The sequence below is a fragment of the Varanus komodoensis genome, unplaced genomic scaffold, assembly GCF_004798865.1.
Source record: "Varanus komodoensis strain SLA01 unplaced genomic scaffold, ASM479886v1 scaffold4, whole genome shotgun sequence".
NCBI classification, from domain to species: domain Eukaryota; kingdom Metazoa; phylum Chordata; class Lepidosauria; order Squamata; family Varanidae; genus Varanus; species Varanus komodoensis.
Window position 1 is genome coordinate 58,970,268 of NW_025335941.1, and position 72,089 is coordinate 59,042,356.

At 46.0% G+C, this 72,089-nt stretch overlaps 1 protein-coding gene across 1 annotated transcript; it reads left to right on the forward strand.

The window, feature by feature from the left end:
- The first annotated feature begins 2,332 nt into the window (after positions 1–2,332).
- On the forward strand, positions 2,333–32,350 carry RAB38 (RAB38, member RAS oncogene family). The gene is made up of 3 exons (XM_044442194.1): positions 2,333–2,551; positions 17,305–17,585; positions 31,382–32,350. Exons 1-3 carry the CDS (start codon positions 2,341–2,343, stop codon positions 31,532–31,534), a joined length of 645 nt encoding a protein of 214 aa, XP_044298129.1. The 5' UTR covers positions 2,333–2,340; the 3' UTR covers positions 31,535–32,350.
- The last annotated feature ends 39,739 nt before the right edge of the window (positions 32,351–72,089 follow it).

The following is a 72,089-nucleotide window of genomic DNA, read 5'->3' on the forward strand; positions in this document are numbered from 1 at the left end:
CAAAGAGGAAGGTCAAAACCTCTTCTTGCTGATGCCAGAGTGTAGAGCACAGAATGATCAATTCAATTTGCAACAACCCAGGTTCAGGCTGGACATCAGGAAAAGCTTCCTCACTGTCAGAGTGATACAACAGTGGAACCAGCTGCCTGGAGAGGTGGTGGGCTCTCCCACACTGGAGGCATTCAAAAAGAAACTGGACAGCCCTCTGAGTGGGATGGTGTAACGTGGTGTCCTGCAACAGGAGGGGGTTGGACCTGATGGCCTTCATGGCCCTTCCAACTCGACTATTCTGTGATTCTGTTTCTCTCCATCAACACTAGAAGAAGTGGTCATTGCCTGAAGCAGAACCATGGGAGATTCAGAAGAGATAAAAGCCAGGACTTCTGCTCACAGTGGTCCTGTTAAATGACAAAGTTCCCTACCAGAATAGCGAGCCCAAGAGGGTTCCCAGCCAAGAGGCCATGCTTGGTTGGTGGCCATGGTGTTTCACTGAGGCTTAGATGAATTCGTGGAAGATGTGACCAATGGCTCTTTCCTCTGTGCCTCCAAAAATCAATGATTGGGTACAGGAGGGCGTAAGCAGACTCATGTGCTGCTTGTGGCTTCCCCTGCTTGCTCGCTGGCAGCCACGAAGTTGTAAATTCTGACCAGCGGGCACCTTTCCTAACAATACCCATAACTATTCCCTAAGGAAAGTCCAAAAGTTCTGGCAGTTCTATTGATCCATATTTAAAAACACACACTTGAAGCTGTTTTCATCTTCTCTGGGGGCAGCTTTTTTGTAGAACTCTTGGCAAAGAAAAATACAGCAGAGAGCAATGAATTGTTGATGGGAAATTCATTTTCGCAGCAAACCCTAATAAATAAAGAAATAAATTGCTACTGCTGCTGCCGCCACCACCGCTGCCACCTCTTGAGAGTGTTGTGGCTGCAACAAGAGCCAGGATGGTGTAGTGGTTAAGAGCCCAGGACTGGGACTCAGGAGATCTGGGTTCTAGTCCCCTCTCAGCTGTGGGGTTCACTGGGAGACTTTAAGCCAATCACAGACTCTCAGCCCAGCCTACCTCACAGGGTTGTTGTTGTGGGGATAAGATTGTCAGGAGAATCGTGTCAGCCCCCTTCAGTTCCTTAAAAGGAAAAAAAGGTGGAGTATAAATATAATTAAAAAATACTTTGAGGATTGCAACTATGTTCAGAGAAAACAGAAAATACTGATGGGGATGGATGATTTCAGTTGCTAATAATGGTGCCTGTGCAGCTGTGTTCCTGTTGCTCCTACCTGATACACTGCCATCGAACATGGAGGTTCAATCCAAGGCCAAGGCTATCCACACTATTCTATTTCTGATTACTATGTATGGGGGTGAAGGCTGGACAGTGAAGGAAGCTGGAGGGCAGAAAATGGATGTGCTGGACACATGGTGCTCGAGGAAAGCTTTGCAAATACCCTGAACTGGCAGAAAGAAATCCTTCGCGCCTGGGAACGGCTTCGCTTCCTCCCGCTTTTTCTGTCTGGACGTGCATAAGATTCCACACTAATTCCGCAGTCCTGTGACTGCCTACTTGACAATAAACTCCACTGAAGGCAATGGAACTTACTTCTGAGTAGACACGAATCGGGTTCTGCGGTTTAAAGACACAAAGCCCTTAACAACAGGCGTGCGGATTCTGAGCGTGGAAGTCCTAACGCTTGGAGTAATTCTATTCAAGCGTATGGATTACTTTGTAAATGAATGTTACAGGGGGTGGCCCAATTTTAGACTCTCCGGGGAAAGGGCATTGCTAGAGCATTACCTCTTCCGCGGCCGCCGTCGCCTGCTGGGGCCCCGATCCGGGCTCCGTGAGCCTGCAGTGGGGCTATAGATGCCGACTAGATTGCAATGCATCGGATTTAATGGAAACGTAAAACACTCACAGCCCGCTACCGTGTATCTTCTCGGGATTGTGCCTTCTGGTTAGGGCGAGGAAGGAGGTGGAAATCAGGCGTGCGACTGGATCTGTTCCAAGCACGCCGTTTCCAGCGCAAACTTTGCAAGAAGAGAAAAGTTGGGCCGAGTGAAGCGCGCCCGGCTGCGGAGTCACTCCGAAGCGAGGAGCGGGCCTGCCCCTCCGCTGGGGGCCGCCTCCGCCCCGGCCGCCGGCTAGGAGAGCTCCTCGGGCGCCGGCTTTCCCCTCCCTCCTCGCCGGCCCCCGCCTCGCCGCTCCCCTCCCCTCCCGGCCTCGCGTCCTTCCCCGCTGCCTTCCCCGCGCCCGCACCGCGAGCCGCAGTCGCCGCGGCCCGGCCAGCAGGCAGGGCGCGCAGGGCAGGCAGGGCAGGGCAGGGCGCGCGCGGCGCGGAAGATGCCTTCCCCGGCGGCCGGCCAGAAGGAGCGCCTCTACAAGCTGCTGGTGATCGGCGACCTGGGCGTGGGCAAGACCAGCATCATCAAGCGCTACGTGCACCAGAACTTCTCGACGCACTACCGGGCCACCATCGGGGTGGACTTCGCCCTCAAGGTGCTCAGCTGGGACCCCGAGACGGTGGTGCGGCTGCAGCTCTGGGACATCGCCGGTGAGTGGGAGCGAGCCGCCCGCGGGGGAGCGCCCTGCGGCAGCCTGCCGCGCCCGCGGCTCTCCCCAGGGCAGAGCGGCTGAGCGGGGATGCTGGGACTTGGAGTGTGGCGGCCCTGCGGAGCGGGGGCTCCAGGCTGGGAAAGGCTGCTCTTCAGGTCTTTGCGCTTTTGTGGCTTGTTGTCCTCTGTGGGCATTGATTTCGCTTCGGCCGGTGTACGGTACTGTACGAAATAGACGAAGGAAAGCCCCTGCCCCAAGCGTCTTACAATGTAAAACGAGACACAGGGAAAACGAGAGAGAGAGAGAGGGGCGGCTCTGTGGAGATGTTCTGGAAGGCAATTTGGGACAGAACCTGTAAGGACAAAAGTGGAACCAACCTATTGAATAATCTTTGCAACTAACATAGTAATAATATCTGAAGGATGAATCACCTGCATTTTAATTAATTTGTGGAATTGCCCGACTGTGGTCAAGTGCCTAGAGAGCTTGGGCTGTGAGTGTCCAGAAATGAGATTAGGATTCCGGTTGCTCTGCCAGAATCAGATTCAGTAGCTTAATCTTGGTTGGATCATATTTTCGGTTTGTAAACTCCTTAGAGCAAAGACCTTTTTAAAATATTCATTATTCTGCCAAGTGCTGGAGGACAGCCTTGCAAATACCCTGACAGGCAAAAAGAGTGGGTCCAATACCATGTCAAGCCAGAGCTTTCCCTAGAAGCAAAAGTGACCAACCCTGGAGGCTTTTGCACTTTGGGCACTTCATGGGAAGGGAAGACTTGCTAGGGAAGACAATCATGCTAGGGAAAAGCAAATGCAGAAAAAGAAAAGGAAGACCAAAAATGGGATGGACCGGCTCCATAAAGGACGCCTCAGTCTTGAACTAAAGAGAGCCAAGCAGAGTTGTCCTGGGCAGGACATTTTGGAGGGTTTTCAATCACTGTTGTTGCTTTCTGCTGTCAAGTCATCTCCAACTTAAGGTCTCCCAAGGAGTGCAAGCGAGATACAATTGGGGCATCCTTGTGGCTGGAAATGCATGTGCCACAATCTTCTTTCAACAACACACTTGCTATGAAGCAAGCCCTCCTGAACATTTTGGAGATAATAAAAATGGGCATGAGCTGTCAATGGATGCACTGTGCAGAAAACTGGGGTGCTTCCTGTAGTCTGCCCCCATTCATCTGAATATATGCACCAAAGCATCCGTTGTTGACACGGTCAATAAACTTACAATGCCACGGTGCTCATTTCTGTGTGCAGGCCTGCAGAAAATTGGGTGGCAGTCAAGAGAGGGAGCTTCAGACTTAGAATCAAGAGAATCATAGAACAGTAAAGTTGGACAGGTCCAAAGGGCCATCAGGTCCAACTCCTGTGCAGTGCAGGATTCCCAGTTAAACCATCCCTTGCAGATGGCTGTCCAGTCGCACCTTGAATGCCTCCAATGAGGGAGAGCCCACAACCTCCCTAGGTCACTGGTTCCACAGTTGTACTGCTCTAACAGTCAGAAAGTTCTTCCTGATATCTGGCTGGACTCTGGCTTCCTTTAACTTGAGTCCCATTATTCTGTATCCTGTGCTCTGGGAGAAGAGAAGAGAAGAGAAGAGAAGAGAAGAGAAGAGAAGAGATTCTGTCCCTCCTCTTTGTCACAGCCTTTGAGGTACTTATAGAGGGCTATCATGTCCCCTCTCAGTCTTCTGTTCTCAAGGCTGAACAAGCCCAGTTCTCTCAGTCTCCCTCTTAGGGCAGTGTTTCCAATGGCTATCCTTAACTTCCTACTAACCAACGGGGAAGACCTAGTGAACAAAGTGGCATCTATAGAACTCTGGGGGAAAGTGACCGTGCCATATGTAAGTTCTTGATTCTAAAGGAAGCAAAAGCCAAATTTAGCCAAACACATACCCTGGATTTCAAGAAAGCCAATTTTAATAACCTCAGAACAATAATAAGTAAAGTCTCATGGTAAGTGACTTTAATGAGAAAAAGAGCCCAAGATGGGCAATTTTTTTTTAAAGGAAATTCTAAAGCTACAATTACAAACAATTCTCTAAAAAGATAGACGACAACATGTGGCTTCACAAAAAGTGTAGAGATGATGTGAAAGCAAAAAAAAAAAAAAAAAAGATATGTCTACAAAGTGGAAGGAAGGCTAGTCTACCAAGGAAGAATGCAGGCAGGTAGCGTGAAATTGCAGCAAAGGCATCAGGAGGGCTAAAGCTAGGAATGAAGTAAGGCCAGTGAGGTATGTTTATTTGTTTGTTTATGTATTTGTTTCATTTTTATACCACCCAATAGCCAAGGCTCTCTGAGCGGTTAAGAAAAATTAGGAATGCTAAAAGCCTTCTTCAGATTTGTCCAAAGTAAAAGACAGAGGAATGAAATGGGGGTTCAGCTACTCAACGTGGATAGCAAAATGATAACAGATGACAAAGAAAAGGCAGCAGTGCTCAATTCCCACTTTGGCTGTCTTCTTCCAAAAGATCTATGACCTTCCTGAAGAAGGGGACATATAAGCTGAAGGAGCAGGATGGCAGCTCAAGATGGATAGGTAAATGATCAAGGATCATCCAATTGGGTTGAATGTTTGAGTCATAAAAGGAGCTGGCAGAAGAACTCTCAGAACTACTCTCTATTATCTTTAAGAAATCATGAAGGGCAGGGAAGTGCAAGATGATTGGAAAAGGGTTAATGTTCCTATCTTCAAGCAAGTAAAACAAGAAGAACCTGGGAACTACAGACCAGTCAATCTGACATCAATCCCTGGGAAAATTCTGGAGCAGGTTATAAAGCAGTCTGCAAATATCTTGAAAACAATGCATTGATTACTAGAAGCCATCATGGATTTCTCGAGAACTAATTTTGTCAGACTAATCTGATTTCAGTTTTTGATTGGGTAACCTCCCTGATGGACTGAAGGAATGGTGTGGACATAATCCGTCTTGACTTCAGCAAAGCTTTTGACCAAGTGCCGCATGGTATCCTGATTAGCAAACTAGCAAAGAGTGGGCTAGATGGAACAATGATCAGGTGGATCCACAGTTGGCCACAGAATTAGACTCAAAGAGTGCTCATCAATGGTACCTTCTCAAATTAGGGAAGGTAACAACTGGAGTACTTCTGGGTTCCATCCTGGGCCCTGAGCTCCTCAACATTTTTATTAATTGGAAGAGGGATGATTATCAGATTTGTAGATGACACAGAACTGCACAGGATAGTTAATACCCTGGAAGACAGTAAGAAGATTCAAGGTGATCTTGACAGGTTGGAGAGCTGGGCTGAAAACAACAGAACGAAATTCAATAGAGACAAATGCCAAGTTCTGTACCTAGCAGAAAGAAACCAAATGCATAGTTATAAGAAACAGAAAACTTGGCGCAACAATACTGCAACCAGAAGGATCTGGGAATTGTTGTAGATCACAAGCTGAATATGAGCCAGCACTGTGATGTAGCTGCAAAAAGGGCAAATGCTATTTTAGGCTGCATCAATAGAGATAACACTTCTTGTGAAGCAATAGTTCCCTTCTAGTCAGCACTGGTTAGGCCCCATCTGGAGTCCTGTGTCCAATTCTGGGCACTGCAGCTTAAGAAACATGCAGACAAGCTGGAGAAGGTTCAGAAGGAGGCAACGAGGATGATACAGGGGCTGGAAACAAAGCCCTGTGAGAAGATATTGGAAGAACTGGGCATGTTTAGCCTGGAGAAGACAAGACTGAGGGGAGAGAGGATGGCACTGCACAAGTACGTGAAAGGACAGGGCCTCTTCGCAATCATCCCAGAGTGCCGGGCACAGAATAATGGGCTCAAGTTACAGGAAGCCAGATTCTAGCTAGATATCAGAAAAAAATGCTGAACTATTAGAGAAGTACAATAATGGAACCAATTATCTAGGCCCTAGGGAGGTTGTGGACTCACTTGCACTAGAAGCATTCAAGAGGCAGCTGGACACCAATCTGGGAGGAATGGCTTAACTTGGCGTCCTGCACTGAGTGGGGGTTGAACCCGATGGCCTTCAAGCTCCTGCCAGCTCTGATTGTTCCAGTACTGTGATTCTATGTGAAATGGCTAGTTCAGCTTTCCAGATGTGTTGGATTTCAAATTGCAACATGCCCAGCCAGCTATTACAAATGCATTTTCTATGTCTAGACAATGGGGTAGAGATCTGATTTTTAAAACAACTTTAAAACAGTTATTAAAATAGGTTGTTGAATCCCTTATTTTTACATCTGTTGTTTATACCTGTCAACTGCATGTCGGTCTAACTGCATCCAAATACATTTCTTAGTATCACATCAGCTGCTCTTTCCTTATTAGTTCCAAGAAGAAAGAAACAAATTTTGTGTGTACTTTTTCCCCCCATCAATAAACATGCACTTAATTGCATCTAAAGGCAATAATTGGATAGAGAGAACACATCAACAGCATTAGAGGTTAGCAATAAAGCTGTTGATTCAAAACATAATTTCATGAAGTTTGAGAAACATCAGAAGATTTTTAAATGCAGTCTTATGATGTTCCTCAGACTTTTGTGAATTATATTTGAAGCAACAACTTTAATGTTTGACTCTACTTTTAATGATTTCTCCCTTTCTCTCACCCACATACTCAAATTACTTAAAACAAGACCAGGGAATTCCTAACATTCCTTTGGAATTAAGGGATTTTCAAAGCTTGCACTGTGTGTTGGCACAGCCAATATAAGCAAAACTGCTACGATGAGCGTGCTTGGATTCATACATTCAGTGTTGTACAACCCCCCAACTTACTAGGTTGCTGTGACACCTCTAGTACAGAAATACATGGAAAGTAGATCCCCAGATGATTTGGATTTCAAATCCCCTGCCAGTGCTGGGAGTCGTCATCCAAAACAGCTGGAGAGCCACTTACTCCCCACCTTGTGTTAGTATAATGCAGAAGGTTTTAGGTCTGTCTTGTGTTAGACTGGTGGTATATCAGCTGCTGTACTGGAAACCCAGCCTACATCACTAGATTAATAGGAGGAATCTAAGTGGTTGCTCCTTCCCGTTCCACTGTTGCTCTCCAGGATCCCTGGGTGTGAGGAAAGTGGCAACAAACTTTTTTTTCACCTCACACATCCATACCTATAATTGGGTTATTAAGACCTGAGACTGAATTGAGTTGTCACTGAATTGTGGGTTGCCATTCTGTGTACACCCTGCAAACAAGCCTGCATTCACAACCTAACCATAAACCATGGCTTCTCTTCCTGGGTAGTGAGCTGAATGTGTTAGAACTGTAGTGCTACAAAGCCTTTATCCTTTAAAACATCGGACGGTATCTAAAAGAAAACAGCACATTGTGATTGTATCAAGCTTCTGATTAGTATGAGGAAAAGTTGTACAGCAGATCATGTGCTGCAAGATCATATGATGTAGCTTTCGAGCAAACCGTTGAAGTTTTATATATAATTCCAAAAAAGCAGAAGAGTTTAATGAGCAGCACAAGCTCTGAATTATGCTACACTTATTGGCAAGATGGGAGGTTTCCTGACCCAGAGAGAATGGGGCTGCTGTACATTGAAGGCACGTCATGGGGGGGGGGGGGTCTGCATAGATATTTCTGTTTGTGCATACAGTGATTCTGGCCATTTTTGGGAAAGCTCATCCCAGGAAGATCAGGAGGAAGGGCTACTGTAGCTCAATATTGGAGCACCAGCTTTGTATGCAGAGCATCCCAGATTAATTCTCCTGTGCTCCATGTAGGGCTTGGAGGGACTCTTGACAGAAACCCTGGAAGGTTGCCTCTAGCCAGGGGCATAATTTACACATGGGATATAGGGAGCTGCCTGATCCTCATCAGACCCCCGGTCCATCTGGGCCAGTAAAGCTGCCACTGACTGGCAAGAACGGCTCTGCAGGATTTCAGGCCAGATTCTTCCCTAGCCCTTCCTGGAGACAGAAAGATCAAATCTGGGACTTTCGTGCTCTTTCCAATGACCAACATCCTTTTATTTTATTTTATTTTTTAAGTATCTTCCCCTGCAGCATCTCTGTCACTATACAGAAATGCAACTATGCAGCATTAGGGAAACAGGACCCTGTATCGAATAATGCAAAGACTGACTCTATCAGCAACAGCATTGCATTGCATTGCATTTATACTCCACTTTTCTTCCTCTTTCAAGGAACCCAAGGTGGCATATAAATTCTCCCCTTCTCCATTTTCCTTGCATCTACCACCTTGTAAGGTAGATTAGGCTGACAGTCCATGGCTGGCCACGAAGTCCCCTAGTGAACTTCATGGCAGAATGGGGACCTGAACCTGGATCTCTTGAGTTCAGCACTCTCATCACAGTACCACGCTGGCTGTCAGTGTCTAACCTTATATGATTCAGGTATACATGTTTGCCGTCTGTAAGTCAGGGGAGGTCAACTCTTTGGGGCCAATGGGCAAATTTGGAAAAGTGAGAAATGGTTGTGTGCCCACTCATGCACTGGAGCAGTAGCTCCTCCTTGCACTGAAGAAGGTCGGTCAGAGGATGCTCAGTCGAGGGGCACCTGGCTGTGGGGCACCACCTGGGAGGCAGCCCTTCCCCAACCGCTGCACAAGCAGCATCTCTCTTCTGCACCAGCTGCAGCCCCCTTTTCAGCTGCTGCTGATGACAGGAAAGAAGGTTGCTGGTTGGACCACTGGTGCTTGGCCAGCGTTCACGGACTTCCCTCAGCTCTCTTTGGAAGACTTGGCAGAGCACAAAAGATGCCCGGAATGCCTGGAGGAATGGATTCTGGCAGGGTATGTGGCATTCCTAATATGAACCAAACTAGATGCTCCAATTTCTATGTTCTTAAGTATTAAGAAAATGTGGGTTGGTTTGTCTTCTGCTGAAGCATTTCATTCTTGAAATGAATGGGCACAGTTTGGATCTGCCTCTTTTTATCAGTGGCCAGCTGTCATTTCTCCGGTAGAAACACAGGCTCCAGCATTCTGTGAGAAGCCCTGGCTGAAAATGATTGGTGCATTTCGGTTCCCTTCTTTTAGCTCCTTACGTTTCTGGCTCCTTGATTTGTACTTAGAGCCAGCCATGTATGCCAACATGAGTGACAGAAGCTCTTTCGACATATCCTGTATTCCTTGGACCTGACATCGGTTCTTCTATGCAGCTCATTTAACTTTTCATTTATATTTCATTTATTTATTTAGAAAACTTCTATGCCGTCCCATTCGCCGAAGCCTCGGGGCGGCTTACAACAATAAATAAATAATAACAATATAAAACAATATAATATAATTATATTGGCCATAAAAATAAAATAAATAAATAATATTAACAATTAAAATGGCATTTAAATAAAAAGGTCTTCTCCTGGCATCGAAAAACAAATAACGACGGCACCAGGCGGACCTCTCTGGCATTCCATAGATTGGGTGCCACCTCAGAGAAAGCCCTCCTCCGAGTACTTACCCTCCTAATATCCTTCACAGAGGGTTCCCAGAGAAGGGCCTCTCCCACTGAAATCAAGGGTCGGGTGGGCACATATGGACGTAAGCACTCCTTTAGGTAACCAGGACCCAAGCCATTAAGGGCTTTATAGGTCATCACCAAAACCTTGAATTGGGCCTGGACTTCAATGGGGAGCCAGTGAAGCTGATGGAGAACTGGAGTCATGTGAACATAATGCCCATTCCCTGTCAGCAGCCTGGCAGCTCTATTTTGAACCATCTGAAGTATCCGGACCATCTTCAAGGGCAGCCCCACGTCGAGCACATTACAGAAGTCAAGTCGGGAAGTCACCAACGTGTGTGTCACTGTCGCCAGGCAGTCATCCTCCAGGTAGGGATGCAGCTGATGGATCAGCCGAAGCTGAAAGAAAGCGCTCCTCACCACGGCTGTCACCTGAGCTTCCAGTGAAAGCTCTGGGTCGAGGAGCACTCCCAAGCTGCGGACCTTGTCCCTAAGAGGGAGTGCAACCCCATTCAGGACTAGGTCAAGGTCCCCTTCCCCGAAGCCCGATCTGCCAACCAACAGGACCTCCGTCTTGTCTGGATTGAGCTTCAGTTTATTGGCCCTCATCCAGCCCATTACCTCGGCCAGGCACCGGTTCAGTACAGCCACTGCCTCACCTGGATTGGTGGAAAACGAGAGGTAGAACTGGGTATCATCAGCGTACTGATGGTTCCGCAGCCCTCACCTCCTGATGACCTCTCCCAGCAGTTTCATGTAGACGTTAAATAGCAAAGGGGGCAAAATGGATCCCTGCGGTACTCCATGGCATAGCTGCCGTGGCACAGAGCCATAGTCCCTCAGCGTCACCTTCTGGAATTGGCCATTGAGATAGGAGCAAAGCAGTGCCTCGAACTCCCAATCCCGCTAGCCTATCCAGAAGGATACCATGGTCGATGGTATCGAAAGCCGCTGAGAGGTCCAGGAGAACCAACAGGGATGTACTCCCCCTGTCTCTCCCTGCACAGGTCATCGTACAGGGCGACCAAGGCAGATTCAGTGCCTTACCTGGGTCTGAAGCCAGACTGAAATGGGTCCAGATAATCAGTTTCATCCAAGAGTGCTTGAAGTTGCCCCACCACCACCTGCTCCAACACCTTGCCCAAAAACGGGATGTTGGCCACTGGTCTATAATTAGTGGCCATCTCTGGATCCAGTGACACCTTCTTCAGGACCGGTCGGACTACCGCCTCCTTTAAAGGTTTGCCCCCCTGGCTGGAGGTTCTTTTGGCTCACAATGGCCCTGTTGACTATGGTGCTTAACTCCTCACTCCTGCTCCCAGCTGCCATTGGCTTCCTATGCCTGTGAATGAAAAATGACAACAGGAACAAGGAAACATTGCAACTTCTGACACCCGAGGGAGGACATGTCTCTCAACATGGTAGCCCAGTTAGTGTTCTCTCTCAGATGACAAGGCCTCAAACCTCCTGCGGAAGCATTTGCTTTCTCCCCCATTTTCCTGGAGACCTGTCAGCTCCCAGTTCAGAAGGCTGCCTAATCTTTTCCAGCATGGCTCTGGAGAGTCCTGCAAGATCAGGACAACCCAGGGAGGCAGTTCTGCATGAAGAATTCACTCTTATGTTCTACAATGTATTCTCTGTTCCCCCCTTTGTGGTTATGTGCATAGAGGCCAGGCCAGGGCCTTCTGGGACTCCCATAAATGTGTAAAATCCTCAGGTGTCACCTCATCAGTGACACCTCAGGCAGTGGCCAATCAAGCACCCATCAAGATTGTGTACACACCTTAGACTTGGCAGTCTCTTGGCAAGCAGGGTGGTAGGGGAAAGGAGAACGGGATTTCAGTAGAACCTTAAATCCACATAGTTGTAGGATACAATGAATAGTTTGGCCTGCAGTTCCCATCATCCCATGCTTGTTGATGGAAGTTGTAGCAAAACATCTGGAAGAACCTGGGGAGAGGAAGGTGCAGTTATGGGGAAACTATGTTCCCATAGGGTGGCAAAGTTTAAGCTCTTTCCAAAGCTCAGACTGGGCAAGAAGCCTAAATATTGGTGTGTCTGTTCTAGGTTGAATGTTGTTGTTGATATATGCTGCCAGGTAGGGTCTGATTCAAGGTGACCCTATGAATGAAAGCCTTTCCAAATGTCTTGTCCTTCACAGCCCTGCCCAGTTCCTGTGAATTTGTGGCTGGGGCTTCCTTGATGGAGCCTGTCCATCCCCTGTTCGGGCTCCCTTTTCTTCTGCCTTCAACTTTCCCTAGCACGGTTGTCTTCTCCAATGAGCCCTGCCTTCTCATGATGTGCTGAAGTATGTCAGCTTTATTTTTTTAATGTTGGGCCTGTTTTATTCATTTAGTTTTGTTTTCATTTCTCAATTTTCTAATCTCTGAACCCACATTGAAGTCAAGAGCCTTAATGAATGGATAGACTAATTTTCCATGCCTTCCAGCTCCCCCTTTACAAACAAAGGCCTAGAGATACTATTCAAGTGCTTAAAGTGCTGCAAAGCAGATATGGTTATTATGCATCAGTGCAGAGTATATTAGAGCACTTTTGCTGGAATGCAAACAAATTCTCACTGGAAAGTGAGATAGTCACGGTAGCATCTTGGCTACACATTCCCTTGACAATCAACCACAGCTTATGCAAAAGAGGAGAGATGTCTTTCTTATGCCTTTCTTGTGGAAACACAGCAAACCCTGGGTGCCCGAAACTGCAGGGACTAAATGCAAATACATGCAGCACAACTCAATAGCAAGTTCTTCTGTGCAGATTAAATTTGTGTCCCAGTCTGGGCATCACGCTTTACACAGAGGGCAGTGTGGAGTTGCTAGCATAACCATGCTTCCAACCGGAGTTCAAAAGTTCAGGCAGTTGTATTGACTCATATTTTTTAAAAAATCAGTTCTGTATGTTTTCTTCTCCTGGGGAGCAGGTCTTATGCAAGTCGAACCAGTCTTAATTGCCTGTTCAAGCCATGGAGATGTTCAAAGCTTATGCTGTAGACATATTGCTAGCATACAATGCTACAGAGCACGCTTGTAGAATGCGTTTTCCCACAAGAGTATTTGCATGAAATTTCAGGAAGCAAATGAAGAGAAGGTTTGATCCTTAGCATGTAGGGTGTATTGATCCCAGACTAAACTAAGACCAGGCACAGTTACACTAGAACAACCAAAATTAGCTGTCTCTGCTGCTAAGGAAAGGGGACATGCATTTTAGCTCTGAGCTAGCAGGCAAATATTGCCCTATAGCAGCAGTACATTTTAAAGAATTCCCCCTTGAAGCTGTTGGCTTGAAAAATAGTTTGCATTTTGCAAGGGAGATATCTGGGCATAAGGAAACCTCAGCAAGATGTTTGGGTAACACATGATACAGCCATTCATCTTGTTAGTCTCTGGGAGAGATCATAAGGCATCTTTACCGGAAACCATATGTAAGAACTGCTTTTGATGACCTTCAGTGTTTCTCCGAAAGAACATGCTTGGGTTCAGCTTCATCAATGGACAGCAGTGTTATGCAAGATAGAAATAATCCAAGAAAGAAGGGCACTTGGAGTTTCTGCATCATGTGAAAGATTTTGTCCCTTGTTTTAAAAAGGAGGGTGAAATGAAAGGAATGTTGGCTGGTGAAACAAAAGTTCAGTGTTACAGACCTGGGAGGGCGTCTGTGTAACGAATGGGCCACCTCACGTTGCATGCGTTCCGCACATCACGCTTCCAAACAACTGTGCAAGAGAGAGCTCTGAGAACTGCCAGGGTGGTCCATGGTGGGTCTGGACTCCTGACGGAACCTAGCAGTTACCTTTGCAAACTCACCTTTCTGCCACATGCTGCTTAGCACAGGGGTGTTTAATCTCTGGCCCCTGGGGTTCCACCCTGGCCTCTGTCGTTCCCTAGGTGGCCACCTCATCCCCTTGGCTCCACACTTTTCTGCTCAGCCATGATTGTGTGACAGCTTCCCAGATATTGTTCTTGTTATGATTATTATTTATCTTATTTCTGTGCCACCCTGTATTCATTTATTAGGTATTATGTATTTATTAGATTTATACCCCACTTTTTCCTTATGAATGCAAAGTGGCTTACACCATTCTCCCCGTTGCTCTCAGTCCTGTCCGCACAACAACAACCCTGTAAGGGAGGTTGGGCTGAGAGTCTGTGATTGGTCCAGAGTCATGCAGCTGGCTCCATGGCTGAGCGGAGTCTCGTAGAACCCAAGTCGCCTGCCCCCTGGCCCCACACTCTTAACCCTTGCAGCACAGTGGCTCTCTGTGTGGTTTACAAAGGTGAATAAAACAAAGTAATAAAATGCAATGCAAACATCATAAAAACAAAGCAACATTAAAATGAATTTAAGATGAGTTTGAAATAGCTAAAAACATCCAGTAAAAATAACTCTGCAAAGGAAAAGAATTGTCTGGATAATCCCCTTGGGTAGCCAAGGGGATCTTTAAGGCTGCTCTCTCAACCTGGTGCCAAAAAGATGGCAGGTTTGACACCTGGTGGGTCCCAGTGGGGTTTGTTCCAAAGATGGGGTGCAGTTACCTCCACCCGCTGCAGAATAGAGGAGATGCTTCCCCAAGGGCTGGGTTGCTGGATGCAAAAGCTTTAATAGGGTTGGACTTAGTGAGCACCACTTTTGCCTTCAGCCCCACCCACTGCTGGAATGTGGACCCTGAGAACGTGTCCGAAATTAAATCCATCTCTCAGACCGGAGGAGGCCCAGCTCTGCAACTCAGCTTCAGGTATCAGGTAGAGCCGGTGCAAGCTCTAAGGGCAAACCGCCCTTTGGGACAACAGCAGAACTAACGATGGTTTGGGGTTATGTCTGCGTCAGAGCCAGCATCAGGCTTAGGCCTGGCCAGCCGCCTGTCAAGAATCTGTGCTGTTGGCAGGCCCGGGAGTTCCTGTCCTTTCCACCTGCTCTCCTCCCTCCTGTCCAGGCCCAGACAACCGGGCAGTGAGTGAGAATAGATGTCACCGCTGCTGACAATGGTGGTGAGAGGACAGTCGCACTGAAGGAGGTCTCTGGGGGGTTCTCTTGCCACAAGGACCCCAAAAACCTGGCTGGAATCAACTCTATGACCTGAAGACCTCAACAGCTGCGCCTCCGTCAGCAGTATTTCTGCACTTTGCTTGCACAATAAAGTTACAAGCTGAGTGTTTGCCCAGTGCTAGAGTTAAATTTTGACCTGATGGCAATGACCTGTCATACAAACAGCATCCAAAAGGGATGATCCATTGTTTTCCACCATGGACGTGTCTGCTGCCAGTGTGAAAGGAACATGCTGTAAGGAAAGCTCAGACTCTTTCCGGGAAGAAAACCACACCTGCCGTCCAACGCCAGCTTTTTCATAGTTACGTCTGCTTCTATCATAGAAAAGCGTGGATTAATTTTCTCAGAGTCTCAGTGCATCTAGTGGTATTTCACCAAGCCACGCTGTGGATGGGCTTTAAAAAAAATCAACCAATAAAATTGATTTTAAGATGAGGTTTTGCCAAGTAATAGCTTTTCCAACGATCTGTTGTAGAGTGAATATCTGTACGCATCGTGATCTGCTAGGGTGACCTAATTTGGTCTATTTCTTCAGAACGTATTGTCTATGGTCCTCCCATTTTATTTAGCTTCACAATTAGCATCTTTTCCTCCCCAAGACTGGGAAAAGCATATCTTGGATATGAACACCCATATTTCTGCTTAGTGTCTATAATACCTTCTCCCCCATCTGCAGTCACAACTGTTTGTTCTTTCCAAGACCCAAGCTCTGTGCAGCCTCTTTCAACCTTAAGACCAAATCCATTTGGAGAATCCTCTCAGGGACACAGTCTTGGGTGGGAGGAGCCAAAGGCAAACGGGGTGGAGTCAAAATATTAAATATCCTTGCATGCTTTAGTTGAAAGCCCTTAGTTTAAAGAGACACAGTTTCATCTTTTAAAATTGGGGTGCAAAGGAGGCTACACCATGGCCAGGAAACCACCCAGAATTAGAGAGACAGCAACACAGCCAAGGGAGGGCCACCTTGGGAGTCCAGGTGAACCATATTTGTCCCCTGAGCCTGAGGCCTGCCTTCGCCACGCTGTAGAGACCATGGGGCACATCCAAAGAAATGTGCATAGAATGAGTGCAGCAAGTATTACTGTTCTGCAACAATGTACATGCCTCAGTGAGAACTAGTGGAATGCCAAATGCTTTGTCAAATTATCATACAACTTATCTGTCAGTACTTTGACTGTGCACAGTTCTTAGTGGGAAGCAGCTGCTCAGGACTGGCGGACTGGTGATGTGCTTTCTCTTAAGAGAGTAGGGTTTGCTTTTTGTTAGGAGCTTTGTGGGGGGTGGGGGGGGGGGTTAAACTGGCCATGCAAGTCCTGCTAAGGAGCTTTCCAGTGGAGAATTGAAGGCACCCCAAATTCTAGGGCTCCCATTTATGCATTTCTGTAATCATTTTTTGCACTTTTAAAAACCTTCAATAACCCATGCTTTCTGGGAGGTATGCAGCACACAGGTATACAACCCTAAAAGGTAAGTATAGAATCCTAAAAGGCAAACCATGGATAAAAATAGTGCCTCATCAAACCGGTGGAAAACTTGCAACACAGTAAAAGAGTTCTAAGTTCTAAATGCACTAAAAATAGTTGGAGAGTCAAAAGGTTTGCACCTGTCCCTGAAAAAGCCATCCTGTAGGTTCAAGGCAAGCCCACCTGGGGAGGGATTCCATGCCGGGCGCTACTGAATTCCATACCTGGGATTTAGGCTATAAAAAGTCAAAGATAAAGGGAAGATCTTACAGTTACAGACTAGTGCTTTTGACATGGAACTAACAGAAGCCTAACACTAGTGTGACAACAAGAATCCTTGCTAACATGATGGGTTTCCAGGGAAGCCTTTTTTTTTAACATTATTTATTAAAATTATGTCCTGCCTTTTTTCCTGCAAGGAACCCAAGGGCGCCTGCTTTTTCCCATCTGCACAACAGTCCTCTGGGGTTGATGAGGTCAGAAGTCAGCGACTGACTCAAAGTCACCCTGGATGAGTGGAGGCCAGAACCTGGATCTTCCCAGTTCCAGGGCCACCACACCTCTCTGGATCTATATGTTCCGTTAGCACTGGTCTCTGGTAGGGCACTGGCGAAAGCACAACCCATGTATACCTTGTGGGGATCGGTCTGGTCACTGAGACAATTTTCAGGCAGACCAGATATCTGGCATCCTGTCTGGACCCAGAAAATGACCAGATTGAAAGACTGCCGATCAAATTCAATATTGACTCGGCAATTCGGTGTGAAAGAAATTTACAGAAATTGCATTTATGAAGTGTGTTTTTGTCATTGCAGGTCAGGAAAGATTTGGGAACATGACGCGGGTCTACTACCGAGAAGCTATGGGAGCGTTTATTGTCTTCGATGTTACAAGGCCGGCAACCTTTGAGGCGGTAACCAAATGGAAGGAGGATTTGGATGCTAAGCTGACTCTTCCCAACGGCAAACCGGTGCCGACGGTTCTCCTGGCAAACAAATGTGACCAGGGCAAAGATGTGCTTGTCAACAATGGCATCAAGATGGAGCAGTTCTGCCAGAAGAACGGCTTTGTGGGATGGTTTGAAACATCAGCCAAGGTAGCAGCATCTGTGTTATGTTAATGAAAAGCTGGCTGGGGGATGCTGGGAGTTGTAGGACTTTCCTTCAGTTTAAACATGCATAGGATGTCTGAAAACTCAGTGACACACTGAGCATTTCACAGCTTTTGATGGTTTTTTTCACTTTTCAGATTTTATTTTATTTTATTTAAAACTTTTCTACAACAAACAAACAATTTTAAAGATTATCCCCAGAATATTCATACACAAATATTATCTTAGTGCAAGAAATGTCAGAAATGGAACAATTTCAGAAAACTGGAGGCCAAATCCAATCCAATATTGTATCCAATGTTAGTCCTATTTACGATAGGCCCATTGAGATGGATGGGGCTTCAATTAGATTAACAATGTGTTATAGTGGTTAGAGTCAGACCGGGAAATGGGAAATCTAAGTTCTGGTCCCCATTCAGCTATGAAGCTTCCTGGGTGACTTTGGATCAGTCCTTGATTCTCAGCTTAACCTTCCTCACAGGGCTGCTGTGAAGATACAATGGAAAGGAAGAAGAGGCTTTTGTAAACCACCTTAAGTGCCTTGCAGGAAAAAACAGTCAGATATACATTCAGTATAATAAATAATTGCATGTATTGTGTTCTAGGAAAAGCAGATTTTGCAAGCCTTTGTGTCTGCCCACTTCAGACCATGCCTTGTATGCATACAAGGGTGTATTGCCTGGATTTACTGAGTGTCGTGTCCAGGGCTAATCCATTGTAGAGCAGATCCATTCAGATTGATAAGATTTAAATTCAGGGATGCCTGCAGAATCCATTTTGGGGGTGAGAATCCATTGGATTCCTGGACTCAGCTCTCCAAACTACTTTCCCATGGCTGTGCAACTGGACAGCCATCTGAGAGGGATGGTTTAACTGGGAGTCCTGCATTGAGCAGAGGGCTGGATCCAATGGCCCTCTGGAACCTTCCGACTCTACTATTGCATGATTCTATGAATCCAGCTTCCTGATGAACATGTCCAGCATTCCTCACCAGGAACTAAGCCCTGTGCCTTCGTTCTGCAAGCATTCGACTCTTTTTTTCAGACCAGGTCAAGCACAAGAGGAAATCGACAAATACTAGGAGGACAGTTTCCATGGAATTGCCTCCCATCCCTGCTTCAGTTTATCATAATTCTCCTTCCTTACAGGGGGTCTATTCCACATAGGACGAATATGGAACACCACCTTTAGTTCCAACTGCTCAGAGTATATTTTGGTCCCCCTTCCATCCGGTAATGCAGGATTCTTTGTGTCAAAATTGCTCTGCAGTCAATATTTAACATGGTTATAGCAGAGGTGTAGCCTCAGCAGGGGTCATGGCAACTTCCAGCAGTGGCTTTCCAGATGTGCCACCATCTGACCCCTGATTGTTGGAACTATCCTGCAGATGGAACCAGGCTAAAGCTGTGTGGGTCTGAACCCACAGAAGTGCCTCCAGTCTCAATTATAGTGAGGTTGCAAATTAACTTTGTTTTTTAAGTCCTAATTACATCAGACTCTTAAATAACTGTATCAGGTCTCTGGTGTATTTTGGCTAGTGGCAAAGTAAAGCCAGCCACTATGGAGTCGATAAAAATAACTCTCCTCATGCATTCAATGGAGAAAGATGCAGCTTTTTCTTACAGCAACCTCTCCAGCCCAATCCACAGCTGGCCCATTGAAAGTGAGAAGCTGCAGGTTCAAGACAGGCTGAGATTCTTGGTTATGCCTAACTTGGAAAACTCTTTGCCATAAAATGCAGTGATAAGTGGTAGCCTCTTATTGGGGGAATTTAATGGATCTGGCACAGTCTTGAAAGGCAGATGAGCTGCAACGTCAGCTAAGAACTGAACTCAGGCTGGAGGCATTGGGTTGGGTCCAAAGGTCCCGTCTCCCTGCAGCAGCAAGAATTCCTTCTGCTTGTGAAAGCTTCTGCTGCTGCAGAAAGGGAACCTTTGGAACCAAGTCAATATTGATGTACTGATTTTGGTAATTGATAGGCTGCCTTTCACAATACAAATCCTTCTATGGTGGTTTACAAATAATATAAAGAGAATACAATTGCCAAGAGCAGTATTAACAAAGACAGACCGGCTGGGAATGCGCTGGTGTTTTGGATCATCAGCATCTGCCTTCCTTTGTCTCTTGGAATCTTTCAGACAGGGCAATGGATGATAGAGGCCCCTGGGGCCAGGGAGGGGAATTAGAACTGGAAAGCAGGCCTGGAAGGTTTCTCCACCTGGAAGGTTTCTCCTTTCTGTCCTGGAAGATAACTCAGGTTCCTACAGGCTCAGGGAAGCAACAGGGGAAGGCTGTGACCATCCTGGCCTCCTTCCAGGCTTTCCTGGCGCAGCTGACTGGCTGCTGCTAAGGGTGGTGAAGCTCAGGGTGAAGCTCAGGCCAGCTGTCATCTGTGTAAGGGCCCTCCTTGCTTGCTCAGATCTGCACATTCCAAGCCCAGTGGTCGTGGTTTGAACATCAGGGAAGTGGCGCTTGGGAGAGAATTCTAACTAGCGGCCTACAAATCTGTTGTTTCTCTTTCTCTTGCTTTCTCTTTTTTCTTTCTTGCCTGTATATTTTGATAAATGCCTGTAAAAGTCAACCAAAATGAAACTCTTGCCCATTTGTATCAGCCACTTTCAATAGGCACAGCTATTCCTGGCATGGAGAATTTGGTAATGTACAGACCTACCATATGGCTGTTAAAACGTAAGACCTCAGAAAGAAAGCCATCTAATTCCAGACCAATACAGAGATGCAGGAACAGACTTTTAAAAACGAAGTACTCCAAGCCCAGACCTGGGCAAACAAATGTCAGTTTTGATATCTCCTGCATTCAAAATTTAGAAAGGTGCAGAGGAGAGCAACAAAAACCATCCAGGGTTTGGAACACTGCCCTGTGAGGAGACACTGAGAGAAATGGGCATGTTCAGCCTTGAGAAGACTGAGCAGGGCATGATATCCCTCTGTAAGTACTTGAAAGGCTGTCACACAGAGGAAGGTCAAGATCTCTTCTTGCTGATGCCAGAGTATAGGACACGGAACAACCAGTTCAAGCTGTGACAACTCAGATTCAGGCTAGACATCAGGAAGAGCTTCCTCACTGTCAGAGCAAAGCGACAGTGGAACCAGTTGTCTGAACAGATCATGGGCTTTCCCATACTAGAGACATTCAAGAAGAAACTGAGTGGGGTGGCGTAAATTGGTGTCCTGCAACAGTAGGAGATTGGACCTGATGGCCTTTTTAGCCCCTTCCAACACTACTGTTCCACAATTCTATGGGTCTGTTCCTCCCCCCCCCCTTTTTTTTTTTAAATCTCTCATACTTTTTGCTCTGAATATGGAGAACTTGACAAATATGGGGAAATCCTTACCAAAACCAAACTGGAAAGGAATTCTCACTTGTCATGAAGCTCAGGATCTACTAGGAGGGGTCTGGGACCTCTGGGATTACCACCATCATGGAGATGGAGGCAGACCTTCCCCACCAAGCCGTTCATAGACAGGAACTTTGGGGTGGGAGGGAAGACTCTGCCAGAGGCCTTCTCATATGAAAAGTCTGGGATGAAACCTATCAGCATCCATCCCTCAGGCTTCATGAATTTCTTCTCATTCTTGGTCCAATCTTGGAAGCAAACTAAGCTGAGAGAAGGTCCATGAATGCTCATAGAATGAAGCTTGTGCCACCAGCAACCTGCAGCTGTATAACCTGGTGCAAAAGAGGGATCTTGCTGGTGCAGTGGTCAGGCAGGGCTCCATTCCTGGTGAGCCTCACAGGACCAGCTTTCTTCTGTATCGGGTGCAGCAGCACAAATGGAAGAGGAGAACTGCTTGCACAGGAGTGGGGCTCAATTCCTGGTGAGCACCTTGCAAACCCTGGGGGTTCTTGCCACAGACTTGGACTCAAGGCTGCTGCAAAGGAAACCGAACCAGGGAATCTAATGGATGCTCCTTCCCAAAACAGATTCCTCACACATGCAGGAAGCCTATTCACAGATGCTTTTCAGCTGCTGTCTGTAATTACTGAGGCTTCAAGGGGCTCTTCATAAAATGAGCAGCTCAAGGCTGAGAGAGTTACCAGAAACAGCATCAGCCAGACCTTCCTGAATCCAGTTTCCCTTCGCTTGTTGCTGGGCTGCTTCCTTGATGGATACATGGCGTGAGTCCTTCTGGACTGACCTCTGGCTCTCCTCTGGCTTGTCTCTAGCCTGCTGGGTTATTGGGGGTCTTGGTTCCCAGTGTCCTGGTCCACTGAGAGCTTGCTTTTTCCTTGAGCCCTGATTGGGCTCACCACCTTGGAACTCTTGGACCCTTGGCCCTGCAATGGCTGGAAATGCAACACCACCCATCCCTACTTTTAACACTTCTCCACATTTCCTCTTTATAAATACCCAGAGCTGTCATTAATAGTGTGCCCAAGTAAGACAGATCCATATGCTCTTCTGTTCTTTCTCCCCTGCTGCCCTGCATAGCTAATAGCAGCTTCAGCAGGGAGAGGTGCAATTTACAACAGGGAAAAGGCACATGAGAGAAGCAATGAAAGCCTCCCAAGAGCATCGCAGTCTCTTTGTTCGAAGCAAAAGAAGCAGCAATATTAAAAAATGGGGAGAGGGAGGAATCCTCATCAACAGTCTCTTGCACTAGATCCGGTTTGGCCCTTCATTCCCTCGCAGTTGAAAAGAGGTTATAGTGCTGCTGCTTCTGTAATTAGTTCTCTGGAGACTTAAGGGAAAGTGCTTGGAAATGCTATAGATTTCAGAATGAAAGATACTTCTTGGCAGGAACAGTCCAGACATAAATAGGTGAGCTCAGCCTTCAGTTCTGTACACTGGGTCCCATGATAATGCATCTCCAAGTTCTTTGAACTTTTCCTACAGCCAGAGGCAAGTCCAAGCTGTCACCCATTCTAGCAAGCATGGTACAGTCCTGCTCTGGAAATCACTCTGGGTTCTGTTCCCTTTCAGATCATGTTGTTTGGTAATACCGATTTGTTAGCTTCCTGACCTGTCCAGTCCCTGGAGGATGGATAACAACATAGGGATACCAGCATGATAACATACTCCCTTAAAACATCACAAAAATGTGGGTTGAAATCACCTCTGAGTTTTATTTATTTGCCTGTTTCACTTACTTGGTTAGAGATGCACCTCCAGCATTGTTGCATCTGCCCTGAAAGGAGATGGGTTCTTTGTGCATGCTTTGAGGACTCTCAAAATTACCTGTTGTTTGGGGCCCCTTGCCTTGTTTGTTCCAGTGCCCACAAACTTTACATGTTCTGACATACCCCCAAGGGAAAAGCAGTGGCTAAAGAGTCAGCTTAAGATGCTGGTTCAAATCCCTGTTGGTTGGCCAGCCACCATTTCTCGATCCGAGAACCGAGGTAGATCCTACCTCACAGGATCAGTGTGAGGATAAAATGGGAGGGGAAAACCCATGGATATGCCTTGTGACTCATGAAGGACTGGAACACACAAAAAAGTGAAGGCCACCTCTGTCATGAATCTGCCATTAGTGCAGTTCATTTTGAACTGTTGTCCGTTATTTAAGAGTAGATGGAGAGACATGAATAGTGTTCCTAAAGGAAGGGTACACCAGTTCCTGGGGCAGTACTGCACCCATGACCCATTTGTGGGTTTCCTGTGGGCACCTGGTGAATGGAATGCTAGACTAGATGGACTCTTGGTCTGAAAGATCCAGCATGGTTCCTCTTATGTTCTTATGCTGCCGTTACATTCTGCATTGCCTGTAGGAATGGAGAAGATGATGTCTAAAGTATCTTCAAGGTACCACCAGAGGGGAACCTGTACTGATAGGAGAGAGAGCAGAGGCAGAATCCTTGGGTGATGTTCTGGGGACACTAGGCTGATACTTTTCCTCTCTGAAATGTTGGAGGGTAGGCAGAGTGCATGTCACATCTGAGGTGGGGATTCAAGTCCTGGACTGCCCTCCATCTGCATCATCATAGGATTCTCTTATGTGAATGTTTCAGCTTTGTTCCTTGGATAGTGTTTTCTAAAGCAAGAGTTACAATCAGCACTCTCTCCTCGTGTCAACATGATACCCATGCCTCAGGAAACTTGGATTTCCTGCACAGCACTGCTTGGCTTCCTCTGTGAGTTATGGCATTAACTCCACCTGGTCTCCCCCTGCCTTGGTTTAACATGTGGAGACTGGAGTGGTGGTGAGGAACTAGATTACAATCAAAGCACATTTCAGATCAGTTAATGCAGAGTGGGCAAAAGGTAGGGTTCTGGATGGCTTCTGGTGCCCAGTTTGGTCCAGCAACAGCAGCAAAGGCCCACCTTGCCTCCAGATGCTAAAACCCCTGATCTGCAAGTATTCAATAAATGCATGATTGTAGCACCCTAATTTAATTGGGATGTTCAAATCCCTGATCCACAGTAACTCAATAGTTTTGAAGGCTGCTCAGACAAGAGCTCATAAGGTGCACAAGGTAAATGGCTCCACCCCAACCCACTGTTTGCATTCAGCTCTTCCCATCTGTCCCACCAGCTTGCCCTGGTTGGGCCTCATGATTCCAGTTAAAAGTAAAATCCAACAAGCCCGGTGGCTGCCCGTGTCAGACTTGATGTGGCAACCTGGGGCACTCCAGCGTCCTGGGACTGCGCACTCCCATCTGCCTGTTGAGCACGCTGGCTGGGGTTTTTGGGAGATGTAGGGCCGAAACATCTAGAGGGAATCCTGGGGACTGTCCATCAGCATATCTACTAAATCCATGCACCCTCCACCTCCAAAAGCAATGGTCATGCCTGCCCTCATTGTTAGCCCGGTTCTGCAATGACCGGGTTTGCACGATCACCCAGTGGGGAATAAGCTACAGTGGTTGTTCGTCACCCTGTGTGTGTTGGTCACGTGCTCACTGCGAGGGGATTGCAATTATTACCCTTAGCAGCATGGCTTGTCATGTCATGCAAACCCAGCCAGGGTGACTTATGGGCATGGTTAAGGAGCCAGGTGGAAACCACAGGCTGCTGTAGGTTTCTGGCATGGCTTGGTACCCATGGCAAGAAACCTCTGTGGCCAGGCCTGCATGATGCAACAGGCCATGCTGCCAAAGGCGGTTTTGCTGGCACGTGTGTTGTGGCAGGGGAACAAGCCCCTCCAGACACAACGATGTGAGCTGGGCCATCGTATTGGGCGTCGCCATCAAGAGCTGCCAAAGCTGTGGATGCAAGGGTCTTCTGCACCTGGGCACGGCTGCACTATTTGGGAAACCACTGAGCAGCAGCTGACAACTTTAAGTCCAGGTCCTTGGGGTCCTGGGCTGACTTCACCCACACAGGCATCCCAGCTGATCCCTCTGCCAGGTAGTATCAAAGGACCCTGCGGTCCAGCTGAGATTTGCGCAGTATCAAAGGCACTCCTAACCTCTGGAGATGTTCTTGTATACCTAGCCCCATTTTTTTAAAAGTCAAGTCAATTCACTGAGAGAATGTTGCTCCTATGACTTCATTAGAAAGCACCTTTCTGAGAGATAGAGAGAAGACTTCCAGAAATATTTGCCCTTGAAGGGGGGTGGGCTGGCAGCCTCCATTCCCCTGCTGAACTTTGGGGTGGAAATTAAACACGTTTGCTTTTTATTACATTTTGTACTACCCTTCCAGGAGAAATTTCCCAGGTGATGTCCTGGTTTCCATGACATCAACCCAGAAAACTCTCTGTTTAATGAAGTACAACACAATTCAAGGAACATCAAGAATCAGTGTAGAACTAACAGTTGCATAAAGGTGAGTCAATTCAGGTCAAAGCCTTTTTTAGAAAAAACTGGGAAAATTAACAAAGGAGTTATTTTAGTAAAATAAAAAGGACCAAACAGATAAAAATGCTAGGTCTAGGTTAGTCACCTTGGGAAGAAAGGGCAACCCATTCCGATGTTTTAGAGTGCAGCTCCACCTGTCAGAGCCAGCAGCTGGGGGACGAATGGAACAGTGCAGGACATGTTGGCTGAGGGAGGCTGCTGATCTAGTCTGGCAGTGCATGGACCACTGGCTACGCTGCCTCTGATGGGATGGGGTAGCAATTGGTCTACCAGCCAAAACTGCTGGCCACTGCTCTGTGCCACAGAGCTATCTGGCCTGTTGGGGATAGTAGTGATGTATGAGAAGTCAATTTCAGCTCATGCTTTAAATCAGGACCCACCTAGTTCACAACTTCCAGATTGAGCATTCGCTCAGACTCAACCCGTGCTTGAATTCTGCCCATTTCTGAGCTTTCCGGGTGATCCATAGACCAAAACCAAAGATATTCTACAGTGTGCGCATTTTTGAAAAACTGCATGCAAATGCACTTTAATCAACAGAAGAAGATTGCATGCATTTCTAAGATGCCTCAGCTGAGGCATAAATTTGGAAAGATATGCATGAAAAGACGCATGGCTTTTCATGGAAAATGGAGGGGGGAAAGTCACAAAGCTTGCAGTCTGATACAGATGCAACTTGGAATTTGCTTTCATATGGAAGTCAGAGAATTTTGAGGTAGAATTTAATTCCCTTTGCAAGCTTGAGTTTTGCCGATTCACATATCCCTAAGTGAAACCGTGCCCTTCTGGTGTCCTTCAGAGGCAGTACAGGCCCACACTGGCCATATCACTGATTGTGGGTGTGCCTTCTCTTGTTCCTCACCATAATTGAGTAACCCTAAGCATCTCAATTAATTTTGAATGATTTGGATCCTTAAATTGGGTTCCCACAACTTTTCATGCTGCTATAAACTCATACTCCTCGACTGTATAAGTCCAGATGTAGCAGTATATCCTGGGATTACAAGAATCATAGAATAGTAGAGTTGGAAGGGGCCATGAAGGCCACCAGGTCCAACCCCCTGCTGTTGCACGACACCACGTTCCACCATCCCACTCAGATGGCTGTCCAGTTTCTTTTCCATAAACCCTAAATGATTTCCATGGCCAGAGATGTTTTAAAATGATGTGGAAGTGGGAAAAGGCCACCAAAATAAATGCGGGTACATTATGTCATCCAAGAAAGCTGGCCATGAAGAGATTTATTTCAGATCCTGCACCGAAGAGCTCTGAACATTAGTGTTGTTCTTTTGTCTTGAAGCAGGATGAAAAATGCAGACAAGATCTGGCAATGAATTCTAAAGAGCGTCCTGAGTTTTCTTGGAGGGATATTCAATAAAATGATGTCCCTCTCATCAGATTTATGTAGGGACAGATGAGTCTAGTGCCAGTGCATCCACTTCCCCATGTGCTTTATGTTCAGTCAACTCCATCCTTTTCATTTCAATTTGCAGTTAAATAGCATACAGTATAGCCATACTTTCTAAGGACTTTGTACCAAAAAAAAAGAAAAAGAAAAAAGGCAACCCCATAGGTCTCATGAGGGAAGCCACCTTTTTCAGTAGACTGTTTTATTTATTAATTATATTTATATCCCACATTGCTTTTCTTTCTTTCAGGGAACTCAATTTAATTTAATTTAATTTAATTTAATTTAATTTATTTAAAACATTTCTGTGCCATCCTTTGCAACAAGCCTCAGGATGGCTTACAGAAGATAAAAATAACAATATAATAATATAAATATCATTGAAACATTCCACAATAAAGCAAAATAAACAGCAATATATCTTTTTCATAACTAAAGAAAAAGAAAGAAGAAAATGAAAATGTGACTGTATAAAATTAATAATATTATTAAAATTAATGATGTTAATTATTAAAATGGTGGTTAAATAAAAAAGTCTTTACCTGGCACCGGAAAGAGTAGGGTCGGTGCCAGGCGGACCTCTCTGGTGAGTGCATTCCATAGTCTGGGCGCCACCACAGAGAAGGCCCTCCTCCGGATAGACACCCTCTGTACTTCCTTCAAGGAGGGTTCCTGGAGCCAGGCCTCCCCTGCCAATCTTAAGGGCATATAGGGGAGGAGGCGTTCCTTCAGGTATCCCAGTCCCAAGTCATTTAGGGCTTTATAGGTTAACACCAGCACCTTGAATTGGGCCTGGACTTCAACTGGGAGCCAGTGAAGCTGGTAGAGGACCGGTGTAATATGAGAATAATGGCCAGTCCCCATCAGCAACCTGGCAGCCCTATTTTGTACCAATTGAAGTATCCAGAACTCAAGACAGCTTCCATAATTCTCCTCCTCCTCTCCATAAGAGCCACCCTGTGAGGTAGCTTGGGAGGAAAGTCTGTAGTCACCCATGGAGTTCGATGGTGGAGCAGGGACTAGAACCCAGATCTCCGGAATCCCAGCCCCAGTCTTAAGCACGACTCCACACTGGCTGCCTTTGGAATGGACCGTCATCCCAGCTGCAGCCACATCATTGCAACCTCTCCTCAGGAAGCACCCATGGGAGCTGGGCTAGCAATCGGACAATCTTGCTCCTTAGAGCAGTTGTTCTCTTTAAACAAACACGAGGGGGGTTGTAAGCAGGGCCTTTTTTGTCATAGAACACACCGGAACAGCGTTCCAGCACCCTTTTTTGACAGATTTTTTCAAGTGATTGTGAATCGCCCTGTTGGACGTAGCAGGTCGGCAGCAGAAATCATTAACCTAGTGCCTGCAGGCTGCTTGTGTGTCAGCGCTGATTGTTGATGCTGATTGTGAGGGTGCTGCTCGGCTTGGAACGCTGCTCGGCTTGGGATCGGTCGTGTGGTCATGCGCTGAGTGCTTACTGCCTGCGGCAACCATTGTGTAAAAGTGTGACCCCAAGACGTGAGTTCCGGCACCTTTTTTTTTTTTTTTACAAAAAAAGCACTGGTTGTAAGTGTTTGTTTTTGAAGCTGCCCTTGTCCGAGTATTCAAACACTACATAGCAAAAGCTCAGAGCAACATGAAGTTTGCTGGCTGACGATGCTCCAGCCTGCATTCTGCTCTCAGCTGAGGGGGCTTTTCTGTGAACCCCACATGCGCCTGATGAGCATGTGGTGGAAATGCACAACAGACGTCTCACTGTGCACAGTCTCACTGTGGCTCTGCCCAGGATATGAAATGCCCTATTCTGCTTGTTGATTTTCTCCCGTTGTCTCATCATGTGCCAACCAGATGATCAGCTCCCATCATCCACAGCCCACAGGGGAGCAGCAGATGGGGGGAAGCATGCCTTATTTATTCTGGTGGGCTCTTAATTTCTCTCGCTAGTCTATTTAATTTCCCTTTCAAACTATTTAATTATTTTCATGTTTTATCTCCTTTTTGCCTTTTTTTAAAAGACTGTGTTGTTTTGATTGATTGAAAGTATTGCTTGCTATTTAGCATTACCTGCCATGGAGAAATGCCTCTGTAGAACTCGTATTGCAATTCTAGAATACATATTTGACGTGGCTTCTGTGAGGCAATAAGGTATCAGAATAGACATGAGGACTTGTTCGGGTTCTGTCAAAGGACTGTGTAGTAGCTGCAGAGTGACATTCTGATGATGCGGAAGAGAATTGCTTTGAATCTGGTTAGATGGGGACTGGTTCAAGCAAATTCAGTTCTGATTGCCTCTAAATTCTAACAAGGTGTGAAAGAGAAGGTGAGAAATGACAATTCAGGGGTGACAGTTGATGGTTTGTGGACGCAAGTCAGAGTTAGCTTGTGGGAAATGAAGGAGAACAGGCGGCGGTTGGTGTGTGGTGTCAAAAGAACTGGGAGACATTGAATAAATATTCTTTCCCCATAGGGTAACTTCTGATCACTGGTGGAGCTCAGGATTTGGGGGCAGGTGACCATGTGATGCCAAGAAGCTGCCCTGTGGTCTTGCCAAGGGAAGGTGATCCAAGCAGGCTGTAAAAACCCAGATAAAGTATCTAAGCAGGAAGGAACACAACAGGTCTAGCTCAAATAACAGAGGAAGGCTTCGTAGCCTAACCTGATTGTAAGGGTATTTGGCTGTGGCATATTTAGGGAAGTAGACCACAAGGGGCTTGTTTCTGAGTAGACTGATAGAAAATTGCATATGGCTAAGAAGCTCAGGCTAATTGGCCTACCTCACAGGTCTGTTGTGTGGAAAAGTGGGAGAAGAGAACCATTTATGCTGCTTTGAGGAACTTTGAAGGCAGGATGAAAATGTAGCGAATGTTATAGACTTGATCTGCAATACTTAAGTGTGTTGCCGAAGGGGGCTCTTAGCTGGTTGGGTGTAGCTTTTCTCCAGTTCATTGTGGTGTTTTAGCTGCGTTTTTCACCTATTTGTTTTTACCTTTTAATCAAAATTGTGCCTTTATCTATATGTTGGCATTGGTTGCTGTAAGCAGGATAAATATTTAAGAATAATTTCCAAGGAGTTGCTGGAATATTCCTTGGAACTGCATGCAAATCGCTTGTAACCCGTGTGCAAATCAGGCTTTCTGAGCCCTAACCTGACCTGCCTGGAGTCCAGGTCTTCCCAGGTCCACCCTCTATTTCCTAACCACCAGTCACATCTGGCAATTTCCTGACTTTTGTGCAGTGTTGCCCCATTCTTAAAGCTCGAAATGTTTCTCCTTCTAGGCTTAGTTAATGGTGGTGGTGAGAGCATCAGGCCACACTATGGGGGTGTTTTAGAAAGCTGGCTGCACCCCTTTTGCCTTTGCAGGAGTGGTCCCCAAAATTTCTCCAATATTAGATTCAACCTTTGGGATGAAAGAAGTTGAAGACCCCTGGTGTAGATAGTGGTCCTAACCCTTGACGTGGCCTAGAAGCTGCTTCATACCAATCCAGAGCCTAGTTCAGGATTGTCCTTGGTAGCAGCTCTGCAGAATTTGGGACAAGACTTGTTCCAGGACTTTTCCTTCCTGAGGGTCCAGGAATTAAGCCTGGAACCTTTGCCACACACAGGAGACTCTCGGTAGCAAAAGCTACTTCTCCTGGTAGCACTCAATTACTACAGACTTTGGATCGTCAGCCTCTCTGTTTTCTCTCTTGTACTTTGGCGGGGCTTTGGCGGCTCAGCTTATTTTCTCTCCGTGACATTTCATGGCACCCAGGCAGAAAAACCTTCCATATACTTGAGGAATTTGCAGGACTGCTCCAAATGCCATCGGATAGACTTATTTCTCTCTGGTTGTACATCATCACTGTTCCCTGTACTGTGCCAGTCTTTGGCCTGGGGTCCCCAACACATGGTTTGGGTACCAAGATACCTCAGGGACCTCCTGTAGTACCCATGAAGGGCTCCCCAAAGCGGTGCCCATGGCCACCTGATTTTTTAAATGATTTTTTTACACTTTTCTTTAAAGAGAATTACATATGGGCATTTGTATGAACGGCATGCAACTTTCTAGAAATTATGCACAGACTCCAGCAAAAGCAGACCACGTATCCGGATAAATACTCCTTTGAAGTTGGCATTCATATGCAACCTGTTTATATATCAAATGCAACTGGCACAGAATTGGGAATAATGCTATGATTATTTATGGCAGCCACTAAAGTCTTTAAAAGGCCATCATCATTTAGGTCAAAAGAGCATCTGTCGCCCTAGTAGGGATGATTGAAGAATCAGTCTTGCTCAGGAAATCCACCAGATTCCCTTGTTTCAGCTTCCTCTGCCGCAGTGCAGGGTTCAAGGAGTGCTTGCCTGGAATCAAGCTGGGGAAGGAGGTTAACCACCAGGAGTGGCAGCTGGGGAAGGTTGCTGGCTGTGCAACAGGGGCATCTGTGAGCTTTCATGTACCACCTCTTGGCTTGTCCCGCTTTGCAAGGCCAGGCTCAACACAGGAAGCGTCTGTAGATTCTGGAGGGATGGATTCTGAAAGAATTTGTCCCAGCCCTGCTCTATGGCAGAACCAGAGAACCTGTGAGATTTGTATTGAAACAGCATCATCTTTAACCTTCTATTTATCCCCTCCACTTCAGGAAAATATCAACATTGATGAAGCCTCCAGGTGCCTGGTGAAACATATCATTGCTAGCGAGAGTGATCCAATGGAGTCCATCGCACTGGATGTCATCCAGCCACACTTGAACTCCTCCAAGGTCATCGGCTGCTCAGCTTGCTACAGATCCTAAGCCATTTCCAAGCTGTTTGGTCGGCACTGAAACTGAGCAAGCAACTCAAGGAAAAGAAGCCCCTCTGGTGCATCCCGTCCAGCTTTTGCTGCTCCTGAGCACAAAGCCAAGATCAGAAAATTTGCATTCCTTTCCAAACCATGTCGTTTGGATCCTCCCAGATTTTGTTTTGTTTTAATTACTATTATTCTGTGGATAGTTTGCAGAGAGCTTTATATTTAACATTATTTTGTCTGGGCTGTTTCATTTAATCAACATTATTCTGCCAAGGTGCTTTTTTTTAGAAAGACCCACCTGGTTTTGCTTTTTGTGAATTACTCTCTGAAGAGAGACTTTATAGCTTGCTTTCTACACTGTTCTGTGGAATCGTTTTTTGCAAGCATGTCTGCAAAAAGCCAAAAAGAAAGGAAGAGGGTGAAGAAAAGAAATGGTTAATATTTGCAGTTATTTGAAGAAGCATATAATGGACTTATTTTTCTAAAGATTTTGCAGGAAGGATGGAATATATTTGTACTGCAGTACAGTGACATGAACTCTCAACTCTGGTAGTGTTGCCCAAAACTTAAAACAGTTGCACAGGAATTTGAGAGACTTCCTGGAGGATCAACGGGTGTTCCATCGTTCCCATTCCAAATTGCTAGTTTCTGCAAGCTAGCTTTGCTCTGCATTCCATTCTGCCAGTTTTCTGGTTTAACTCCTAGAATTATTATTATTACATTTTTATACTGCCTATAGCCAAAGCTTTCTAGGCAGTTGACAGCAATAGACTCATACACTCAAGTCACCCATCCCACTTCTGCCCAGGCCTGATCCTGCTTAGCTTCCAAGATTAGGCAGGATCAGGCACTTCAGGCTACCTAAAACTAATTTGAAAATGGGCAAATGTGTAACTTCCTGTAATTTTTAGTTCACATCTTCCTCACCTTACAAATTACGGATGGGTCTGAGGACATACCTGCTACTGATTAAAATTTTACACCGAAACAAATCTTGGCATGATTTAGAGGTGTGGCTGGATCTGGGCCCAGGAGACACTGGCTCTGCAACTACTTTTTAAGAGGGTTTTTTACACTATTGCAAACTAATTATAATTGAAGAACCACTACTGATTTGGGATGGGATGCAAATTAATTAAATAACTTATTTTATTTGAGGTGATTTGGATGAGAAATTAGTTGACTACATTTACCTTCTGTGGTATTTAAATATATTAAATAATCCTAATAGTTGTTTCCAAATTTGCCTACATAAATATAAATTTGCATGTGCAAACTGAATGGAGATATGCGGCTTGTGGGCCTGAGATGTGGATCTTTGAAGTACCAAGCAGAATCCCTGGTATAATTGACTTACCACAATTCAAGTTATTTAGGGGTGACAATGCACATATTGTCCTTCTACCCATTGGTAACCTATGAAGGAAAAAAAGACATGAGCTAAAAATTATGCTCAGTAATCTGAACAAAGATTGGTGCCGGAACAAAGAGCAAACTGGCAGGTTGCAAGCACATTTTGGGAAGAAATTCAGATGGGAAGAACTCTGGAAGTGTTCCAACTTTGTCTTCACCATCTGTGAGTTTCCACTCGCCATCCTCCATTTGGGGAGAATGCAAGTGTGAAAGTGGATTCAGACTGTCTTCAGAATACAAAGGCTCTGAAAATGATGGTCCATAAAACATGCAAAATGGATGCACTGTTTGCCTGAAAGTGTTTACCTTTGCAAGGTCCTGCGCAAGATGAACTTGAAGAATAACAACTAGATTTGAGCCAAAATTTCATAGAAGGCTTTCCCCCTCAAATTCTACTTGACTGGTGGCCACTTTCCTTTTCACAGCCCCCCAACTGCCCTGCTTCCCCCACCGTCACAGTGTCCTGGAATGATACTATACAGAGGTACCAAATGCGGGCCAAGCTGCCCACACAGTTGCCGATATTGCTCTTCTGTTGCCCTTTCAGAAAATTGTGGTGAAATTTCTCTCTCCAAAAGTAGAAACACTGCAAAAACCCTTTCGAGTTGCACTAATTTCCTAGACTGCAGGATGAAATGATGCATTTTTTTTAAATTGAGCAGTTGTGATTTTTATTTCCTGCCAAAATAGGCATATTTTTCAGATGCAAGTGCACATTTGAGAAATGGCAAACATTTTCAGAGAACATCTTCTCCTCCTTCAATGTTTTACAAGCAGAAATGGAATGAAGGGCCCAGTTTACCACCTTGTTCAAACCTTGAGCTGAAAAGAAAAAAAAATGCAAAGGCTTATTTTCAGATTGTGTCTTTAGGGAGGTGTAGTTTTGACTTTTCATGTTCGGTATAATTCTGTAGTTGCATAGGACTGAGTGAGATGGCAACCTTTTTGCCATCTGTACCAAGCCTTTCAGCTTGTCAAAGAGATCAATAAACAATGGCAGTGGTGGCAAACCTATGGCACGTGTGCTACAGCGGGCAAACAGAGCCCTCTCTGCTGGCACGCAAGCCAAGTTGCCCCAGCATCGCCCCAGCAGCCGAGCACTGGAAAAAAGCACACACAGGGGCCATGCTCATGCTTGGAAAGGAGTAGAGGCGCCAGGCGATGATGTCACAGGCCACGACTCCTTAGCTGCAACTCATCTGAGTTTTCGCATGGAGGGTCAGTGCTCTGCCAAGGATTTTTTTTTCTTGGACAGGCAGTGAGTTGTTTTTTCTGAATTAAAACCTCCGCATTCAGGTTTTATTGCAGTGTTGGCACTTTGCGATAAATAACTGGGTTTTGGGTTGCAGATTGGGCACTCGGTCTCTAAAAGGTTCGCCATCACTGGACTTTGGCATGCCGCTTGGAGTCTGGCTTGCCCAAGGACACACAGAGCTTGTTGCATGCAGCTGAGCAACCCTGCAAAGTAGCCTTCTCCAACTTCTAGAAGGGTATGGTGACAACTCCTCTCATCTGCAGAAAGCATGGCTTCCAGCTGAGCATGATGGGGTTTGTAGTCTGACCTACCCAGAAGGCTGTACTAAAGGAATGCAAGCCCTACTGCTTGCTTGCTTACAGACAGCCAGTTTCTGCCCATGCGCACCTGCTGCTGGTTTTCATGAAATGAGTTCCCACCTAAGTATGCCCAGGATTGCCCCAGCTCCCTCTTATCCAGGAAAGGTGCATTGCTAAGCATAGATACTTAAGGTAAGAGCCATGTGGCTGGATCAGAGCCGACTAGCACCAGTCCTCCTCAGGCCTACCAAATGTCTCCAGGAAGTCCACCAGCAGGAGATGGAACCTCAAGGCACCTTGGACGCAGGCGTGTGTTTAAACTTCTTGAATTAACCCTGTCTTTAGGTGTCTGCTGTGATCAGGAGATGAGTAGCTCCTAGACACAGAATCACAGAATCATACAGCTGGAAGGGGCCTACCAGGTCCAACGCCTGCTTAGTGCAGGACTCAAGTCACCCATCCAGATTTCAGCCCAGCCTGGCCCTGCTTCGCTTCCAAGATTAGGCAGGATCAGGTACTTCTTTCAAGTCTTCTTTCAGGAGAGAGTTTATAGGATCGCAGCCTTGATGCCCTCACCTCACCTATTGCTGATTGTTGAGCTTGCCTACCTCAGCAGGGCGGATGGAGGTCCTATTCTCTCCTCACCCCGAATGTGCTATGATGTTAAGAACAGGGTTGCTGCAGGGTTGCTGTGACAGTCCCACAGTCTGGTGGGTCTCTGGCGGTCTCATCTCTTGCAGGCATTTCATTGTCTCAGCACATCCACTGTCTACATATGGAAACATTTGTTCCATGGATCCTATGAAATAAATGATATCTCTCCTGACTGTACAGCTTCTTTATTTTGGCAAATGCACGTATACGCAAGGGATGTTAGAGAAATCTGCCAGTTCCAGTGAGTTCCCATGTCTGTAAATTCAGCCTGCAGATTCTGTAGTGCACTGGCTTTTCTCAAGTCACACGGATTGACTTTTCAATTACGGGGGTCATTTGCACCAATTTGCGTTAGCACTCATGCAAACTGGCACACCTGGAAGGAAATTCTGGTGAAAACAATCTGAGTCTGTCTGTCAGTGGACACAGAATGAAAGACACCGGGCAATTCACAAAACACAGGATTTAGGCAAGTGGATTTGACAGGCTGATTTCAACATAGATTCAGCACTAAACTTTTCAGCTGCTGACCTCATCAGTGGGTGTGATCTTCACTGGATACCAGGAGTGGCAGTTTGGAATGCTGGGAAGTGAAAATTCCCAAGCAGAAAAGTTCAGAGGTGTGAGTGCAATGAAGCTTACAAATTGTCCATCAGGTAAAGGTCATTTGAACCAAGGCCCCTGTGTGTGTCGGTCCAAAAGTGTTATTTGTCAAGCGTGTCCACGTCCTTTGTTCAGTCAGCTATAATGGTAAGCCCAAGACACTCTGCATTCAACCCCCCCGCCCCGCAATGCATTGGAAGCACATTTGGAGGTGAGCCAGCTAACCATGCTCAGCATTCATGCACTTATCCTGCCCTCTCATGGTCGTGCCTTTGGTGACCATGCAAAAGATGCATATGCATCTACCAGTTCATGTGCATGGCCTCCTTCATGTAATAGAGAAGCTTTAGTGGAAGGGGTTGATTTGACCCACCCTGCTATTGCTGAAAGTTCAGTTCCTTCTGCTGGCTGCCAAATTCATCTCATGCTGATCCTGTGGCCTCTGGAACCAATTTTACATGCCTGCATTCTTGTGCCATTGGCTGCACCTCCATCCTCTGGTGACCAACCTCCTGGTGGTGTCCTGGCTTTGGCACATTTCCCCCTCATTCTGAAAGGTTGGATCGCTTCCTTTAAGGTTAGATTGCTGATAGCAAGAAGATTGTGCTAAAAGATCCATGGATCATGTGGTTTTGGCTGAGGAAGACTCATCACTCAGAGCGTGTGTTCTGTATTCGTATCACCAGATACTTTCTGATTCTGACATGATTCTAAACCAGAAGTTATGAAGAAGGCCTCATGGCAACCCATGGTACAGTGGTACCTCGGCTCATGAACTTAATCTGTTCCAGGACTCTGGTCGTGACCCAAATTGGTCATGAGCCAAGTCAAATTTCCCTATAAGGTTTAATGTAAATAAGGTTAATCCGTTCTGTAACTCTTTTTTTAAATCAGAAAAATGTGAAGCAAAGTGACACAGAACCACAAAGATCATGGCCATCTCCTACCCCCCACGCCTCCCCCAGCACAACCACGATCGCACCCATCATCCCTGCACTCGCCCATCATCCCTGCGCGCTGAGGGAGGAAGAGACGGGCGTGAATGTGGGCGCACTGGGGGGGAGACGGGCGCGATCGTGCTGGCAGGGGGAGATGGCCGAGAGCGCGGTTGCGCTTCTGCAGGAAAGATGGGAGTGATCTTGGCCATCTCTCCCCCCACCCCCAGCGCGATCACGGCCATCTCCCAGATGGCCGCGATTGCAGTCGCCACCCAAGGCGGAGTTCATGACCTGAGTTAAAATTTTTATGAATTTTTTGTTTGGGACCCGATTTGGTTGTGAACTGAAGCGTTCGTACGCCAAGGTGCCACTGTAATGGGTTGGAGACATCTGCAATCCGCTGAGGGATGCCATAGCTACAGTGGGACCCTATTGGTGTAATGCCCTCCCTAGAATGACCCACCTGGGGTCTACGTTAGGAATTTTTCATCAAACAATGGGTGACTTTTTATCCTTCCAGGCATTTTAATGACCTGTTCATTGAAATGCTTTTAGGCTTGCTGTAGGTTTTATCTTAGTTTGATTCAATTTAGCTTTTATTCTTTGACTGAATGTTTGCATTTCATGGGCTGGCTCTAGTGAGCAAAAGCTGAGGATGTTGAGAGGGTCCTGTTTCAGCCATCTTGCAGAGGCCTAGCATACACCAACCACGACATCCATGCCAGCAGACACAGCATGGTAATAACAGTATTACTAGCAACCTTTGGAGAGTGAGTTTGTTTAGTTTCTGTACAGCCCATCTCTGGCTGGTGCACAAAGCACATAAAACAACACCCAATAAAAGATACATTGTATAAAACACATTAAGGTAAAGTAAAGGTAAAGGTTTCCCCTTGACTTTAAGTCCAGTCATGCCTGACTCTAGGAGGCGGTGCTCATCTCCGTTTCCTAGTCAAGGGAGCCAGCGTTTGTCCACAGATAGTCTCCGTGGTCATGTGGCCGGCATGACTAAACACCGAAGTGCACGGAACGCTGTTACCTGCCCACAGAAGTGGTACCTTTTAATCCACTTGCTTTTGCATGCTTTTGAGCTGCAAGGTTGGCAGGAGCTGGGGCGGAGCAACGGGAACTCACCCCGTTGTGCAGATTCGAACCGGCGACCTTTCGATCTACCAGCCCAGCAGCACAGCGGTTTAAACCACTGTGCCACCTGCAGTCCCCTGTAAAACACATTAAAACACCATTAAAATTTACAATACAAAATTTTAAACCATATATTAATCAGGTTTCTGTATGTATGGAGAAGGAGGAGGAGGAATATTCAGACCTGTTAGTAGCTAGCAGTCCCTGTAACTAATTCAGTGCCCTGCAATAGAGCATGACCTTTACCTGGCACCAAAAAGTTAAGATTGGCACCAAGTGGACCTCAGTGGGGAGCTCATTCTGTAACCGGGGGCCACCACTAAAAAGGCCCTTCTCCGTATTGCCACCAACCAAGCCTCCTTCTTCAGGGGTGGCAGTTGGAGATCAGTCCCAGAACGTCATCATGGTGGCCAGGTAGAAGAAAGGCAGGAGAGGCATTCCATCAGGTGTTGTGGTGCCAAGTTATGTAGGGCTCTGTAGGTTAAAACTAGCATTTTGAATTGGTCTCAGAAGGATATAGACAGCCAGTGCAGGTGGGCCTGAATTAGTCTTATAGGATTGGATCATCTGATCACAGTTCTCAGTCTGGCTGCTGTTTTTTGTACAAGCTGCAGCTTCCAAACAGTCTTCAAGGGCAGTCCCATGTAGAGTGCATTGCAATAATCATAGATCACTGATAGCAGTCTAACTCTGTCCTGGTAGGGGCACTGCTAAGCCACCAGCCAAAGTTGGTGGAACGCTTGAAGTTAAAGCTTCAAGGCAAATCTTGTGCTTTCCCTGCAAATTATCCCAGGCTCAATCCCGGCATCTTTAGGGCCGGGAAAGCCTCTGGTTCAGATTCTTAGAGAATCCTTAATAATCAGCTTGGACAATACTGCACTAAATCTTGGGTGTGGAACCGTAGGTCCAGGACCAAAGTCCCTCCTCCAAGATTCCTGGGATAGCCATGCACCATTTCCCTAACCCCTGATCATTTGGGAGCTTCCCAGCTTTTGTATATAGATAAATAGGCACGAAGCTACATTTTACTTTCTTCCACTTCTTCTTTCTTTGAAAAAAATGAACAGACAAATCTCAGCTTTTTCTCCACCCCATTTATGGAGCCATTTGTAAATGTTGCTGATTTTAACCCCCAGAAAAGAAATAACTAATTTCTAACTGCATTAAAATGCATCGCAACACAAATAGTGATGCTGCTTAGACACGCTTGTTTCAAAACTCAGTGGGGTCAAATGTACTTCCATCTTTCTAAGAAGCTGGAAGAATATCCATCTTCTTTTGCAACATTTAACGACATGTTGCAATTAGCTGTTGTTTGAATCAGCTCGGAGTCATCTAGAAATGGAACCATTTGGAATTGAGGGGCTGGTTGACTGTTGTTTTTCTTTCTCAGTTGAACAGCATCTCAGCTTTCACACAGCTTAAGTGATCGCTAATTGGTAGTAAGCACACGATAAAACAAAAGCCCAAAAGGCACCTGGGTAGTTAGTTGGCAGTTTTTGTATACTAAGATCATTTTGAGATCCATAAATGAATGTTCCGTAATTCGGAATTGAAGCTTTCACAGTATGATCATGATCTTTCCAAATGAAGATTGAAAATGCTGCTGTGAGATCTGAACATTAAAAAAATGCTCACTGATGTCGTTCCTTTGTGCGCTTGCCTTGTAACTTGGGTGGTGAGCGCCAACCAGAATGAAGCCAAAATGGGGGTGCTGGAGGATATGAGAGAGTTTGCCATACAAACCCCCACAGTTTGCATACTACGTTTTAAATCTCACAGGGGACAAACCCTCTTTCACAAAGCCCTGTGAGAACCGAGTATGAATGTTGAAAGAGAAAATAAAATCAATAAAATGCTTTGCTTGGAGAAGCCTCTGGACAAGGACAGAGGCCCGGCTATCTGAAGGACCGTCTACAACCATATATATGCACCCACCCACTTAGATCATCTCAGGAGGCCCTTCTGTGAGAACCATCCCTCAAGGAGGCGAGAAGGGTGAAACGGGGTGAAGGGCCTTTTCCGCTGCTGCCCCCCATCTCTGGAACTCCCTCCCTAGGGAAATTCACCTGGCGCCATCTCTATTTTCCTTTCGGCACCAGGCAAAGACATATCTTTTAAGGATTTTTTTCAACGTTTAGCCTGTATGCTGTGGCACTTTTAAATTGTTTCTATAGATGTCTAATTTATTATGTTTTAATTGGTTTTTAATGTGTTTTTATTGTTGGTATGTTTTATATTGTAAGCTGCCTAGGAAGGCCTCGGCAATTATAGACAGCCTATAAATATATGTAAATAAATAAATACATAAGCACAGCCCTCCTCTGCCCCTTGGCTGTTCTCCTGCATCACCCCCAGGACACACAGCTCGTCCCTTAGGCAAACGTTGCCATTTCTCATCGGCCTCCTCTGTCTATCCCATTCCTCTTTCAGTACTGAGCCTGCAGCAGGTATGGAACAGTTTTCCCCAACCTGGTGCACCCGAGATGCTTTGGATGTCCACTCCTGCCCACCACAGCCAGTGTGATCAATGGTCAGAAATGCTGGGGTTGTCATCCAAACCACGTGGAGGCTCCCAGGTTGTGGAAGGCTGCTTGAAGGGACACACCAGTCTGGAACCGAGACAAGCCGTTTGTCTCTCTTATTTCTATATTTCCCAATAGCCAGAGCAATTCAGTCATTCAACCAAAAAGACTCTTGGAGAAGTTTGCATGCAACATCATCGTAACAACACACTCACCTGCCTGCAGGCTAGCTATCCAGAAGAGACACAACAGACAAGGTAAAATGAGGGAGAAGGGAGAGGGGGAAAGGGACTTCCCACTCCCATTTCCCTCTGTGCAGCCTGCTGAAATAAAACAAGTATAGAAGCCTTTTGCCCCCTACTGACCGAAGTATAGAATGACACAATCCACCACCGCATTCAAGTCTGCCCCAGCCATTTATGCTATTAGCATCTATTGGCCAATCATGATAATAAAACCATGATAATAAAATAACACAGGTTAATGTTTTACAGTATATTTCGGTACAGCTCATAAAGGGCAAGTAAGAAAAAAGATGTTTCTTTCTTCTGATAAATGAAATTAGGAGAAGTCGAAGGAGAGAAAACCATTTCAAAATGTCTCTCAAATGTTAAATAAGATAAAAGAGATGATTGCACAGCAGAGATTAATAAAAGCAGCATCCTCATTAAGAAAACAATTACAACTTGAAAAGGGTGCATATAACACATAGATGGGTTATCAACTGCCAGAGGGAGGGGGACTTTTTTCAGCCATGATGAAAGAAAAAAGTGAGGAAGCTCTGCAAAGGATGAGAAAGAAGCTCATATTTTCCCTTTTAAAAATGATGTCAGTTTAAATGTAGGAGAAAAACTGCACTGCAGAATCATAAGGGAAATGTTGAGATTAGCAGCATTGCTGCCAAGTGCAGCATAAAGACATACAACAGTAAAACAGAAGGAGCACTTTGCTGCAGATAAATGGTATTTATGAGCAGATAAACTGGTAGGATGATCCAAGTTCCATTCAAGTCATGGGCTTTTTCAAAGATCACATCCTGAAATCCTCGAGGACAAACCAGCGCTGCCAAAAGTTAGACATCCAAGGCTGCTCTCCTGAATGGACTTGCTTGGAAATCAATCCCGCTGGACCAGGGCAGACTCCCTCAGCCTTGCAGTCTTTCAGATGGCTTGGACTACAGTTAGAACCACCCCCATGAGTCTGATTGATGGTCCTGCTGAACAGGAGTGGTGGGAGCTGCAATCTAACTCAGCTGGAGGAAACCTGGTTGAGGATGGCTGGAGTGGAGCAGATTTGGGTCATGCTGTGTCCTGACATGTGCACAACGAGATGGCCATTCAAAGGCAGTGACACTTCAGAAGACTTCCCATAAGTGGAAAGCGGGGGGAGCACTTCCTGTTCCTTCATCCTGTGCACTGTCTCCAACCCAGCATCCAAGGGAGGAATTTATGTTCTGTTTTAAGCTTGCATGCATTCTGCACTGGAGATAGAGGGCAGCTTCCAAGCACAGAGTTCCTCCAGGGCAGGTGACACTGAACTGCTCCCTAGGGAAGAAGTCAGATACAGTTATGATTGCACAACTACACAATCTGCTTTGTGATCAGTTGCACGAGTGCAGTGCACTCTGCTTGCAGCATTGAAAGATTCAGTGGAGCTCTGTTAGCATTATCTGACTTTCTGGAATGGCATCACTGGATATGGCTCAGGTTGCTGATTATGAATCACCAAAGAAAAGGAGATGCATAATAAAAGAAGGGTAAATGAGGACATTGGCACATAAACAATTTGCATGTACCAATTTATAGCTAGGCAGACAGGCAGACAGACAGACACCCTGTCCTCCATGCTTGTGGGCTCCACCACCACAAGAAAAGGGTTCTAGGAGCAGAGGACACCGGCAAATCCTGCTCTCTGTGTTACACAGACATGCAATACATCTCGCCATAACATAGCAGATCAGGTGAGCTGTGTGCCTTATTCTCACCTGCTGTCCAGGTGCTGCTGAGGGGCAGTTTCAAGGCCCAGCTCTTCCCTCAGATGGCCCTTTATCTTTCAACCCAACTTGGACTAGACAGCTCTACACAGAGAGGTTGTCTTCAATCAAAAGATTGTCCTCTGTAACGGAGGGCACACAGTCACCCTATCCGAAGAGTGAAGACTAACTAGATGGAGAAACAGAATAGCCTGTCCAGGTAATAGCCCCCTTCAGTGCACATGGGGATAGACCGGCCAGGCATCCCCTTGTACAGAAGATGGTCCTCTGCTTGAAGGGCTGACAAAGTACTCGCCTGTATTTGATGGTGGCCTCTGTGAAGGGTTGTCCTAACAAGTAGCACAACTTATTTCCAATATGCATTAAACAACACTTTTAGTACAAACTAAAGCTGTTAAAACAGCTAACATAAAATATTCCATCATGCCTGTACATGCAACATCATGCCGTTGGATTGCACCCTAGCTAACATTACATGCTCGAGCTTGATGTCAAAACAATGACAGAGCTAGTGGCAGGCAGACCTTGGAGAGGGAAATCATTCCATAACCAGGAATCACCACTAATAAGCCCCATCCTTCATGGTCCTTCTCCAGGTTCCCTCAGAAGTGGCACTCAGAGGAAGGCCTCAGATGCTGATCATAGTGTCTGGGAAGATTCAGGTAATGTTTACTAATTTTACAGTGCATAGACCCACCTCAGCATCCTCATGGTTTTCCCTGATGAGAGCTGAAAGTGATGTTAAAATAAAAATATAATTTAGGCCACCGTCTCAATGTCTTGAGACAAGCTGTGCCAACAATCAAAACATGCTTTGCTGTCACCTCTGAGTTCCTTGTCACTAGTTGCAGAGGGTCTTTTCAGATTAATTGGTTGTTAAGGTGCACTGGGATCAGAGAGATCAACACTTGATTTCAGGAGCTCATCCAGGGGCTGGTTTCATTGTTCATTAACTGTGACGCTACCGGGCTGTACAAACCAGAGTGTCTTCACATGCACTTTCCTCCACTCCCAAGTCTGTTTACAGTTTCACGGTGCTGTGCTTTAGCAGAAGGGGGCTGAAACCCAGGATCCAAATGTGAGTTCTCAGAAGTTCTCAGCAGTCGCGTTCCAGTGGTGGCAGTGGATAAAAATTAATGGGCGGCAGCACCAAACTACCCCCTCTACTAGCATGCTATAGCTTAAAGTTCTTACTCAGGTAAATGAGCTTTAGGAGAGGCATTTGACTTTGGTGGGGCTTCAAAATCTGGAAAGCCACCAAAATTGTCAGTGGTTCAGAGTGTGGCCGTCTAGAGCAGTGGTTTGCAACCACCAGTCCACAGACCAACCAACACTGCTCTGTGGGAGTTTTTCTGCCAGTCCACGGGGGGCCACATCCCACTCGCTGTGAACGGGCACGGGGGCTGGCTGTGCTCCACCACCTCTTCTGCTGGTGCTGCCACTGGGGCCGGGGAGGGGAGAGACAGCTCAGTGGGAGCCAGCTGGGAGCCACGCTATACCAATTGCAGTATTTTGTTCTTTTCTTGGCAGTTTTTATTGCCTGGTTTTTGGTTGTTTCGGAGAATTTTCATTTGTTGGCACTGTGTTTGGAAACGAATACAAAAAATACTGTATAATGTGTATGGTTCTTTTTGTTTCTGCCTCAGTGGTCCCTGAGGTGGTTTTCCTGTTTTCGCCGGTCCCCAGCTGTGCAGAGGTTGAAAACCACTGCTCTAGAGAACTGCCAGACTAGGACCCAGGAAGGCTGGATTTGCCCCCCCCCCACACACACACACCCCTGTTAAATGCCTCAATCTAGCAGGACATTCGTCCACCGCTGAACCCATTCTGGGGGATCTGCCATTGTGCCCGGATGCCCAGATCATGGAAGGGGCAGTGGTAAAATGCTGCAAATAAATAAATGACTAAAATGCAAGGACGTTGCTCTCAGCCTTCTTCCATACCTGGTCAAATTAGACATAGTCTTAGCTGTACATGCCCGTTTTGCCATTTGGTCACATTTATTTTAATCTCATCCAGATTTGAAGGAAAAGACCCTTCCTTGTTATTTTGTGACCTCCAAATGGAACTGCCCCAGGCAGGGCAAATGATGCATATGCAGGCCTGTATTTGGCTGGATGCCCCCCCCGTCCTGCCCCCCCCCCCTTGCTGCAGCTGCCCCAGGAGGTTAGAATCAGATTTCTGCCAGTACAGGTAATTTAAGATGTAATCTTTCCTGTAGCTATGCATTATGGTAAAATCAGCATAACAATGCTCAGCCTATTGACCTTGAATCAGCATAACAATACTCAGCCTATTGACCTTGAATCAGCATAACAATACTCAGCCTATTGACCTTGAATCAGCATTACAATAATTCAGCCCACAAACTTCAAATCAGCATAACAATGCAGAGAAGGAGGTTAGCAGGAGCGACTAGCCTTGCTGGCCTACATACATGGATCACTGGGGAGCTTGGACAGACAAAGGTCTTGCACCCATCTGGCTGCAGCAATCCTGTGGCAGCCAGTTTGCATCATGTATAAGGACTGCTGGACTAGATAGACCTGCTCGGATCCAGCAGGGCATTTCTTTTGTTCTTATGCCTTCTTTCAATGGATTTGAGCTGTGCTCTGCTCTGCTCTGCTCTGCTCCTCCTCCTGGCTTTCAGAACAGAGTAATATTCCTTCTGTGCCTTGTGCACATAGTTTGGGTTCACAAAACACCAAGGTCTTTTGCAATGCAAATTCAAGTCACTTAATGCCTCAGGCATGTGCAAAAGGCTGGAATATGGAGACACTGTTCACTGCCTTGCATTGGACAACGTCCTAGGAGGACTAGACTATAGGGCTACTTATGTGTAAACTGCACAACAAAATGTGAATCTTTTGGATTCTTTTGGAAGGAAAATCACCCAAGGATATCATAAAGCACAGTAGGTATACATGAATTTTGGTGCATGGACCACCATCTACGCCCATGCGTAGGAGCACTGGCACCATGATGGACCTGGAGTGACATCAGTAAGCAAGAGTATGCCAGGCTGAACAGGTAAGTCAAATAATTGCTTGGAAAAGCCATATTTCAAGGGTTGTCAACAACACAGCTTGTCATATAAGGGGCACATCCCAGGATCTCGGCCATTGTGCCAAGAGATTCTGCAGTTCAGTTCTCTGATCACGTATCCACTTTGGTAAACAGAAGCCAGATACAATAAATGGCAACTGCAGGGATTAATTGTACACTGCAACCACAAGCAAATGCTCCCTGAAAGTGAAGGTCCTTTATCCCAAAGCACAACAAAGAGGAGTTGCCTCCAAAACAGTTCATTACAGTTTCGATTTCCATTTTGAAGTCATATTAATCCAGTTAATTTATCCTTTCCAGTCACTGAAAGTGCTCATTCAGTTGTTCCACAACATGCAATGGATGGCCCATTAGATTTTCCTGTGCTTTGCTACAGCAATTTATGCTGGTGCTAGCAGGTTTTCAGTAAGGGACTTGTGATTTTGCACATCACAAAAAATGAACATAGCATGTACTACTGGTAAGAATTCATTGCTTTGTTGTAGTTACATGCCGTCAAGACTCCTGCAACTTTCCTTAACCCTACGAATGAATATCCCCCAGGCAGGACTTCTTTCATGGAATCAATCCTCCTCTTATTTGATCTTCTGCCTTTGCCTTTCCCTAGCATGATTATCTTCTCCAGGGAGTCTTCCCCCCTCATGATGTGCCCAAGCTACAACAGTCTCAATATTATCATTTTTGCTTCCAGGGAAAGTCCTGGCTTGATAGGGTCTAGGCTCTGAGGCTGCATATGCTAACTATAAGTTTAGAGTGATGAGCTATGTAGCCTATAAGTGAGTTTTAAGTGCAAAATTATGCTCTTGGAACTGGGACAAAGTAGCCGCCCGCAAAGGGGTTGTTCAGCTCTTGGAAATGAAAAGCTCATTACCTCAAGAGGAGATGGAAAGCTGCTTCTGAAGTCAGTCATTAGACTCTGGAGAGGCCTTCTGCAGGCATCCGTGGGAGCTATGACTAAGCCCAGAAAGTCAAGGTACATAGACATGTGTGTGCTTAAGATGCCAGAGCTCAAGCTATTGTCAGCTGGAAGATTAAGGCTAGGAAGATATTGATGTGGTTGGACAAAGAGATGCAGGAGAAAGAGAAGTGACGAACTAGGATCTCCCAGCTATCAGAGGAGGCTGGTGACTTCCCTGCCAGTGGGGATCCTCACCCATTGCAGCTTGTCTTTGAGCTTCGTAGGAACTCTCCATGATGCTCCACAATGGTGAACCTATTTTGAGGGTTGAAGTCAGTACCATGGATAGTTCCTAGAAGGCTCCACAGCTGCAATGGAGAAGGCGCCCCATTGACTCAGGAGTCACCTGCCTACTCAGTAAGGTTTGGGGTGCGGGTGGTAGGCAGCTGTGATCAGGACACTGGGACCAGGGTGATGCAGGGTGGAGGCTTCCACCAGGTTTAGAAGGCCAGAGTTTAAGAGGCACTTCTTGGAACAGTCCGAGGTCAGGAGCCAGCCTGACAACAAGGTGTAGGGGAAAGCTCAGGCCGAGAACAGGCCAAGGGTCAAGAACAAGTAAGACAGTCACATTCAGGGGAACGGCACATCAGTGGGGGGGCCGTAGGTACCTGAGATGGCAGGTCAGGCTGGAGGCAAAGATGGAAGCAGGACTCGGCTGGAGCTGGTCAGGCAGAAGCAAGGGCTTGGTTCAAGGCAAAGCTGGAAGTCGAAGCACAAAATAGCCAGCAGGGTTGCCATATATGAAATAAAAGAGAAAATGTATCATCAAGAAGGAAGACAAAAGAGAAAACAGATTATGCTGGTGCTCATTTCCATGCATGGATGCACATTTTAAAATAAGTGTTATAATTTATATAGACATGCAGTACATCCCACCAAAGCATGAAAACCAACCAGGCAACTTGTGTTCCTTGTTTGGTCTCTTGTCCCAGTGTTGCTGATGGGCTTGGCCCTTCCTTCTGATGGTTCCTTATCTTTAAATTGGACTTGGACTGGGTAGCCCACGAATAGAAGATGCCTTCTGTTATGAACACTCTTTCTTTTCCGTTGGTAGAGAAAAATATTCCAGGCTTGCAGAGAGTTCTTTTTAAAACTTTATTGCAATGAAGGGAACAGAAAAGAATGGTTTCCTTCCCATTCTTCTGTTCACCTGAGCACAGGTTCACACAGCCCTTTTGAACCCTGCTCCCGGCTGCTTTTTCCCTCCTCCGTTCCCCTAATTGGCTAATAGGATACAGAGAGTTACACTCTTTCTGCCCGCCTGCTCCACGCTGCCCCAACACCGGCCCTTCTTCCCAATCCAGCCCTGCCCCTGGTGGGCTACAATAGGCTCATTTTGTTCTGCCCAGCTTGTCAATAAACAATCAGGAAGTATTTGGCCCTCCTGCCTACATGCCTGTTTCTCCATACCTTGTGCTATCTGATTTTAGCCCCTCCCCTCCTTTGCGCTACGTAATTTTCTTTGTTACCTTTTTAAATCTCTTTTACTCCCATGTTTCAAATTATCCTTTCACACCTATCACTTCCAAACAGAGGAGAGTTCTCCTGCAGCCTTTAGAAGCAAAGACTTTGCAAATATCCTGGACCAACAGAAGGACAAACAAGTGGATCCTAGATTAGATCAAACCACAACTTTCTCTGGAAGCAAAAACAATGAAATTATACTATGGACACATCCTGAGAAGGCAAGACTCTCCAGAGAAGGCAATCATGCTAGAGAAAGTCTACTGCAGAATAAGAATAAAGTAAAGGTAAAGGTTTCCCCTTGATGTTATGTCCAGTCATGCCTGACTCTAGGGGGCACTGCTCATCTCCGTTTCCTAGCCAAGGGAGTCAGCGTTTGTCCACAGACAATCTCCGTGGTCGTGTGGCCGGCATGACTAAACACCGACGTGCACGGAACGCTGTTACCTGCCCACCGAAGTGGTACCTTTTTCTCTACTTGCATTTGCATGCTTTCGAACTGCAAGGTTGGCAGGAGCTGGGACGGAGCAATGGGAACTCACTCTGTTGTGCAGATTCGAACCGGCGACCTTTCGATCTACCAGCCCAGCAGCACAGCGGTTTAAACCACTGCGGCACCTGCAGTCCCAGAATAAGAGTAGGAAGACCCAATAAGAGATGGAGGGACTCCATCAAGGGAGCCACAGACTTGAATTTAGAACAGCTAAGAAGGACTGTCATGGATGGCATCTTCTGGAGAGCTTTCATTTATAGAGTCACCATAAGAGATGACTTGACGGCACATTCCAACAACATCATCACCAGTCAATAATGTACATATGGCCACCCTACAGGCCACGAAGGAAGTGAAGCCCTTCTCTATGGCTGTACAGAAGTTGATCAGCCTGCTAATGGAAGGTCTGCACCATCTTCCCACCGTTGCCCACCAGCTCCCCTTGGAACGCTTGATGTTTAGGACACAGTTCTACATTTCAAGCAGAGGAAGCAGCTCAAAACCAACCTTTGGATTCAATGGGGAAGAGAGATTCCCTTAAAAACAAAACGCTCCTGGCACTGCAGGATCTGGCCCAACTCCTCAGCCAGAAAACCAAAGGCCACTAAGAAGTCGTAAAGGGTGTTTTGTTCCAGAATGCGAACAATGACAGGGAGCCTGTTTCATCCTTCCATGTCAGAAAGAACACCTATAAGAACTTTGAACATGGTCCCTCCATTTTGCTTCCTCCTCCCCTCCCTCCCTGCCTCCAAACCTATTATTCTTTCATGTTAATGGTTTTTAGACCTGAGGGCAGACCTTGTCTTGTGTTTAATCTGTGTAAGCTGCTCCTTTTTTGGTTCAGGTTGACCAGCATGAAAGAAACACCCTTTAAGAGTCCTCTGGAAGTGTACACCCAAAAGAACATTTGCAGTTTATTCTGACATACAGACAATGCATGCGCAGTGTGGGCGGCCCCCAAAGGGTCTACCAAGATGGAGTCTGTACAAGGTGCTTTCATAATCTGTCAAAGAGGGATGACTGAACTGCGAGCCCTGCGCTGAACAGGGGACTGGACCCAGTGGTCTTCTGGCCCCTGCCCACTCTGCCATTCTGCGCATCTTTGATTACATACACAGTCTGAGGAGGGCTGGGGGATTGTGCAGGCAGTTTGCTAAAGGCGCATGAGAAAACTGAATGGGGCTGAGACAACACAAAGAGAAGAAACTTCAGGACAAGTTCATCAACAATGAGGATACTTAAGAGTGTGCTCCCAAAGGACAGGTCTTATGAGACAGGGGGATCAGCATTTCTAAGGGCTAAGTAGGAAGCAAGACTTCTAACATGGTTTCCTGATCAGACCAGGAATCCCATCTTAAGTCTAAAAACTGTTCCTACAGTGCCAGGCTTTTAGTAGTCTTGACGGACTGCCTGGCGACAGTGACACACGTGCTGGTGACTTCCCGCCTTGACTTCTGTAATGCGCTCTACGTGGGGCTACCCTTGAAGATAGTCCGGATACTTCAATTGGTTCAAAATAGAGCTGCCAGGCTGCTGACGGGGACAGGGCGTTATGTTCACATGACTCCAGTCCTCCGTTAGCTTCACTGGCTTCCCATTGAAGTCCGGGCCCAATTCAAGGTGTTGGTGATGACCTGTAAAGCCCTAAACGGCTTGGGTCCTGGTTACCTGAAGGAGCGCTTGCATCCATATATGCCCGCCCGCCCCTTGAGATCTGCGGGAGAGGCCCTTCTCCGGGAACCCTCTGTGAAAGAAATTAGGAGGATAGGTACTCGGAGGAGGGCTTTCTCTGCGGTGAAACCCAATCTATGGAATGCGCTCCCCAGAGAGGTCCGCCTGGTGCCGTCGTTATTTGTTTTTCGGCGCCAGGCGAAGACCTTTTTATTTAAATGTCATTTTAATTGTTAATATTATTTGCTTATTTTATCTGGCCAGGGCGACTTATTTTATATTGTTAATTTGTTTTATATTTTGAATGTATTATATTTTAATTTTATGTTGTGAGCCGCCCCGAGGCTTCGGCGAATGGGGCAGCATAGAAATGTTTTAAATAAATAAATAAATAAATAAATAAATAAATAAATAAATAAAATGCAAACATGTTTCGCTGTGGTATTTCATGCTGAAGGCTGAGCAATCAGCAGAATTGTTTGCTCATGCATTCAGAATACAAGCCTGCATTTCGAGTTTAAAACCTGCTCAACCAAAGGTCTCTAAAGGAAACAGGGAAATACACAGCTGTGCAAAGGGCAGCAAGACCTCCGGAAGATTGGTTCTGCACTGCTTACATTTGTTTTTGGAAAACCTGTTTCCCTGAAAGCAGACAGATAATTAAAGTGGGGGTAGCGGGGAAGGAAGTCGCCAGTCATGCTTTGAACGAGGAAAACTAAGGAAAGTAATTAGTGTGGTGAGTGCTGTAATGAGAAGGTCTGTTAAAAAGATTCCTTCTAGGTTTCTTGTCGAGAAGGGACTGCAGAATTAAAACTATTCTGTTTCAAATGGAACTTGTTAACCCACGTAATACTATCAGCATCCTGGTGCGTGCTGAGCGCATAGCTGCAGCCAAGGCACTCGATCAAACATCACTCTTGCCTTTTTCACTGAAGAATCCATTAAATTTTACAACAGTAGGTACAGAAGTACAGAAAGAAAAATATATTACCATATAGACGTCTTTTAATCCTCACTGGTTCACTACACACACTGAGAGAGAGAGAGAGAGAGAGAGAGGGAGGGAGGGAGGGAGGGAGGGAGCGGTTTTTGTAGTAGGAGAATGCATGTGGTTAACACTTTGATTTGGCTCCCAAAACAATTCATCCTTAAAGATTTCCTCTCATACAGATTTCCTATTTTAAAAGTGGGGAGGGAAATAAACTGAGTTTGTATAAACATGCAGTCCTTATAATCAACTGTGGAGTTATCTATCCAGGGATTATTTTGTCCTAGAACACACCGGAACAGCATTCTAGCACCTTTTTTTGACAGATTTTTCCAAGTGATTGTGAATTGCCCTGTTGGGCGTAGCAGGTCAGCGGCAGAAATCATTAACCTAGTGCCTGCGGGCTGCTTGTGTGTCAGCGCTGATTGTTGATGCTGATTGTGAGGGTGCTGCTCGGCTTGGAATGATGCTCGGCTTGGGATCGGTCGTGTGGTCATGCGCTGAGTGCTTACTGCCTGCGGCGACCATTGTGTAAAAGTGTGACCCCAAGACGTGAGTTCCGGCACCTTTTTTTTTTACAAAAAAGCACTGTATCTATCTATCTTTCTCCCTGTCTGTCCATCCATCTATCTATCCAATTATATACAGTATATGCACAATATGGGGTACCTGTAAGTATGGTCAGTGCTTTTATTTTATTTATTTATTTATTTATATTGCAATTTATATCCTGCCTTTTTCCTACAAAGGGCTCAAGGCAGCTTACATCTCCTCCTCCTTCTTATCCCCACAACAACAACCCTGTGCGGTAGGTTGGGCTGAGAGTCTGTGACTGGCCCAAAGTCACCCAGTTGGCTCCACGGCTGAGCGGGAACTAGAACCCAGATCCTCTGAGTCCCAGTCCCATGCTCTTAACCACCACACCCCACTGGCTTTAGTTCAGACAACACAATAACCTACTGTAGTGTACTGTGGGTTGTTGTTGAAACATGGTTTACCAAGTTGTCTTTTGCACTACTTTTCAAGAGAATATAAAATAGGAAAAGGGCTTTAATCTGATTTGGAAGAAGGGAGTTCACAGAATCATAGAACAGTGGAGTTGGAAGGCGTCAGAGGGCCACTGAGTCTAACCTCCTGCTCAGTGCAGGCTCCAAGGTAAAACACCCCGCTCAGATGGCTGTCAAGTTGCAAGTTCATGATCCTGTTTCAGTATGTCTGGTGTGTCACCACCCGTCTTGGGGTTGCTGGAGGAATGTTTTGGTGGGAGGGTTAAAAAAAAGTTAGGCAAACTGTGGTTTGCGGATACTTGCATTGAGGATTCTCATTTTTTCCTGGTGTGAGTGGGGAAGTCTGGATCAGATCCAACTTTGGTAAAAATGCTTTTTTCAAAGCTGTATTACATTAACTGGAGAAGCTCTTTTCTAAAGAAAACTAATATTTAGTTTGGCTGGGGAAACGAAGGCAAAATGGATTGCATGGAGGAAATGAACATGTGGTTCTTATTTGATGAAGGATTTCCCACAGGGCTAATATACTAAAACAAATCAGATGTGTTGCAATGCTTAATTCAGCTATTTTGTTCCTAGAACTCAGCCTTTGGTCGATAAAATCAATACAATAGGGTTAACCCACCCAGTCCTTGGTGTAAGAGCTTTAAGCTATATTATGACAGTATCTTTTGCCATTTGGGCCCCGTCCCCTTTGCCTTTAGCTCTGCCCCCATGGCATTCAGCCCCACCTGCTCTTACAATGCAGTACAAGATCTTCCCCAAAATAGAATGTGGCCTCTTGCCAGAAAGATGCCCAACACCTCTGCCTTGGAAGAGGTCTCAGGTAAGGGGACCCATGGTTATCAATAAAAGAGAGGAAGTGCATTCCTGAAAAAAGAGGGCATACACTTGCATAGCATTTGCATATGCTAATTTATTCAGATATCCCAATGTCTATGGGAAAACTGTGACTAGGTGTTTTTTGTAGCTGCTCAGTGCTGACAGACATTGCCAGGGCCACTCTCCCCTGTTGTGGTGGTGGCATTCCGTTAAGTCGTCTCCAACTCATGGTGATCCTATGAATGAAAGCCCTTCAAACCATCCTGTCCTTCACAGCCCTGTCCTTCAGTGCCAGTGAGAAAAAAGTGGGAATACAATTTTGCTTCCAAACACATGGGCCATATTTAGAAGCAATGTTGCTGAACTTTTCATTTATTGTGCTCCACAGGTAAAAAAGGCTTCCAGAGTGGCTTGCATACAATCGCAGGGCAGAGCAGGGCATGAGCTTACAATCTGTAAAGACACAAAACCCAAGATGGGAAAGGAAGAGAAAAATCAAGTAACCTTTCTATTTGGCTGGTAGAATGGATCCACTTCCCCTCTCATCTTTCTCTGTTACAGCTTCTCAGATTGGCCCCTTGAGCTTCCATGATGGCCAACTCAAAGCTGGCAGTCTCCGAGGTCAGTTTATTCAAGGTCTAAGTGAGGACTGGCTCTCTGTGTCAGAGCTCAGCCTGGCCCCCACCACATCCAAGAATCTGAATTTGGCATTTCTTTCTTTAGTTATGATGTTGCAAGGAGCAATATAATACATGTTCTCATTTCTCCTAAACTGCATATGGCACCATGCTTGTTTGCTGTTTCGCATCTGAGCATTAAAAAATAAGCAAGCACTCCTATCATCTCTAATTACAAAAGATTTAGGTGCTAGAAGGTTATGAGTAATGGCTTGGGATCTCCATTGTCATTTATCTGGTTCATTTCCTCCCCGGTCAACAAGGCACTGTATAAATTAACCATTCAGGTTGGTTCGCTGGACACTCAGTTCCACTGGGAGCAAGCCATGCCTGAGGCTAATGGGAAGAGCTCTGCAGAAAAGCACCAATACAGATGACTCTGTACAGATGCTTAGCAGAAAGCAGCTGCTAAAAATAGGTGCTTCATAAGGAGACACCTACCATGAAGCTTCAGCTAGAAAACAACCCAGTTATAAAAACTCAGCATGATGCCTGTGGCTGAAAGGGAAGAGCAACAAATGTGAAACCATGAGAAACAGAGTGTCAAGCATCCTTGAATTGTTTAGGGTAGTCAGTGCCTCTTGTCAATGTGGCTCAAACATAGGTCTCGTTTCAGGGGACAAATCTGGTTGCAGCTTGCCAAAGGATGGGTCAAATAATGGTGTCAAGGTTGTGAGTTTTGTTTCCCACCTGGGTTTTCCTGGCTGCCATCTCCCAGTTTCAGAATGGAAACATGGAGACAGGTAAACAGCTGCTTGACGTGGTAACAGCCATATTCTCCAGTTGAGGGCAAGGTGTCTGCAGCCAAGGGCCTCTTGACCACCTCTGTAGTTGGCTCCTGTTGGGAAGAAAGGGTGGACAAGTGAGCAGGCAGAAGAGGCTATTCCTTCTGCCTTCTACATCTACACCTCTTTAAATTAGAATTGGGCAGGACCAGCTTTCAAACAGAGGGTGCCTTCAAACAGAAGGTCCGTGCAGGCCTTTAGATAGAGGACTGTCCACTCTACAAAATCCTGTACCCATGCATATGAAATTGGGCAGTTCTTGTTCCAGGATCTAGATTCTAACAAAATTGTCTGTGGATCTGCAGTTTATATTGATGTTCATCTTAAAGTGATGCAGTCAAAAGTCAAGATGTTGGAGGAAAAGGCCACAGGTCATGAGACAATGCCAGCTTCTTACAGTGTGATAGCCGAACTCTTTCCAGGAGAGCTAATTTGAGTGCCCTTGGACTTCAGTTTACACAGCCTGTGCAGGTCCATTTGGCAGAGTTTAGGGATGCTGTTTTCTGTGAGTTGTTGGCATTGCCACCAGTGTGATATTAAACAAACCTAGCATGTTCCTGGTCCCACATGGGAGTCCAGAGAAAGGCCTTTTACTGTTCAGTTTCCATGGGCTTCAGCGAAAGACTTCCTGCTGCAGACATCTATACAGGGAGGTTTGGTGGGATTCTGCCAGTGATAAGATCATGTGTTATCCAGATTATATGAAGGAGCCTTCAGACTTGAGAAGCCAATTTACTAAAGCACAAATCTTGGCAAAACAGATTGGTTTGCACTATCATATCCGTTTTCTGGCAACTGTGTTACCTAAAGAAGATTAACTGAAGAAATTTCAGTCCTCCAGAGTGGCAGAGTCATTCTCACTAACATCCATGCAGTTGCTTCCACCTCTGCTGTTGTTACTTAAGAAGCTGGATTTGGCCTTCTGCTAGTCAGCCCTTGGCGGTTAGCTAATGTTTACACAGTTTAAGTAGATAAAGTTCTGGGCATTTGGCCATGTTACACTTCATTCCAGTTTTAATTCCTCTTTCTCCTCCTCTCCCACTTTCTCTCTCTTCTGCCCTTCCATTTTTCCCATAAATAACTTTGGACAGTTTAATATATTTCTTAATAGAGGCTGTACATACTTAATATATGTGTACAAGTAAAGTAAAATATCTTCGAAAGAACCCATTCATATTGTTCTAATGCACATATCCTCTTCAATTAGCTTCTAGCTCCTGGAAGTTAAGGCCATGGTCAGTGCAAATGGATGCGCCATGGCTTTCTGGCAGCTAAAGGACTGATCTTACAACATTGCAAAGATAAACCATCACTTCCTCCAATGCAATCAATGCAGGCCTTAGGGATGCTTTTCACCTATGAATGAGTATCTGTAGGTGAATCTTTAGGCCTACCTTTGTTGAAGATTTTTTATGTTTAGGAAGTGATAGTCTCTCTCTCACTCTCTCACTCTTTGTATGCACATTTCTGCATATATTCAAAAAGGAAATATTCCAATCTAGGTGGTCACATTTTTTCTTATTTACTGTTTTGTTTTGCTGAAATGTTATATTAAAATTATTTTTAAAAGATGTAAACATCTCATTAAGGACTACTTAGCCTACAAAGCCCTGACAAAGGGAGAGTATCATTGTTTGTTGATTTCCAGTTATAGTCCTGATCTATACATATTTCCTACATTCCCAGTTATAGTCACTGCGAGGCCTAAAGATTCGGATTTCCGAAGTGAAAGTCAGATATGGAGCCATGTTGCAATGGCTTCTGAAGCAGCTGTCTCTCAAACTTGTGCACGGGGATCCTAAGCAAATCTTACGACTTGTGCACACCAGGGAAATGGCACAATGGGGTCCTATCCATGTTTACTTACAAATGAGTCCCACAGCACTGAATGGTCTCCCTTCATAGAGTGGCCATGTAGTCTATATTATGGAATACTGTCCCATATATCTGTAAATGTCCTGCTCATATAAAGGACCTTTAAATATAAAGGAAGGGAAAGCTGAGCTTTGAAGTCACCCATCCATGATTAGCACCTGGCAGCAGACTAAGCTGAGCAGGTACCACATGTCTCACAACTTTCTCAACTCTGAGGAGGTGTTTGGTAGTTAGGTCAAAAATTTGCATAGATGCAAGCAAATTTGCACATGGACATTTTATACAGATATGCAAGCTCTTTTCTCCTCTTCTTTTGAGTGATATATTTCTTCTTTGGGGGGAAAAAGACCTGATGGGCTGTATTTACACACCATTTAACAGGCATGTTGAAAAAAGTATGTTGCCAACTGTATGCAGATTTAAGCTGATTAATCCATTGCTTAATATTAATTCACTCAAATCAGGGAGTATGGAACCTTTTCAGCCCAGAAAACTGCATGTGTTTATAGCTTGGAATTTGCACATAAACACAGGGAAACCGGGGGGTGGGGGGGGTATTGTACAGACAGGGCCTTTTCGGCAGTAACCCCTGGAATGAGTTGCCATCAAGAATCTACCAGGCTCCATTATTACAACCTTTCAAAAAGGCTCTGAAGATTTATTTGTTTACTCTGGCCTTTCCCCTGATGATCTTTCATCAAAGCAACTTTTTGTACTGCTGATGCGTTTGATTATATGTATTTTATTGGGAGTGCTCCTGACCAGGAAAGCAGCTAATAAATATTGCTAAGTTAATGTACACACACTTGGATACACATAGACACATCCTAGCTATGCTGATTCATTGCCGTTTCCCCTTTGCTGGCAGTGATAGGGAGGGAGAAGGGAGGAATGAATTATCGTGAAAGAACTGCAAGTTTTACACACAAATATCAGCAACTGAGCAGCACAGTAATGCAGGAATACCAGATAACCATGCATAGATTGCCGCCTTAGCTGTATGTCCAGATTGCTTGAGAGGAAAGCCAGCTGGATGTCAGCAATCTTTTCTCAATGAGAAATCAAAGTTACAGCCATGGAATTGCGCTTGCTCAATACTGGAAGATTGAGGAACTACCCACTGAGGAACTGATTTTTAAAAAGATTCTGGACTGTGCAGAAATGGACGGATTGACTCTATTATTGAAGGAGAAAGAAGATACTGACTTCTATCAAACTTGGGACCTTTTTTACGAGTGGCTGGAGAAACGGGACTTGGCTTAGATTTAAAGATGTCTTTAAATTTTTATAAATCGAATTGAATATGATTATAGAATGTTTAAAAGATATGTTATAGGGGGCTAACCCAGTACGTCCGATGTATTTGATGACTGATTTTTTTTTAGTTTTTAGTTTAAAATCTTAATAAAAAATGTGCAAAAACCCCCCCAAAATTACAGCCATGGAGCAGGTTTCTGGGACAGTACCTGGGCAGCAGCCATGAGCCTAATGAAACCTGGGGTGTCTGGAGGATTTCAGAGTCCAGCCCGCATTACTCCCAGCCACTCTTCACCCCTATCCATTGTAGATACTCATGTTTGATGTGCATAAATACTCTCTGCTAATTAACTCCACTTGTGACCAGCTCCTGTCCTAGGGCAAAGCTAGATAAACACCGCTCTGTTCTGATTATCTGTCTCTGGGAACTCAAGAGATACAGGAAACCATGGAAGTGAGTCACAGACCGTACATCCTTCCTGAGAGCACAGAGGAAGGCGCTTCTCGCTGCCAGAGGTACCACGTCCCTGAAGAGCTTTCCTAAAAGAGAAGCTAAAGAAGAGCAAATCATGAGGTCCCAGCTGGAACTGACAGAGTGGGCTCCAGGTGTGAAGAGCTGGTCAACTCCATGACTCTGGTTGCAAGGCAAACCTTACAGTGACTGTGTTTCAGTCATAGCAATCTGCTCAGGAAATCCATAATGATCCGTTTCATTCTGTTTCGATGCATGACATCTCCAAGGGAAAGGATCTCTGCAGGACAAGACACCCTGGAGGTGCCTTCACCAGCCCAGCACCATTTTGATTTGAGAGCCTCAGAAGAGCCATGGTGGATTACACCAATGGTCCATCTAGACCAGCATCTAGACACAGTGGCCAACCAGCTGCCCATGAGAAACCGAAAAGCAGGACTTGAGTACAACAGCATCCTCCACCCATGTTCCCCAGCCACTGGATCACATAGGCATATTGGCTTTGATTCTTATGTTTGTTCTTGTTGTTGCATACGCCCAAGTAATCTCTAATTTGTGGTGACCATATGGTAGAACACCCTCAGAAATATACTGTCCTTTAACCTTCACTGCTCCATCCTAATTCTAGGTCATTTATGAATGAATTGAAAAGCACTGGCCCCAGTATGGCATCCCAGTGTTTAGTCCATTGGGAGAATATACCATTTACCCCTACTCTCTGTTTCCTATTCTTTCACCAGGGCTGTGGGATTGCATCCCACATCATCCACAGCCAGAATGGCCATTGAGAATGGTGACGGGGTGGGTGATGGGAAATATATTCTTATGCGCCCGGAGGGTGGCTGTGTTGGAAACCCAGGGGGACATTTACCAGTTGGCTGGGCCAGTGGTCTGTCTCTGTTCTCTTAAAAAGAAATAGATAAACCACTCAGAGATCAGATATAAGCTCCTGTCTTATTCTTATAGTTAAGAATGTGAAGTGAAGCTGAATGATGAGAAGGGAGCCAGTGTGGCATGGTGCTTAGAGTGTTGAACCGGGACTTGGTTGGAAGATCCAGGTCCTCACTCAGCCATGAGGCTCAGCTGGGTGACTTTGGGCCAGTCACTCCATCTCAGCACAGCCTACCTCCCAGGATTGCTGTTGTATGGATAAAAGTGAGCTAAGTAAGCCCCCTTGGGCTTCATCTTGGTCGCAAGAGGAAAAGGGGCAGAATATACATGCAATGGAATAATGAAGAGATTAGCAGCCCGGCTCAGCTTCTGTGAACGACTCTTCGTGGCCTCTGCCTATTAGAAAGCTCTCTGGGTGGTTTACAGCAGTGCATAAAAGCATACAATAAAAATGTAATGAAAACTTCATAAAATCAGAAAAAGCATGAAAGTTTAAAGCAGTTAAAACAGGCAATCGCAAAGAGTGACTCTGCAAAACCCCTGGGATGGGAAATCCCCCTCAAGCCCCTGGGTGGTCAAGTAAGTCTTCAAAGGCCTAAGAGAAGAGGGCCAACCTAAGGGCACAAAAGGAGGACAAATTCAGCCCCAGCCAGGTCGCAGTGGGTGTTGTTCCATAGACTGGGGCCACCACAGAGAAAGCCCCCCACTTGTTGCCAGCATCCATGCCTCTCTCAGAATTGGCACTCAGAGGAAGGCCCCAAAGTAGATCTCTGCTGGGAGAGGTGCTCCAACAGGTACTGTGGCCCTAAGCCATGTAGGACTTTATAGGTTAAATCCAGCACCTTGAATGGGGGCCTGAAGCACAGCGGCAGCCAGTGCAAGACAGCCAAGACCATCCTTATGTGTTTGGATTTGTGGGTCCTGGTTATTAATCTGACTGCCACTTTCTGCACCAGCTGCAGCTTCCAGGCCATCTCCTAGGGAAGCCCCACTTAGACTGCATTGCAGTAATCTAATTTAGACATTACCAGAGAGTGGATTATTGAAGCCAGGCTATCCCTGTCTAGTAGGGGCATAGCTGAGCCAGCAGGTGAAGGTACTCTGAACCAATGATGCCACCTGACAAAGACACATCAAGGAGCATCCCCAAGCTACGACCCTCCACCTTCAAGAGGAATGCGACCCCTTCTAGAATAGGTTGAATTCCCTCTATCGGGTCAAAGGAATCTCCCACCAACAGCATCTCAGCCTTGTTGGGACTGAGCTTCAGTTTGTTGGTCCTCATTCAGTCCATTGTCACAGCCAGACACTGGTCTGGCAAATCCACAGCCTCACCTGCTGAGAATGAAAAGGAGAAATAGAGCTGCATGTCACCAGCATACTGATGGAAACACACTAAAACTCCAGATGACCCAATCAACAGTTCCATGTAGATGCTAAATCGCACGGGGAAAGAACAGACCCCAGGGGAGAGATACTCCGTGCTAGGGAATTCACAGGGCTGAACAATATTCCCCAAGCACCACCTTCTGTAGATGGTTCTCCAAGTAGGAGCAGAACCACTGCAATGCAGTGCCTCCCACTCCCGACTCATACAATGCCTGCAGCCTCTGACTGTCCTGGTGAGAGTCCTTCCTCTGTTCCCTTTGGCCAAGCCAAGAGAGCTGTAGCCACACTGGGTGTAAAAGGTTCCAGCTGCATCTGCTGAAGAAGGAAAGCACCACCAAGCCCTCCTCCTTCCCGCTCCCCCTTGAATCATCATTACCCCACATAAGTGCCTGGTGGAAGTTCTCTTCTTTGCTAAGTGGTCTCTTCTGTCAAGATTACATGGTGAAAGAACATCTGCATTTTGGAGAGCAAAGCTTGAGTTCAGCTTTCCCCATCCTGCCACCCTCCAGATGTCAAAATTTTGCCTTTGATATCTTTGAGCCTGTGTGCAAAAGGGTTGCTGCAACAATTTTGCGCTCTCTTTCCAGACACACACACACCCCACAACTGCTGTCCAGCCAGGAATATATGCACTGATCGACTTCTTAAATGGCTGGTTTTGCATCATTTTCCTCGCCTCTGCTTTTCATGTAACTGACTTGGCTCTGCTTACTGGCTGCCTTTCCTGTATGGCATCCCAGCCCTCACTCACCACCAACACCACCAACACCTGGAAAAACAGGTGCATCTCCCTGAAGAGATGCACTGCAGCAAAGACCTGCCAGCTTTAAGTAGTTCCACTCTCCAGTGTCTGAGCTGTCTGAGTCTGTCCTAATCTCCTGTGATTTTTGAACATCTATGTCGCTTGATTGGTTGCTTTTTTGCTGGGTGTGAGCCACTTTGAGCATGCTGGACAGAGAAAGGAGAGACATGCTTTGTAGTCGGATGATTACAAATGCTATCTTTGGAGAGCAAAAGAGTGACTGTGGGGTACACAGAGGAGGCAGACAGTACTGGTCTCTTCAAAGCCCAGAAGGGCTCTCACACAGAAGAGAGTGAAGATTTGATCTCTGCTCCCTTGGAGGGCAGGGCAGTTCTGAGTTAAGTTAACAGGGAGGTATATGTGGGGTGAACATTACAAGAAACTTGTTAATAGCAAGAGGGGTTTGACAATCACTGGGAGGAGAATTTGCAGTGTCTGCCACTGGATGCCTTCAGTCCAAGGTCGGAGAGCTGAGTGGAGAGCTGCCTTATGCAGATTCCATGGAATTCCATCTATTTCCTGCTCCCACCCCAATCCAATTCCATCAATGGATGAAGGAGAGAACAAAAATTGCAGATGGGAAAGCTTAACAAAATCTGTACATGCCTACTGGAGGCAGCTGACTCCTGTGTCAGTGGGGACTCCCTACACATTGCAGCTTTTATTCTGAGCTTTCCAGAAGCTTTCCATGGCACTGAACACCATCCCCATAATAGGTGCACCACCACAGAGCAGCATGGATAGCTACTATACAGCTCAGGACAAAAGCTGCAATGGACAAAGAGCTCCACAGACAGAGATGTCACCAGCTCCCATGCAGGCTGGAACACCATCAGTCACAGACGTTCTGGGTCAAAGCAGGGAGCTGGACTAGATGGCTTGCACCATGGCTGGAGGGCACTGGATTGGGAAAAGCTGCCAGATGTCTCGACATGCAGCTTAGCTGAAATTCAAGAGGGCCCCCAGGAGCATTGTGCATTCAGACCTTGCGCTCTGTAACCGCACCATGTGCTCCCCCTTGTGCCAATGAGCAAGGCACTGACAGCCGAGGCGCACTGATACGCAGGCTCTTTTCACTGCTCCTGCACAAGGCACTGGCCGGCCTGATGTGTCTTGAAAGAAATATGAGGAACAGCGAAAGGTCCTGCTCCTTCGGCGAGAGGGCGTCTGTCCAGGCAGATTAAAGGCACATGTATTATGCACAGCACCATCTGAGTGAGCCCGAGCATCATTTGGGGCTGGCTGTCGTCAGGGACGGGGGATTGCTCAGAGCTCCTGACACTTGCAGGAACTGCCGGGAGCCCATGTCTCGGGGAGCTGTCGTGTCCAATTAGCATCAGATCCAGGATCTGAGATTAAACCAAAGGCAATGGACCTTGGAAAGAGGCAGGGAGTGGCACGAGAGAAGATGCGGTCCTCTGTTTTCTTTCTGTGACTTGGATGAATAGACACTACCCCACAGTAGGTGCGCATGAGTGGGGAGAGGAAGATGGGCCTTGATTTCTTCCACCTTATTTGGACTCAGGGAAATGAACATATTTTCCCATGGAGTGTTTATCACTGCCTTTCATAGCTAAAGGCTTTCCATGTCACAAGCCAATTTTTAAATTGTTCAGGAAACTAGAATGGGCATTCATCTCAGAATGAAGGGACCACTGAAATCCATTTGCTTTCCTTTTCACCTCTTCCAAAACAAACACACAGGGGAGGGAACAACAGCAGTCCCGTGCACCCCAGCATTTCTTGGGGCTCCATACAGGTGCAGAACTTTCTTGGAAGGTAAAAAAAGTGACAGGACAGATGGAGATTGCAGCTCTGGTTTGCTGTGCATCCAGCCAGCTAAAATTTCTTCTTCTTTACAAAATTTTCTAAGTGTAGGGGACTAGAACCCAGGTCTCCTGAGAGCATTCAACTTTTTACCTCCCCAGAATCCAACTGGGAGGTAAGGAAAACTATGGCTGCCACTGGGAGGTGCCATTTTGGTAGGGTCTGCCATTTTCCCTTCTCCAAGAATGTTCTAGAATAGCGGAACATTCCGGTAAAATACAACGGCAGCCATGAGATTTGAACAAATGACTTGTAGGAAAGGCCAACTACTCTCCTCTGGGTAAAAGTTACAACATTGGTAACATTTTAACTTAGGGTAAACGTGAATAAAGGGGGGTTTAATAGAGCTGTATAAAAATCTGCATTGGATGAGGAAAGTAAGAAGGTAGACGTCGATGCATGGAATTCACCGCCACACGATCTAGTCATGGCCATCAGCTTGGACTGCCTTGAAAGGAGATTGGACAGAGGTTGCCTCTGCATACCAGAAAAATAAAAATGGGATGGTATAATTACACTCATGTCTTGTGGGCTTCCCATAGACATCTGGTCAACCAGTTGGCAACAGAAAACTGGACTAGAGAGGCCTTTGGTTGTGCCCAGAAGCTTTGTTTTATGTTCTCTTGCCGCCCTGTGGACTTCCCATAGACACCAGCTTGGCCTCTGTGGGAACAGGAGCCTGGATGAGGTGGACCTCAGGTCTCACGCAGTAGCATTCTCCTGATGTTCTGCACAATGTGCACATGTCACTGCCTTCTAGAGACCTCTGGTCCATCATGCCCTCGTTCCAATGAGGAATAGCTCTCCAAAGACTGAAGCAGAAAGATGTGTTAGCACTTGCTTCCTGAGTTTCTTTTTTAATGGGACATTCCTGGGATGGAACTTGGAATTCCCACCACACAAAGCATGTGCTACACCACTGAGCAATGGACCTTCCCAAGAACATGAGATAAAAGTGATCATGTGGGGACATGAGGGGGCCATTGCACCATTTCCTAGACATTCCTTTTCCCTCAAGGGAAAGTTTGGCTTTGTGCTATGAACGTGGCGCCTCGTGTTTGAGCTGTCAAGTGACTAGAGAAGTCAACTTTGTTTTCAACATTCTCTGGGGGTGATTGTGGCAACACTCCAAATTACCTTAAATAAAAAGTCACAGTACTCTGGAGATCACTAGCAGAGAAGGAGAGAAATATCTCAAAAACTGCCACATTTCTGCACATGTGGATGATGTTTCCCTCGGGTGGAATGCATGTACAACCTCTGAAAGATAAGATTTGAAGCTGCAACAGAGGAAAACACAGCACTGTCAGTTTGCTCAGGCAGTGCAGTCCTGCCAGGTTCCGATAATGTGGAATTTATCTTGGGGCAGGGAGGGGAAAGAGGTAAAGATGTCGACTTGTTATAAGGTATCCAGCATTATTTGTGCAAAGGACAGAGATAAGGGATCTGGGGACTGCTTCAAGGAAAGAATGTGATGCAGCTATAAAACACCTCCAAGAACAAGAAGATCACTGCATGAGTGATCTCTACAGTATTCAGATTGGAAGGCAGGATAATAGGAACATGCTGGCTTGGTTTATTATCAGTTCCTAGCTTCGAAGCAGAGAACGGGTAACATTTTAGCCTCCCAGACATCCACCCTGCCACTTAAGAACATAGGAAGAGCCTCACTGGTTCAGATCAAAGGTTCAGGAAGACCAGCATCCTGTTTCTCTCTCTCTTTTTAAGTAAGTTTTATTATTATTTTCTACAAATTAAAAAAAAAGAAACTAAAAACATCAATCTTCAAAGACATCAGACCTACTGGGTCAGCCCCCCATTTTTTTCCATAGCAATCCATAGACATATTCAAATCTGTGCATAGTCCCGTTTATCTAGCCAATAATAAAAAGAGTTCCAAGTATGATAGAAGTATGTATCCTCTTTCTCCTTTAGAGACAAAGTCAGTCTGTCCATTTCAGCACAGTCCAGAATCTTTTTAAAAATCAGTTCATCAGTGGGTGGTTCTTCACTCCTCCAATGTTGGGCAAATACAATCCTTGCCGCAGTAATTACATGTAGAATCAAATACATTGCTTGTTTATCAACATCATCAGACACAATGCCTAATAAAAAGACTTCAGGTTTAAATATTAAAGATTTTTGTAACATTTCCTCAAGCCATTTATGATTTTAGCCCAATTTTTTTTGCCTTATCACAAGTCCACGACATATGATAAAAAGTACCAGGTTTATGTTTGCATTTCCAACATCCATTTGACATATTTGGAAACATATTTGCTAGTCTATTTGGTGATAAGTACCATCTATAAAACATTTTATAAAGATTTTCTTTATATGAGGTTGCTAAGGTTACCTTGATATTTCTTTCCCACAACTTTTGCCATTTCTGTAACTCAGTATTATATCCAGCCAGCGTCCTGTTTCTCACAAGGGTCAAAGGAGCCAAGGAGCAAGGCATGAAGGCAGTAGCCTTCTAAGGTTGCTCTAAGGTTCTAAGAAGGTTCTAAGGAGAGCCATCATGGCTAATAACTTGCCCCCAAGATCATAATAGTTTACCCTACACAAATGTCTCTGAAACCTCTTTGAAAGCCATCCAAAGGGGTGGCCATCATGACATAAGGTGCAAGCAAATTCCATAGTTTGTGCTGCATGAAGAAGCCCTTCCATGGATTACCTCTGACTTTCTCCCCACACATTTCTGTTTCATGGAACAACCCCTTTGGGTTCAAGTATGATGGGAGAAGGAGAAAAATGGCTGGAGCCAGGGGTCAGACTAGATGGCCCGGGAGACCCCTTCTGACTCACTCTGTTTCTATGCTTCTATGTCTCCTTTGCCATTTTCCACACCATGCCTAATTATGCACACCTCTAGCATGTCTCCCCTTCTTTGCATTTTTCTAACTCAGTGTAGGGCTGTCACTCTATCTCCTCCCAGAAGTGGTGCGATTGGGTTCAGCAGCCACCTGTGTCCAGTCTCTCCTGAAGCAGAGAGCTTGCTGGTGGCTGAACACATCAGCATCTTTGACCCCAACTTACTCCGTAGGGCTGTTGCGAGCATAATCTAATAAGGATTGCTTCAAGAATGAGTGGAAAACAGGTGTGATATGTAGAGTTAGGCTAAGACTGGGTTCTGACCAAGAAAGCCCTTGTTCTCACAAGAAATCACCTGAAGGCCAGGCCACATGTCACAGCCCACCCCATCGGTGACATAAGAAGAACATAAGAAGGTGGTGGTGAGGTGTTTGTTCATGTTCTGTTCTGTTGCGTTTTACATTTCAGGAGTCTGCACTGTCTGTGGGACCTTGCCTACTAGACTTAGGCTCTCTACAGTGGCTGTACTCATGTGTAGGCAAACCATCTTTGAGCCTTACATTAACAAGTCTTGGATTTTTCCATGTCCCCTGCCTTACTTCTGCTCTGATACAGTTGTGAGGAGACTGGAAGTTGGAACTTCCATTTTCATGGTTTGTCACTATGTCTGAATCCAGAAACATTGTGGTTTGTTTTAACTATGGTTTGTCCAAACAAGCCAGCTTCAAACCATGATTAATGATGATGGCTTGTTTGGTTAAACCAGAGTTACCACTAACTGCAAGTCAGGATCAGGGCCTGAGTGACCCTGCAAGTGCCTGCAGAACCAGGAGCACCCTAGCAGGCTCTTGCAAGGAGCAACTGAAGAGCAATTATGCAGTGCAGCTGGAGGTCCTGAAGACCAGCATTTCTGGCACTGCTGTTCTTTGCTACAGTAATGCAAGTTGTCCTGGTGACTCCTTGTATTCTGGCTCATACTTCTCTGAGCCCAGCTCCAGTTGTCCCTGCCTTACGCCAGTCTACTCCTGCTTGCTCCAGTTGCTTCTGCTCTGGTTAGTGCCTTGCCTTGTTGTAGTCTGTGCCTGCCTTGCTCCTATTTGATCCTGCATGCTCTAGTCTGCTCCAGCCCTGCTCCTGTGTGTTCTTGCTTGCTCCAGTTGTTCCTGCCCTGCTCCAGCTCCCTCTTGTCTGGACCACCTTTTTGTGACTGCTTCCCTGGCTTCAGACCACTGGACTGTTTCTGGACCGTGCTCTCTCTCTCACCTGAATAATATTGGACTGCCTGTCACATTGACCCTGACCCTGGACGGCTGACCACACCACCAGCCCCTACTAAGCTTCAGGACATGACTTCACACCAGCACCCTGCTTCCAGCATTCTGCCTGTCCCAGCCACTGCCCATGTTCCAGCTCTTAAACCACACTTCCTAATCTGGATATCACAAAGTGTGTTTAACTGAGAAATTAAGCAAATGTTTCTCATCAGAACCATGATGGTAGAGCTTGACATTCCTGAACATAAATGCCAGAAAGACTCATTCTGATGACTACCAGGTTTATTTAACCAGATTATACACAGCTTTCCAGCAACACTGCTTCTTGAACTCCAAAAAAATTGAAAGCAGGGAGAGGTTGTGGGCTAAAGGCATGGATGTACAACCTTTGTCAGTTTGAGGGACAAATTCCATTTTAGATAAGCTTTCAGGGGGATCATTCCAAGGATAGGTGGAGCCAAGGCGAAAGGGTCCTGAACCAAGGGTCCTAAACCAAGAACGCACTGAAAATACCACTATATTAAAACTAATTAAGCCTTAGAAGAGGAATTTCAACCTTTTGGAATGGGTTAAAACCTGCACAGGAAAGCAGGTGGACCAAAGGGATAAACATATGGGGAGTTCTGGAAGGCCAGACTGGGATCCTAGGAGTCTGCATTTGTTCCCTGTTCCACACCCCTGAATAAATGGACAAAGCACCATTTATTCAACATCTCTGGGTCCGGCAAAGGGCATTACAATTATTTCTGAGAAAAAGCATGTCAGCTGCTTTGAACTCATGGGAAAAAGAGTGACACCCATTTCAAAACTGAATTGCATTTGCATGTTCAGCTCATACCTTCTGCAGCCCTGCAAGGAAATGCACTGAATGAGAAGTGAGGAATCTGAAGGTGGAGATGGCTTTCAGATTCCCTTTCTGAATAACAGCAATGCACCCATGTGGAAAATATGCTGTGTTTGGCAGCAAACTGCACAAAAGAAAGCTGAAGTCTTGAAATAACAACACAACAGGAAAACAATTAGCCCAGCATCCACTGAAGCAGAAGACTCCAGCCAGTTTGAACTTTGCTTGCTGCTTGAGAAGCATATCTTGGAGCAGTCGCAGGTATTTTGGCATGCTTTCGATCACCAAGACAGGTGGCATCTTGGCCTCAGCAGCCCAGAGGCCAGATAAAGCCAACACATATTGCTTTGGGCACAGGTTTCATTTTATTTGATGCCAAATAAATAGAAGTACAGATTTGTACGATGCTGCCTGAAGTGCACTGTTTTGGAAAATCTTTAGAAGATCTGTTTACACACCAGGCAGAGTCAAAATTCCTGTTTCTGGCTGTTCCCAGGGCTGGCTCAACTCTATCAGTACTATTAATTTATTCAAAAGAATGCTTCTCTTTGCCATAATTAGACTGTCCTTCTCAGGGCCGTTTGCACCATGAAAGACAAATAGAAAGAAAAGGTGGTATAGAAGTATTCTCAAGAAATGTTGGTTTTCAAAGGCCTGGGAAAATGTAAAAGAGGCCTTGTAGTCAAGATGGCAACACCAAAAAATACTAGGTGAATCCCCCTGGGGAGAGCACTTCATTCACAGCTGGGGTGCCAACACTAATGGAGTCCTTTCTTCAATATTCTTATTATCATCTTGCATTTATACTGCACTGTTCCTCCTTATGCAAGAAGCCCAAGATGGCTTACAAGCTACTCCTCTTTTCCATTTTATCCTCACACCAACAATCCTGTAGGTTAAGTTAGGCTTAGAGCCTGTGACTGGCCCAAAGTCACACAGTGAGGTTCATGGCCAAGTGTGGACTAGAACTTGGACAACTTGAGTCCCAGCCCAGAACTCTAACCATTATACCACACTGTCTCTCCACCCAAACACTTGTCACCTGGTGAGGACATCCCACTTTTGAATCCTATTTGTCTTTCAAACTGAAGTTCAATGAGAGTTTCATAAGTTTAAAAACCTAGAAAAAAATCAGAGTAAACTCACATTAAAATTCAAGAGAGATGAACATTAAAAAATGAAGCCAACAACTATCCTGGAGAAAGTTTTGCTAACCATTACTTCCTGGTATTGAAAAGAAATCAAAGAAGGTGTTTGAAGAATGTTTTTGGAGAGGGCATTTATCAATTTTACTTACTAACTAACTAACTTACTTACTTAAAGCATCTTTATCCCACTCATCAGCCAAAGAGCATCCCATAATGGCTTACAGATAAATGTAAAAAGAGTCCGTCCTTGCCTAAAAAGACACAGCACACAAGGAAGGGAGAATTGGAGCAGGGGAGGAAAAACATTAAATCTTTCTGATAGTCTAGCTGAATGGGCTGCCACTCCCATCTCCTTGAGTACAGCCTACCAGAATGGTTTTGATGCTTAAAGAGAAGGAGCCTTCATGGGTTTATCTTCAGCAGGACTGATGGAATGGCTGTCTCTCCTTTCACTTTCCTAACTCCTGTGGCCCAAGCATCTGCGGCAGAGCCTCACTGATGATTTCAGTGTAGGGTGTTTCTACACTAGCTGTTTACCCCAGAAATGTGGGCATCATTTGTCTGATCAGTTTTTATGAAAAATGCATGGAGTATCATGTTGCAATGGCAGAACTGCAATTGTTAAAAAAAAGAAAGAGGGGGAAATGGAATGAGCAGTTATCCTGGCTACAAGGAGAAAACTGGTAATTAATCCTGCTCCCTGCAGTGAACAAGAACTCACTAATTAAGGACCCATCCAGGACCAGAAGACTGAACAGGAAGCATTTTAAATTTACAGATCAATATGATTAAGTGATTTTTTTTCCAGTGGTTCCTATTCAATTTGGCTTGTTTTGTTTCTTCCTGTAGAATCAAAAGTGGACAGGATTTTAAAATATGAACACCTCTCTTTGTGCGGATGGGTGTGGAGTTTACTGTTATGAGTTTTTGCATACCGCCTTATTTGCTTTAGAAAGCCCTCAGAATGGTGCAGAACAAGACACCTTTAAAGCAAGGGTCCAGACATTCAGGTCCAAGGCCCAGCCTAGCCCACTGAGGTGCCCAAAGGCTTCACCTGTCCCCTGGTCCACCACCGGGCCCTCACTCACCAGACATTTGTTGGTTTCCTGACTTTCGTGCAAGGTTCCCCACCCCCTATTCTGAGAGGCAGAAAAATCTCTCCCAAAGCTCAGTGATGGGCATTAAGAGGTACAAGTTAAAATCTGTTGGTGTCTCTGGTCCTGCCCATTTCTTCCTATCACTGTGCACCACTGGAAGGGGACCCCTGGGCTTCTCCAAACCAGAATCCATCCCCCAGGCATAAGAGGATTAGTGCCGCTGCCCAGAAGCATTGTTGGGCTCTTGAAACATTCAGGGAGCAGCCTTTCCATGGGCATCAGTGGAAGGGCTGCTCTCCCTCCTCCCTGCTTAACTGGTGTATAGAAGGCAGTTTTCCCCTTCCCTGCCCAGTGGTGAGTCCCCTGGAACTGTCCCCCATAAACTTAGGAAGGCACCAAAGACTTTTTTCCGAGCATAACTGCAATGCAGAGGGGAGGGTTAACCCTTCTCTTCCCAGCAGCAATCCCCCTTGGAAATTGCTCTCCCCGCACACACGTCATCATTAAGGATGCAATGCTGTGGGCTGCGCCTTTGAGGATGGCAAGCCCTTGAACTTAGGGGCTTCCTCTGCAGAGTGGAAGGAGTGGATGCTGTGATCTGTACATTCCTGTCCCCCCACCACCCTGTATTTTGTGCTGGGGGGGGGCTTTTGGTGCTGGGCTGGATCATTTCAGAGGGAGATTCTGGACAGCATGAATCTTGGCCTCTCTGGGCTCAGCCCCCACCCCCTCTGAACAGCCCCCATCTTACCCCCGGTGCCTCTTTCTGAATCTTTCAGGGCTGGCCAACATTCTTTCCCTGCCAGCAGCAATGGGGATGGCGAATGGGTCCTTGACTCCCCACTCTGAGGTCACAGCTCTGCCTCCAAGACTGCAGCCCTCTCTCTGGCTCCAAACTGGGGATCCCGAGTATTGTATGGCCACAGGGGAAAAACCTTCCACTGGGAAAAGGCCCCTTCCTTTGACACCAAAGGATGCCAGGTCTCTGGGGAATACTTTCCAGGTTGGGTCCACATGGGCCCCCTTTTAATGCTTGTACCCTTACAAGCATTAAAAGAAGAACAGAACCAAAAGGAAAAGAAACAGCCACATAGAAACAGAGCGAGTCAGAAGGGGCCTCCTGGGTCATCTAGTCTGGACCCCGGCTCCAGCTGGCTCCACTCACGACATGCCCACCATCTGCATGTCCAGCCTGTGCTTGAACACCCGCACCGATGGGGCCTCAGCGACCTCCTGGGGAAGCCCATTCCACACCCTTGGGGTCCTGACTGTCAGGAAGTGCTTCCTGGCATCCAAATGGAACCTTGGTTCCCTGAGTTTCACTCCGTTGGAGCGCATCCTGCCTTCCTCTGCAGGGGAGAACAGGTCTCTACCCACCTCTGTGTGACTCCCCCTCACATACCTGTATGTCACCAACAGATCCCCTCAGATTCTCCTCTTCTTCAGGCTGAAGAGACCCAGTTCCCTCAGTCTCACCTCATACGGCATCCCCTGCAAACCGGCCACCAACCTTGTGGCCCTACGCTGCACTGACTCTAACCTGGCTATATCCTTTCTGTAATGAGGGGCCCAAAACTGAGCACAATACTCCAGTTGCAGGCACACCAGAGTCGTGTAGAGTGGCAGTAATATCTCTCTTGATCTAGAAGCCACGCTTCTGGCTATGCAACCAAGGGTGGTGTTCGCCCTCTTGACCACCGCATTACACTGCTGACTCATGTTTAGCCTGCAGTCAACCAGTAATTTAAAAGGCCACATAATTTAAAAGGCTCTATTTGAAAGGTTCACATTCATCATACCCTTGAAAACAGCAAGTCGCAAGAGCTGGTGTGGTGCAGTGGCCAAAAGTGTTGGACTGGAGACTCAGGAGACCCGGATATGAATCCCCACTTAGCCATGAAGCTCACTGGGTGACTTTGGGCCAGTCATGGGGTCTCAGGCTAACCTACCTCACAGGGTTGTTGTGAGGATAAAATGGAGAGAAGGGGAAACTTGTAAGCTGCCCTGGGTACCTTGGGCTAATAAAGCATTTAGTTTAGCTTTTTGGTACACTAGTGCTCACATCGCACTTGTGGGCTTCCCAGTGGCATTGAGTTGCCCCGAAGGAAAAACGGT

Bases quoted from the DNA above. Each gene is read 5' to 3' on its own strand.
- RAB38 (XM_044442194.1), top strand. From the start codon at position 2,341: ATGCCTTCCCCGGCGGCCGGCCAGAAGGAGCGCCTCTACAAGCTGCTG. The intron at 2,552-17,304 runs GTGAGTGGGAGC...TTGTCATTGCAG, and splicing joins GCAGCTCTGGGACATCGCCG to GTCAGGAAAGATTTGGGAAC. The intron at 17,586-31,381 runs GTAGCAGCATCT...CCTCCACTTCAG, and splicing joins GGTTTGAAACATCAGCCAAG to GAAAATATCAACATTGATGA.